This window comes from Epinephelus lanceolatus, chromosome 24 (genome assembly GCF_041903045.1).
Source record: "Epinephelus lanceolatus isolate andai-2023 chromosome 24, ASM4190304v1, whole genome shotgun sequence".
NCBI classification, from domain to species: domain Eukaryota; kingdom Metazoa; phylum Chordata; class Actinopteri; order Perciformes; family Serranidae; genus Epinephelus; species Epinephelus lanceolatus.
The window spans coordinates 22,253,604-22,317,634 of NC_135757.1; the positions used below are offsets into that span (position 1 = coordinate 22,253,604).

The 64,031-nt window shown below is 40.2% G+C and overlaps 1 protein-coding gene and 1 long non-coding RNA gene across 2 annotated transcripts; one reads left to right on the forward strand and one right to left on the reverse strand.

The window, feature by feature from the left end:
• Positions 1-14,813: 14,813 nt before the first annotated feature.
• Positions 14,814-44,028, reverse strand: LOC144461884 (uncharacterized). Its single transcript, XR_013490470.1, has 2 exons — positions 43,780-44,028; positions 14,814-22,155 (listed from the first exon to the last, which is right to left on the reverse strand). It is a non-coding gene; the product is annotated as an uncharacterized LOC144461884 (long non-coding RNA).
• A 2,603-nt stretch (positions 44,029-46,631) lies between these two features.
• LOC117249754 (POU domain, class 3, transcription factor 3-B) lies at positions 46,632-49,429 on the forward strand. Its single transcript, XM_033615457.2, has 2 exons — positions 46,632-48,521; positions 48,851-49,429. The coding sequence occupies exons 1-2, from the start codon at positions 47,310-47,312 to the stop codon at positions 48,947-48,949; spliced, it is 1,311 nt and encodes a 436-aa protein (XP_033471348.1). The 5' UTR covers positions 46,632-47,309; the 3' UTR covers positions 48,950-49,429.
• The last annotated feature ends 14,602 nt before the right edge of the window (positions 49,430-64,031 follow it).

Genomic DNA, 64,031 nt, shown 5'->3' on the forward strand with positions numbered 1-64,031 from the left:
ATGCAAGTTTGTTTTTACAGGTAGGTTCCTCTAGTAGTAAATGCTGTACATACTGTTGCTGTAGCAACAAGTTACATGTATATAAGTGAGCTTTAGAGGGGCTGCTATGCAGATTTTTGATACCAATGGATAAGACAGACTTAAAACTATCCCAATCCATTTAGATTCAATAGACGAATACTTAACTATTTGAACTTTTCTGTCATATAGAGTTTGAAAGCAGCAGGATGTTCAGTGTGACAGCAACGTTCATGTAATGTAGTAAACAAGCTAACTGCGCTAACGAAAGATCAGAAATGTGCAAGATTTATTTACTGACCCAAGATATAAAAAAAGCCTGAGACTGTGTTTGTGATTTAGCTGCTGTGAGCTGTGAATTCACCACTTCCAAGCAGAATGCAGACAATTACATTATTTCAGAGCCCTTCAGGGCAAAGCCTCTCTGCCTGTGGGCAGCTACCTCTGTGTCTGCAGCTTCCTGTACGGAATAGCAGCGTGAAAGTGAGGAGCGCTCACTTCTGAAGCAACAACCAGGTCTCACTCCGAAGTCGTCAAAATCCAGCACTTGGGCAGTGACTTGCAGGGTCAGACACAAGCAAAAAAATCTGTCCTTTAATGTTGGCATGATGCGCAGCTGGTTGCCATTATAATTTAACGGCGCTCAGCTGTGTCAGGGGGAAACGGAGCGGGACAAGAACAAAAGTTAAGGTGGCAAAAGTCCAAGTAGGGTGGGCGGGAGGGGTGGTGGATGGATTCAACAACCACCAACTTCCACCTGGGAGAGCTGTGCGTGTGTCCCGTAAGATTATAAAGCCAAACCCTGTTCTTTTTTCCTAAACCCAACCACATGCATTAGTTGTTGGAAGAAAAAAACAAAAACATCAATATGTCTTGTTGTACTCATGTAGTGCATTTATTTTGAAAGACTGTATGTCAACTGTAAATTTCCCGTGAAAACAAATGTATTTTGAAAACAGACAATGCATGTAACAGGCAGAACTTGACACGTGTCCTAGAACGTCAACAACCACCACACCTAGGGCACTTTTCATGTCATATCTACATGTGGAAGGTCCATGACCAAACATTGATATGTGACGAGGTCGGAGTGAGAATGCGTTGGCAGCAAAAGGTCCCCAGAAGAACACTGAACATTGACTGGCAAAAATAAAAACCCAAAAACTACCGCTCAATCTGAAGGAATTTTAGTCGACTGAGGTGTCTGAGTGATGATTCAAATGTCCGATTTACAGGGGGTAGTCTTACCAGTGGATAGAGCTAGGTGTTTCCCCCTGTTTCTTGTCTTTATACCACTAGTGCTAGCTTCATTGTTATTGTACAGACGAGAAAGAAGTATCAATCTTATCATCTAGCTTGAGGCAAGGAAGCAAGTATTCTCCGAAATGTCAAATTTTTGCCTTAAAAGTTGTGAGTTAGTTGTGGGCCTTGAGGAAGGAGATATTTCTCCCAAACCGTCAGCACAGTAGAATTAATTTGGGAAATCAACCTAAATTATTTGGCAAATGATTTAGCCATGAACATGCTTTCATGTGCTGATGCAATTTGTATTGTCACCACCAAATCCTTACCAGAATCCCAACTTGTTCAAGTCCTTTTCTCTGACCAATGCCAGAGGATGTGTTATATCACCTGAAAGGTCTGTCAGCCCCAAACATTATAGTCAGTACACTCTAGTTTAAAAGTTTGCTCCACTCAGCTGTCCCATGTGTCAGCAGCACCTTCTCCCCTCCAGAGGACAGCAGGACGGACACTAACAGATTGGACCCCCCATATGGCAGGCCAGTTCCATCCTGCGATAAATAAACTGCTGGCTACTCTGACCTCTGCCTGCACCAAGCATGCACCAAACATGTGCTGCTGCTGGATGGAAAGAGCTCAGCAGGGGGGTTCCTCCTTCCCCTCTCCGCTCCCTCCATTCCTCCCGCTCCTACTTCAACGTTTGCTCTCCCCTCCGCCGGAGTCAGCGGTCCATCTCGCGCCGCAGATTGCCTATGACAGCCGCGCTATTTCAAGTCGGGGGTTTGAGCTAAATTGGAGTGAGCAATACCACCTGTGCCTGCTGAAGGGCCGCGCTGGTTCGCGCTGTTGCTCCGCAGAGGGGAACCGGGAGAAGGGGGAGGGATGGATGGGTGGTGGGGATAGCGAGGGCAAGGGGAGGGGGGCAAAAAAGCTGCTACCTGCAACCATCAAAGCCTCTATTTCACATGCAATCTGCCCAACTGGCTCCCCAGTGAGGACGGGTTAGCTCAGAGCAGAGCTGGATGTTTGCTGCTCTCCTTCTTTCCCCACTTACATCCTCTTTATTCCTCTCTACCTCTCTGCTCCTCACCTCTACGGGTGTGTATCTTCCTCTCTCTGCTCTCACTCTTTATCATCCTGGATCTCACCACCTTGTCTTCCCACCTCTCTCTCTCTTCATATCTCTCTCACATTTTTCCTCCTTTCACTTTCCAACCTTTTCCTCTGCTCCTTAAAGGCCCCTTCACACTGTGCAATTTTCAGCTGTCCCAGAGGAACCTTGACAATCATGAAAGATGTGGTAAATCTTTTGTGGCCAATCCACCAACAACTGATTTAGAGTTTTGGAGACCAAAGACAGCTTTCATCTAAAATGTTTTCCGCTGTCAGGAAATTAGGACCAAAGTCGACAGTTTTCATTCTTGACCATGAAAATCTGTTGAAGTCCGACAGATCTCTCAGGTCATAGTGTCCAATGAAAATAATTCACTCTGAGAATATGTAGGACTAGCACTACCATGTCCATTTTGTCAGTTTTGTATGTGCGTGCTTTTTTTTTGAGTCATCACTAACACCATGTCGCAACAACACTTATGTTGTGTCATATAAACAAACCAAGTACCTGTCAGGCGTGCTCTCAAGATTAGACTGGAGAGGTAACCACTTAAAAATGGGCAAGTGCTTGCTTTCCTCCTATGTTTGTACTTTTTTAAACAGAGAACATGTTCTAAACACATCTCACTCCAACCTCGTCACATGGACCTTTCATGTCCAGATACGACATGAAAGGTAATGTGGGTGTGTTGTTGGTATCAAGTTCTGCCTGTTACATGCATTGTCGTCTTGCATAATACACTTGTGTTTTCACAGGAAATTTACAGTTTACATAAGTCCCTTTCAACATAAATGCACTTTGTCAGTACAGAAATGGGAATTTACGTTTTACTCCAGCAACTATCGCATGTGGTTGGGTTTAGGGGAGAAAAAAAAGTATTTGTTGGACCCATCCACCACCCTTTCGGCCACCCTACTCAGACTTTTGTTACCTTAATTTTCGTTCTTGTCCCACTGTGTTTCCCCCTGACACTGCCCAGCACAGATAAACTATAATGGCGACTGGCCATGTTTCATGCCAACGTTAAAAGACAGTTTTTTTTTGTCAGTGTCTGACGCCGCAAGTCACAGCCCAAGTGCCAGATTTCGTCGACTTGAGAGTTGCGTTATTGGCGATGGTCATTTGCCACAAACTTTCACCACCCTGGTGATCTTGCTCCAGCCAGCTGCCACCTTATTCGCCTTGTAACAGTTCAAAAACCTTTTGTATTACCCCAAAAATGCGTGTTAGCCAAGCTGAAAACATCTCTAATTCTATTTATTTTTGTTTATTTACATAAAGGTACATTGGGAAATGAAGGGTTTCCACTGAACAGCATTATATATTGTAAAATTGAGATGTTTTGATTTCATTACTTTCTATTACATAAGAAATAAGCTCATCAAGAAATGCCCAGGCAGGTGCCACTCAAATTTGAAAATCTATCTTTATATTACCTTATTTGACTTCTATTAGAAATACACCAACCCCCTCAGGTGATCTGAAAGCTACAGTGTGTGTTTATTAATAAGTTTTCAGACAGACGGAAGTATTTTCTTTTTATGGAGCTTGTAAATGTTTATTGTAGGAAGATATTAAAAGTTATTTGGCAGTACCCATTGTAATGATGAACAGTTTTTTGCAGAAGTGAAATGTGTTCTTGTGGCTTGTTGAGGTGCTGACCTTAAAATAAGAGACTTACAACAGCAGGAAGTTGGCCCATGCTTGTAGCCATGTGATAGTTTAACTCAGTAAAATAAAAGACCGACAGCTAAAAATGTTTCCAGTTGAATAAGACTGTATATTTTGGTATATTTTTATTGACATTTTGATTTGTCAGTGTTCCAAAGCCCGAAGGCTATTTACTAAGTTGGATCATTAATCATGAAAAACTCATACATGAAGACATTATTCAAACCCACACAACTTTTATTTTCAAATTTAACATCCCAAAGTTTTCAAAGATACAAAATGCAGTATAATAAGCTGAATTTGGGTATGTTTGTGAAATGATGTACAAGACTAAGAGAATATTTTCCATTTAATGTAATGCACAGTGATATAGAAGAACATCTTAGTTTCTAACATCCCATTCAGTTTAAATGTCATATGGCTGCAAAACACAAGCAGACAAAACACACACACATATATGTGTGTGTATATATATATATATATATATATATATAGAGAGAGAGATAGATAGATAGATAGATATATATATGTATATGTGTGAGTGTGTGTAAATTATCCATGCTAAAAGGTCCACTTACTTACTTACTTACTAGCTTTTCTTTTACTTTAAAGTGATCTTCAGCAGTTGAAGTTACCCCAGGTGTGTGACATTGGTCAGATGATAGCGGCTGTTCATAGATAGCTGAAAGACTTTAAATCCTGTCTCGGTCCAAGGATGGTCAGTGGTGTCAAAACTCTGATCTCTGAGTAACACCAGAGATGCTGCTGAAAGCTCTAACAAGTTAGCAAGTTGACCTTTGATCCTAATTATTTTAATGCACACACTGTTCCCAAAAGTCAAGAGTTAACACCAATCAGAAAAAATATATTCCTAACATACTATTCTAAAGCCAGTAAAAACTTGTGTACTTCAAAGGCACCATTAATTCTTGAAGTTTAAAATACATCCATAATATATCAGATGGTGGAAAGTCACGAAGTACATTTTCTCATGTATAATTTTGAGGTAATTGGACTTTAATTGAGTATTTCCATTTTCTTCTAATTTATACTTCTACTCCACTAAATATATATAGTTAAGAGGCAAACATATTTTTACTTAACTCTATTTATTTAATAAGTTACAATGCAGAATCAAATTAATCGTGCTAAATATTTGATATATGATGTATTATTATAGGTTAAGATAAAAATGGACATTGACAAGCTAGCAGTGTATCTTAGTTGAAAAAAGCCCCACCTTTACCAGATGCAACACTAAATGCATTAATAATATATATCCAGTGTTATGATATATATTATCCTGAAATGGACTTGCATATTATTACTGTTACTTTTGGTACTTTAAGTATCTTTTGATGCTAATTAGGGCTAGCATCATATCAGATTTCTATTGTCATTTCATTTCTTTTATTTGACTCATGACCATGTCACATGGTATGGAGTACAAACATTACGTATAATAACAACACAATGGCACATGATGTGGCTAAAGTACAACCAATGTTACTTAAACAAAGGAAGCACATTCTTCAAAAAAGCACCTAGCAAATAGTTGTACATTATTCGACTGAGTTTGGTTTCTTTACCCTCTATCAGCCTCCCCCAGAAGCCAATAATTCTCTTTTTAACTGCAATATTATTGCGATGTCAAAAGAAAATTAGAAAAAAAAATGCTGTCAGTCCAATTTGTCTTTAACTTTGTTTATCCTTTTTTTCCCTCTTTTTTTTGATAAATATATTACACTTACAATTCAAGCCTAGGAACGTGGAGAGACCTTAACTATATCAAAATTGTACAAAAACTGTAATTACACTTAATGGATAGTGAAAAGGCAACCAGACATCACTGGGGGAGGGAGACAAAGCATGAACGAGAAAAAAAAGAAATGATTTAAAAGGCTATTGATTACTGACACGATATTATAAGTGTTTTATCAACATGATAAAGAATACAGTGATGGGTAAGTGACTTTGCATTTATAATAATACGTAGAGAAGCATGGTATCGGGTATCGTGAGACTAGCAATCGGTTGACTGGCTTTAACAGTTTGCATCTCTAAAACAACGCGAGAACCGGCGGCGTGCTCCATAGCAGGCATTACTGACAACGATAATGGATGTAAACATCAGCGCCAGCTTGACCGGTGGAGCTGAGGAACAGAAGCTAATACTGGTTGGATAAACCAGGGAGCAGCCAAGCCGCAGCAGAAACTAAAGGCGAATCCTACCGGTTGTGGGTTGAACGGGGGGTCACAGACACAGACAGAAATACATATTCCTGTCAAATAAGGAGGCCATAGTGCTCCGCGGCGCAAGATAACAGCTTACCGGCAACCGCGAAGCCTGGTTCCAGGTCCAAGAAGTCTTCGTTGGTGTCATGACTGCCCAAAAATACCTGAACAGCCGAGCTGTGGCAGCACCAGCACACAGATATGTGATGTATCAGAGGAGAAACGAGCCGTTCACATTTCCACAAACCTCACCGCACTTTAGGGACTGTTCTTTACTTATGAAGGGACTGTTCTTTACTTGTCAGGGGAGGAGGGTGGCTGGTTGATTTTTATTTTATTTATTTATTTTATTTTGATCCCCCCTATGTTAATCACTTATTGATGCTGTTTTTGAAGTATGAATAGGTCAATAAGTAATTTATTCCATTGACATATCATTGATGTATTATAGAAAAGTGATTTATCTTTTCATAAACAAACACAGTGTAGCAAACACAGAGAAATAGTCTGACATGCTGTCAGTAATAAGCTGCTAGTCATCACAGTCCCTGATATCAACTAATAACAGGAGATGTCAGATTCTGCCCCTACATTGCATGTTATTATTTTATTCTGCTTTATGTTTATATTGTACAGCGTTATGATAAACTTTATTCCAGACTCAAGTCCATATAAGATACATACAAAAACACAGACAATGTGTGATTTTGTTGTTGTTTGTCTTTTTATTTTAACACAAACACGTTTTTGGGTTTAGGCAACACAAGCACGTGGTTGGGTCCAGGAAAAAAGAACAGGGTTTGGCTTTAGAATCTTACAGGACGCGAACACTGCTCTCTCAGGTGAAAGTCGTGGTTTGTTGGATCCATCCACCACCCCTCCTACCTGCCCCACTCGGACTTTTGACACCTTAACTTTCGTCGTTGTCCCCATGACGCCACTGGGCACCATTAAACTATAACGGCAACCGGCTGCATATCATGCCGACATTACAGGACACCTTTTTTTTCGTTGGTTTCTGATGCCACAAGTCATTGCCCAAGTACCGGATTTCGACAACTTCAAAGCGAGATCGGGCTCGAATCAAGGCTACGTAGAATGGCTGAGGTTGTATACAACATGCAATATGTCACCGTAGTTAATTACAGACAGAAAAGTAGCTTCTGCAGGTTTGTTTTTTTTTGTGATCACCTGTTGTGCTTCGCTAAAAAGTTAATGCAAGACAAAGTATTTCTTCATTATTTATTTTGATGAATCGACCTGAACACCGAAGTCACACAATGAAACAAACAAACTAGCAGCTCCTGCTTTCAGCAATGTAAAATTACTGTTTTTGTCAATGGAGTTTGGCTTTGATGAGGGCATTTCCCTGTCAAGGGCTGTTTGTTTGGAAAGTACCGATCATACGACTGGATAAATGAGACTTGGATTATACTGAGCTGCATCAGAGTTTGTAAACAGATGTTTTTATATAGTTTCGCTGTTGTAAAACGTGGACCCCTCTGACTTCAATTCACCAAGAATTTTCTCTGGTTTTGGATTCTTTGTGTACTGCTGAGGCATGCAAGAAAGACAAAGTTTTCTTTATGAATTCAGTGTAATATGTCATGAGAAAATGATGTACAAATGGTCACTTGAGAGATGAAGTGTTCATTAAGTAGAAGGTAGGAGTACTTTTATCACAAATGAGCAGTCAAAATGTCCCTTGTAGATGGAATTAGCACGTCTTTGCTTCAGATTGGCTGATGAGAGCAAACTAGGGGCTGGGGGACTTTGGGCTACATCCTCCCCCTCCTCCTTATCCTCCTCCTCCTCCTCCTGGGCAGGATACAGTAGGCATCATTTAGTGGGGAGAGCGGTGGAAACAGTATGGGGTTAGCCACGAGGTCGCCACACTTACTGCACGGCCGAGCTCATTTCCACTGCTGTCCACAGCTCGGGCTTCCCCTCCGAGAGACAGAGAGGGAGAAGAGAGAACTGCAGCCAGCGAAATGGCTCATTCACTTTCTGATCACAGCCTGCCACTCTCTCCCTCACACACTCAAACTGACACACTTGCTGCACACACACACACACACACACACACACACACATCCGCGGCTGTCTTCATTGCGTGGTTATTTGCTATTTTCGTCCCTCACTTCCCCCGATGTCATGAAATATTTCCTCATCTCTGACAGTTCACTTTGTGATCGCCATTACTTACCAGACTCACCAGATTTAATTAAAAATAGACTTGTTCTTTTCAAGGTATCACTGCATCATGTTTCCCGGGATCAAAAAATATCAAAAAACATTTTTTTTTTTTATTTTTTTTTTTACTTTGAGCTGCTGAATAAACCAGCATACAGGCAGCAAGTATCACAATCATGTTAATCCCTTTCTCAAACTAATCTGATAAGTACAGCTAATGATATTTCAATGAGGAAGTTGTGCCAAAGCGGGCTAGAGCTGTCACACACTGAAAGCGTGTTTTTTCACAGGAACACACACACAAGCTTGCATCTTTTCCCCCCCTTTCCACACACACACCCCAGAAGGCACGGCAGTGCCGAACCAGTCCGCTTTTGTTGACTTGTACCTCTGCCAACTCTCACTATGAAGATGTCTGATCAGCCAAATGGTCAAATACCTGAGATACACAGCACTGACTTACATTTTAAGCGTTTAGCTAATGCTGCATGCCATACAGATCATGAAATCGTTCACTGGGGAAGGAAATTTGTAGGATGGAGGATCCAAAAATATGGGGTTTTTGAAAATTGGTCTGTTCATGTCCTGATTTTGAAATAAAGTGCAGGGAGCAGCTACAGGTTCATAAAGTTTCTAACAAGCCATCACAAAACATCTGTTCAACCTCAGAATGCCTGCTGGGATTGTTAGAAGTCACAGCACTTTGACAAAAAGATGTGAGAAAATATTATAGAAACACTAGGCAGGATTTTCCCCAAAAAAACAATGTATAGACTTCTATAGAAACAAACCCTCTCAGTCATTACTTTTGACCCACTGCAAGTGTGTGATTTCCATTTATTTTCTGTGCTCGGAACGTTTATGGGCATGTACCCCCACAGCGACCAGGTGTCAGACTGTAAGTAGCACGCATCCAAGAGACACTTAATATAAATATAGCAAGGCAAAACACCAACACGTGTGAATTTAGGGTTCACTTTCACTTTCGCTGGTGAGTGTGTTTGGAAACAATAACCCAAATTCCTGCATACTATACCTTTACACTTACATGAGAGGTCGAAAAAAGAATCTTTTTAATTTAGTGAAAAATGGTAGTTGCAATTGACTACTACTACTACCAGGTAAACCATCCTCTGCTACTTGCAGGGAGGCAAGGGTGTAGGTATTAGCTACTTTTACTCTGCCTTATCAAGACAGGATTGTTGTGCCATTATTCTGCGTCACCATTGTTTCTACAAAGATACAGTTGTGGAATGGCGGGATGGAGTTGTCTCGCCTTTAAGCCAGCAGCTGAGGTAGTAACAGTGCCAAATCGACGTCTGTGTAAATGGGACAGCATACAGGATGGGACCCTGGATGGAATGGGTGTGACAATTTGATGGTGTTTTATGTGCAACCCACCATCAGGAGATTTAAAAAGCAGCTAGCAGCAGCTAGAAGCAGTTAGCAGCCAACTCAAAAAGACTAGCAACCAAAAGTGTGTACAAATTGGGGAGACGATAAGGTCCATGAGCTTCTTACGCTCCAAACAGAGGATGAGATCAGCCACCATTTAACAGGGACAGTAAATTATTTTTATTACCATGTTGCGCCATTGTTTTTGTTTCGAAAATGCTGCCCAATACGTATGTTACATGTCGCACTAGAGGCCAATGGTGTTATGTACTAAAATAGATACATCCTTTTCAAACATTATAAACATCACTGCCCCCATACTCCCATGCATCATTAATGATGCATCCAAAAAATTGCACCAGAGGGCAGAGTCAAAAGTTTCGGAGAGGCCCTGTAGCACTATTTCTGTATGAAATTGGCTTTTGTTTCAACATTGGAGGAGGACACATTAAAGGGCAACCCAGTCTCACTCCGAAGTTGTTGAAATGCCAGGGCAGTGACTTGCGGCAGCAGACACCGACGAAAAAAGCCATCCATTAACGTCGGTGTGATGCGCGGCTCCGCGGAATCAGGGACAAGAATGCAAGTTAAGACAGCGAAAGTCTGAATAGGGTGGGCGGCAGGAGTGGTGGATGGGTCCAACTAACACCGACTTTCACCCAGGAGAGTGGTGTTTGCGCCCCATAAGATTATAAAGCCAAACCCTGTTCTTTTATCCAAGACCCAACCACGTGCGCTAAATGTTGGACTGACGTAGTGCTTTTATTTTGAAAGAGACTGTATGTAAATGGTAAATTTCCTGTGAAAACAGAAGTGTATTTTAAAAACAGACAATGTATGTATCAGGCAGAACTTGACACTGCATTCCAGAACATGAACAACCAACGCACCCAGGGTACCTTGCACGTCATATCTGGACGTGGAAAGTCCATGAACATTGAACACTTAATTTCCTGCCTTCTGGTTATTTTTGCTGCACTATGTTGCGCCTTTTCTGCATCAATTTATAGTAAAAATGTCCTTAATTTTGCCACAATAAAAGTCTTCTACTACTTTGATGTTTTTATTGTCGGGGGGAAATGCACGTTCTAAATAATAAGGGGGACATGCCCCTTCAATCCCCCCGAAATCTACCCCTATGCAGGGAGGGATGTTTGCAGGAAGCGTGTTTGTCACATCCTGACTAATGAAATTTTATGTAAAGGTTTTAGTTCAATGTAGCACAAACAGGTCCTCTCAAGCCTCCATTACTACATGTAAAACATCCACCTACTGATGGACATTTGTCAGGCTCATAATTATGTTAATAACAGGAATCAATTTTCATAAATCTCTCCAGTTGTTCCCTGTTTATAATCTGTGCGAGAAGGAATTTCCTTCAGCTCTCTGCAGGAAAAATCTGGCCAAATGTTATCTCTGCTCGTTCCAGTTGGTTGCACATAGCACAACAGTTGCTGCAGCATATTTTGGGGAAGTGTTTTATTTCCTTAAATCTTTGTAGATTCCAAACAAATGGAGTCAGAGTGTCGGAGTGGTGTGAAAATACACTCGAGGACCAAAAAACATCTTGTAATGATATCAAAGGGTTCAGGAAGTGCCTGTTTCAATGTGTTCCTTTTGTATTTTTGTTATTTGGGTTCATTTGACAAAACTTGCACACACACAGCTTGACTCTCAGAGCTAAAAATCACTCTCACTCAGATTGTAAACTTGTCTTCGATACAGTTTGCCTCAGCGGCCCCAGTGTCTCATCCAGAGATCAATACTACCACACACCACAGCCCTTTACTCACACTCCAGCCTGCCAGTAAGGGATTGCGGGGAGCTGGTGGGTCAATGGCCGGGGTCCTGGTCGGTTGATGGCCGTTCGTTAAAGAGCGGTCGACACAGCGGAGCTTGGTGTTAACGGTGTCAGCCCCCAATACTCCCGCCGGGGCCGCTCTCCCCTAATGACCATCCAATCAATAGCTGTCTACCCTCAGTACTGACCAATCAAATTGACATCTCTTGTTGACACATCGAACCGGAGGGGAAGAGGAAGTCTTAGCTGTGCTGCAAGTCCATTTAATTTAGAAATATGTGGATTGTCATGTGCATTTACAGCCACTAATAAAATTTTATTGATTTATTGGTGGGACAGTTACAGTGTTGCAGTGCTGTACATAGCACATTCAACACTGTAGGCCAGACACCCACCCCACTCTCACCCCCCAAAAAATAAAATAAGATAATAATTGTTTCATATTTACTGTATTTACCACTGACAAGAGCAAGAGCTAATGAGAAATGGACACAAACCACTCAGCTAAGAGACAATGAAAAGTAAATAACAAACAATAAGAGAATATGATATTTATAGATTGGCACATTTGTCTTCTTCAGCATTGTGTTTTTGGGTCTATCCATCCAAAGGCACAAATGTCCACTTGGACCCAACGATGAAGTTATTACAATTTGGTGGTCAAAGGTCAAGGTCACTATGACCTGCATCCATCTCATTCTCATGAATGCCATATCTAAAGAATGTGATAAGGAAATTTAACCAAATTTGGCACAAATGTCCACTTGGACTCAACAAGAAACTGATTAGAATTTAGTGGTCAAAGGTCAATGTGACCTGCGTCCATCCCATTCTCTTAAATGCCATATATAAAGATCGCTGAAAGGAAACTGAGCCATTGGCACAAATGTGGTCAGAGGTCAAGGTCACTGTGACCTGTGTCCATCCCATGGTCATCAACACCATATCTAAAGAACATCATAAGGAAATTTCTCTCAATTTGGCACAAACGTCCACTTGGATGCAACAATAAACTGATTAGATTTGGTGGTCAGAGGTCAAGGCCATTATGACCTGTATCCATCCCATTCTCATGAACATCCTATCTTAAGAACGCTGTTAGAAAATGTTGCCAAATTTGGTGTAAGTGTCCACTTGGACTCAATGACGAACTGATTAGATATTGGTGGTCAAGGTCATTGTGACCTGTCTATCCCATTCTTGTGAATGCAATATCTCAACAGTTCCTTGAGGGAATTTCCCTAAATTTGGCAAATACATTCACTTGGACTCAGCGATGAACAGACTAGAATTTGGTGGTCATGGGTCAAGGTCACTGTGACATGTGTCCATCCCATTTTTGTGAACACAATATGAAAAACAATGAACAACACCTTGAGGGGATTTCTCCAAATGTGGCACAAACATCCACTTGGACTCAATGATGAACTGATTAGATTTTAGTGGTTCAAGGTCACTGTGACATCACAAAATATGTTTTTAACCATAACTCAAGAATTCATAAGATAATTATGACAAAATTTCCCACAAATGTCTGATAGGATAAAATTATGAAGTGATGACATTTTATTTCCAAAAGGTCAAAGGTCAACTTCATTGTGACATCACAATGGTCTGCAAAAACATAACTCAGAAACAGAAGGGGAGACATTTAGTCAGATACTGAATAGGCAACACTAATCTTGGGTGTCCACTTTAAAACTGTGCTGATTGTATAGATCTTCTGTGTGTGAAACATCCATGTTTTAGAATCTGTAGTTTCTTGCAGCAAAATCCATATTTGAAACATTGTCTGCTGTCATGGCGACATATGAGTTTGAACAGACAGACTGCAGCTTGACTGGTTTGGGGAGGCATACAATGCCAAGGTAAATGGACCTGCATTTGTATAGCGCCTTTCTAGCCATCTAGTGACCACTCAAAGCGCTTTTTACACTACGAGTCACGTTCACCCATTCACACACACATTCATACACTGGTGGCCGAGGCTACCATGCAAGGTGCCACCTGCTACTCAGTTTTTAACACACTCACACACCAATGGAACAGCCATCGGGAGCAATTTGGGGTTCCGTATCTTGCATAAGGATACTTCGACATGCAGCCTGGAGGAGCCCGGGATCAAACCGCTGATCTTTTGATTGGTGGATAACCCGCTCTACCTCTGAGCCACAGCCGCCCCTAGTCTTAGTTTCAAAATGTCAATTTTGGCGACTTCTTATGTTGCCTATACAAAGATCTGCCACTGCAGTTTGGTATTAAAAATGGAAAAGAAAGAATTATGTCCAATGTGGTGGCAAATATTCTGTTGTTTTTGTGGCACAATAAGAACTCAAAGGTGTTTTTTTAATAATTATTGAAGGTTTCTTCCATTCTCTACACAGAGACAAATTCTACGATGCCACTCCATATCAGTTTTTGGCACTATTTTGTTTCTGTGACAAATTCACCTGTGTCTCTGCTGGTGAACTTGTTTTTTTCTCCCTCTTTTCTCTTTTGGGGTGAGATATTTTTATCAGCTCCATGGGGTTTCTTTTTCTCAGCCACACATTTTGTACTCCTGCCTCTCTGTCTCTGTGCTCTTGTCAGCTTTTGGCATCTGTATTTGCAAAAACCAAAAAATATTTATATACAAATAAGGCCAGGAGTTGTTTGAAAGGAGTTGTCATTGGGAAACGGCCTGATCTTGTTCCCTCAAAAATACCTTTACTTAAACCCATCCGTGTATCCGTTGCCGTGTGCTGCATCATGGTTTGGTGTGTTTGTGCGAGTGTGGGGACAGGAAGTGGACGAGTTGTAGAGATGAAAGGGAATTGAGGCCACGTGGCGCAGCTACACTGGAGCCTCAGTCCTCTGTGTCTGTCGCTGAGTCGCCCCGTTCATCCATCTGTCCATGCACCCTCAAAGAGACGTTTGTCCCCCACCCCACAAGGGTCATTCAGAACACACACACATACAGAAAGAAAGAAAGAAAGAAAGAAGCACACCCTCTTCTGACTGGACAAATGGACACTCGGTGACTCTGAGTGAGCCACTTCAGGACCACTTTTATCACCTCACACAATGAAAGGAAAGGACTTTGTTTTTAATGTAAGGAGGTAAATGTAGAGACACTTAGAGGACAAAACAGACACGGAGCAAAGCTTCTCTTGTTGTGTTTTTATTGTGCTGTTGATTGCATTAAAGCAAAGAAGTAGTCCATGCACAGAAACAGACTGCGTGTGCAGATCTCGATGAAGTAAAAAGCTGTGAACACACAGTATTTGTTTTACAGTCAGATCAGTGACATTTATTTAAAAGTGCATTGCTTTTCTGAGGACAGAGTCAAGAAATTGCATTGTCACTGTCCTAGGAAAACCTTGTATCTCCATGACATCAACTTTTGTTTTGTTTTTGTTTTTTTGTGACCAAGCATTTTTCATAAAGTCAAATGATGTATCATCAACTGATGAAGAAATACTACCCCACACTCCTTCAATTTATCTGAAGAATTCATAATCACCAGATTTGCAGATGCATGGTTTTCACTGGACAGCAACAACATGTAATATGTCAAATTGTTTTGCAACATCTGCCGCACAAGAGACCACTTTTATTTTAATTAAAGTCAGGTGTTCTAGAGTCCTTAAGTGCCGTACAGACAGACAGAACAAAAAAGAAATAAAAATGCTACTTTTCTCAACACGGTTTGGAGTAAAATACCTCAGTACAAGTGTGTTATTTGAGATTATGACACAGTATACCTTGACATTGCTGCATTCTTCCCAACTTGAATTCATTCTTTAAAAAAAAAACACACAAAAACTCATTAGTATCAGCTTATTGTGAGAACTTATTTATTATCGAATTCAAAATCACCAAATTTGCAGATGCTTAGCTTTTTACTGGACAGTGATGACATGTAATATGTCAGATTGTTTTGCAACATCTGCTGCACCAGAGAGCACTTTTCTTTTGATCAAAATTTGGTGTTCTAGAGTCCTAAATGCGGTACAGACTGCACAAGACAGCTGTAAAAATGCTACTTTTCTCAGTGGAGTTTGGAATTATGTACCACTACACATTTCAGGCACAAGACATTCCTTGAATTACAGTACAAGTATGTTATTTAACATGATGACACAGTTGCAAACCTGAACTTGAAGTATTCATGCCAATTTGAATTCATCCGTTAAAACACTTTAACTAATTTGTGTTGGCACTTTATGAGAATTTATTTGAAGAAGTCAAAATCAACACATTTGCGGATGCATATTTTTTTCTAGACAGTGATGACATGTAATATGTGAAACAGTTGCAACTCCGGCCGCACAAGAGACCACTTTTATTTTATTCAGAGTTTGGTGTTCTAGAGTGTTCAAATGCTACACAGACAGACAGATCAACTACTTTTCTCAATGGAGTTTGGAATTAAAAACTTCTACACCTCAGACACAAGAATTACAGTACAAGTGTGTTATTTAAGGTTACAACGGTTGCAAAACTTGACATTTATCTTGACATCATGCTTACTTAAATCCCTTCTTAAAAACACTAAAAATCTGCACATTAATTTAGAATCACCAAATTTCGAGATGCATGGTTTTCACTGGACAGCGATGACATGCAATATGTCAAATTATTATGCAACGTGCTGCATGAAAGACCACTTTTATTTCAGTCAAAGTTTGGTCTTAAAATGCTGTAGAGACAGACAAAGCAAAACAGCTGTAAAAATGCTACTTTTCTCAACAGAGTTTGGAATTAAAAACCTCTACACATTTCAGGCACAAGACATTACTTGAATTACAGTACAAGTATGTTATTTAACATGATGACACAGTTGCAAACTTGACATCGATAAATTTGTGCCAACTTGAATTCATCCATAAAAAACATTGAAATTCATATCAGCATATTGTGAGAATTTATTTGAAGAATTCAATTCATCACATTTGCAGATGCATTGTTTTCATTGGATAGTGATGGCATGTAATACGTCAAACTGTTCTGCAACGTCTGTTGCAAAAGATATTTTCACTTTATTCAGAGTGTTGTATTCTAGAGTCCTGAAATATTGCACAGACAGAGAATAAAGCAAATTAAAAATGTCACTTTTCTCAGTGGAGTTTGGCGTTAAAAACCTTGACACACTTAATGCACAAGAAATTCCTTTAAATAATACAGTACAGTGTGTTAAATAAGTCTGTTATGTCCTTGACAATGATGTATTTATACCATATACAGCTTGAATTCATTCATAAAAACACTAAAAATTATCCATATCAGCACATTAGGAGCATTTTTGTCTTACTAAGAGCACTGAACATCACAGTTTACATGGCATTAGGTTTTTAAAAAATTGTACATGATGTAGAAAATTCCCAGTTACATAAACTGTCCCACCTCAGCTCAGCCAAAATACCTTATGAAATAGTATATCTGAGAGGAGCTGGCGATAGAGTATTTTCAGTAGGAGACGTGACAATGTGACATCATGCTGAGGGGAAATGAGCACAAGCGGAGATATATTCAAAAAAAAAAATCTACCAGCTCTATCCCTGAGCTTCACTGACAAAAATGTCTTTAGGTGGTGAGGATTATGGATTAATCTATAATAACTAGTGAAGGAAAAGAGAAAGGAAGAAAAAAACACAGTCTCCCGAGCCCCGAGTCTCCCACACCACCACGAGAAATACTGCTTCATCATCTAATGTTCCCACTAATATTCCCAAATTATATCGTTTAGACCTGTATCAGCGGTGGAGAATTAATCATCGTTTCTCTGACACTGCCCATCCCCAGAGTTCATTAAATAAACTATATCTCCCCCTCTAATTTCTACAAGTTGTGGAGATTTTTTTTTTCTTTTTTGGTCCCTTCACCCAAACCCCACCCCTCCATTCCTTGATAATCTGTTTATCCGTAAGTGTCACATTACATTTGCAAAGCAGCTGGGGGGACCACTGCCATCTTGTATGGAGGGGCTTGAGTGTGATTACCCGGCCTCATATTTGGCGCGCACTCAGACTTGTCAAATCCTTTGATCTGAACTGTCTTCATAATCACTTCAAAAAGTCTTCCAGAGAGCGTGAGGGCTTTACAAATGGGCTTCCCACTATCACAGAGCTACACTCTTATTCTCTCTGAGAGTGTGTGTGTGTGTGTGTGTGTGTGTGTGTGTTTCTGTCTCTATAGTTTCCACTGTATGTGTGTGTGATTTCCCTGTCTTTTTACTTTTCTGTGTGTGTATTTTCTGCAAATATATCACTTCTCTAATGTGAACACAGATGATATAAATTGATTTAGCTGATTAGACTTCCTCTCAGCCCGTGGGTGTAGGTAACATTTTAATATCGGGAGGGGCACATATGAAAGGTTGGGTTTTGGGGGTCCTCCAGAAACTTTTTGAGTATCAAACACTTAATCTCCTACATTCTGGTGAATTTTTATGCATCAATTTCTGCATTTTCTGCATCACTTTATGGCGGAAATGTCTTCAATTTTGTTAAATTAAATGTTACTTTCATGTATTTATTGGGGGGATATGGAAGTGTATCGCCGCCAGAAAAAAAATGATCAGTAACAGGTAATAACATGAAAAGTTTTAAGTTATGAGATATTTTCACATTATAACAAGAAATGTTCTTGTAAAACTTAAAAAATAAAGTTATCTTGTTTTGACATATTTCAAGTAATAACATTATCAGTTATGACGTAATACCGTGAAATGTTTCATGTAATAACATTATCATTTATGACGTAATAACGTGAAATTTTCACATAATAACATGATCACTTATAACGTAATAACGAGAAATGTTTCACGTAATAACATTATCACTTATCACGGAATAATCTGAAATGTTTCACATAATAACATTATCACTTATCACTGAATAACATGAAATGTTTCATGTAATAACTATCAGTTATCATGGAGTAACGTGAAATGTTTCACGTAATAACATTATCACTTGTCATGTTATAATCTGAAATGTTTCATATAATATGATCAATTTTCACATATTTACTTATTATGTAACAATAAGTGATTGCATTATAAAGTTATGCGAAACGTTTCATGTAACAAGATAAGTAGAATATTGTTTTAACAAGAAAATCGTGGGGGGGGTTTTACAAGAAAGGCTTCATGTGACAATGTGAAAATATTTGTTTTAATGTGAAATATCTTGCGATAACATAATCTTCACGTCTTTACCTGATACTGATTTTTTTTTTTTTTGTATGTTTGTTTTCTTCTGGCATAGTAGCAACACGCTTCTGCACATATTCTATATATTGAGGGGGATGTGTCCACTGCATCCCACCTCTGTCTCAGCCAGTGGTGGACAACAACTAAGTACATTTACTCAGGGACAGTGCTAGAGCAGTGGTTCCCAACTGGAGGATTGTGGTCCAAAAGTGGGTCATGGGTCCATTCTGAATGACTTGCAAACATGTCGACTTTGTAAAAAACACATTTTATTTTTAAGTACAGTGAATTTTTGACAGTGCCATTTCCTGCTGTAGAATGAGCGACTCACAGACAGCTACTTGACAGAGACAGCAAACTAGTTTGATGACATGGCCAAACACAAGTATGATGCCGAATGTATTAAACTGTGTGGACCTTGAACTAATGACTAAGGAGAAATCTGGACCCCGTGGCTGGACCAGTTGGGATATATATTATAAACCTTTGTGTCGGGGTCCTGCATTAGCTTTTCAGGGTTTATTTAATTTATCCAATCATGGTACATTTTTGTGTGGCTAAAGAAATCTATAATTTGTCACAAAGTATTGATTTAAAAATGGTTTTGTTGCTTCTGCCAAGAGTTTATGTTCAGAACTGTGTCGATTGCAACAGTTTGCTATTCTGCCATAAAATGCCATAAGAGGTCATCAGAAATTAAACTACCTTAAAGTATATAAATTTGCTACATATACGTGTTACAACAATAGAATGCTGCTCACTTGTTCGAGCATTAGTAACAATACACTATTAACTTTTGATACTTAAAGGGACAGTTCACCCAAAACCAAAACTTTTCCTCTTACCTGTAGTGCTATTTATTAGTCTAGATTGTTTTGGTGTGAGTTGCCAAGTGTTGGAGATATCAGCCGTAAAGATGTCTGCCTTATCTCCAAAATAATGGAACTAGATGGCAAAAAATACAAACTCAACAGCAATGTCTCTTTGCAGAAATCATGACCTGGTTACTCAAGATAATCCACAGACCTTATTGTTAGCAGTTTTATGGAGGAACTATTTTCTGTCTATTAAGCTACAACACCCAAGTGTATCACAGATCAGAAGGAAGCGTGCATCTACTGCTAGCTCACCTAGAACCACTGAAATAGGTAGCATTACAGCTCAGCCAAGGAGGATGCCGTTAATGTTTACATCTTGCACTGTCATGAGCACGAGCCTCTCATTTATGAGTAGATGCACACTTCCTTCTTTGCCAACCCAGTCTCACTCCCAACCTGTCAAATACAGACACTTGGTCAGTGGCATCAGAAAGTGACCTACCAAGGCAACTGCCATCGTATAAAGAGGGCAAAAGTCCACATAGGGCAGGAGGGAGGGGGCATGGATGGGTCAAACTAACTCTGAACTTCTACTCAGGAGACCTCTGTTTGTGTCCCATGTGAACCCAAAAGTCAATAGTTATTTTAAAAACAACGTAGTGGGCTAGTATGTGTAGCATGTCACATTATATTAGATTAGTGACAAACATTCTTATTTTAAGAAAAACGTTTGTTTTTGTTTTTTTCTAGGCCTACCCTTGTGTTTTTGTTGCCCAATACCTAAGGAAATAAACCAAAAACAACGTTTTTCACCTACATTTTGAGTTTACTTTAAAAGAGTTTGTCATTGTGCGTATGTGTTCTAACATTTCTGCATGATAATGTATATCTTTTGTGTTTTTTATTGTGTGGTTGTTTGGCTGTAACTTTTTTGTGTGCTGCTGTCTTGGCCAGGTCTCCCTTGTAAAAGAGGCTGCTGATCTCAACGAGACTTAACTGGTTAAAAAAAGGGGTTAAATGAAAATAAAAAAAGACAAAGAATTTATTTGTAAAATGGAGGTTTATTCTGAAAAGACACAATGCATGATGAGTATCGGAGTGTCCAAAAGGGATGTGAAACTGGTACCCAGAGCGTCATAGTTAGATGTTGTTGGGAGTGAGAATGTGTGGTCTGCACAGTGATACAGTTGGCAGGTATAGTACGTTAAAAAGAAGTAGTTCATACATCAAACTGCTCACAACAAGCTCTGTGGATTATCTTGAGTAACCAGGTAATAATTTCTGGAAAGAGACATTACTGTTGAGTTTTCAAATGTACGTTTTTGGTGCTTTGAGCACCACAAGTCGAAGATTTGGTACAATATATTGGAGAGGGGGCAGACATCTCCACAGCCAATATCTGCAACACTCAGCAATTCACACCAAAACAATGTAGACTGATACATAGCACTACAGGTAAGATTAAAAAAAATGTATTCTTAGTTTGGAAGTGAACTGTCCCTTGGTGATAATACTCTGATGATCTTACATCTATGTTATTAGGATGTGGAGTGATGATGTCACATAACCTCACCTTAAATCTGAGCCGATGTCTAACCAGCCAGTTTGTCCCTTCTGTTTTTCTCTTATCCATCATTTCAATTCACGTAACATTAATTGCTAAGACTGTTAGCATGCAGTGCTGTCAGAGCAGTGTGTTTAGTCATATGCATACATTATAATGTACAGTATACAGTACTGTACATGATGAAGGCTGCTGCTTCACTCTGTCTCTCCCTCTCTTTGAGACATTTGTAGGTCTGGCCTTGTGGGTTGTGTGATGGATTTCATTATCTCAATAGCTGCACGTGTGTGTGTGTGTGTGTGTGTGTGTCTGAATTCTACAATTGGGTCCAGAGAATAGGCCTCAACTGAAACAGACAATAGTGGCCTTTCAGCATATTTTCAATATCCTGCCCATGTTGTCTCCCCCTCTCAGACCTGAAGCCTCCCTCCTCCTCCTCTCTCCATGTAGTGGATGGATGGATGGATGGATGGATGGATGGATGGAGGCGGAAGTGGCAATGGTGGCAGCAGCGGCAGCAGGGAGGTGAGGGGGTGTAAAAGAAGCCCCCCCCCCTTCGTTCTGCGCTTCAACAATAGCATTTGCATATTTTTATACTCTCTGTCTGTCTCTCTGTGTCTCTCTCTCAAAGAAAACAGCCTGAAGCGTGAATACTCCAGCAGCGGGCGTGCAGAGGAAAACGGAAGCTGGGGAGACGGCGTGTCCGCTTCTGCTGGGGGAGAGACAGAGAGACGGTACAAGCTCACACACTCACACACACACACTCACACAAGCTAAGGCCCTTACCTCCAGAGGTTGTGCATCAGGGGGAGGATGGGGGACAAGGAGGGGAGTCATAGGAGGACAAAAGTTTGGTGTGTGTGTGTGTGTGTGTAAGTGTGTGTGTGTGTGTGTTGCCAGGGGACTCTCCTGAAAGAGGAAGAGACAAAGAGGAAAAAAACATTAGAATCAGATGGGTGCACTCTGAAAAACAAAAACTATATTATATATAAATATTATGCCAAGACAATACTAAACCAGTGGAGGAGAACACATGAAGTACAATTTCAAGGTCCCAAGAAACCCAGAAATAGTAAATAAGAACAGTTTGTATGTGCAGGTGACGTAGAAACCCACAAAGGAAAGAATAAAATATACATAGATTTAAAAATAATTTTTTAGTTTATTTTAGTTTAGCTTAGTTTAGCTTAGCTTAGCTTTGTTTAGTTGAGTTTAGTTAGGTTTAGTTTAGCTTGGCTTAGCTTAGTTTAATTTAGTTTGGTTTAGTTTAATTTAGCTTAGCTTATCATAATTTAGTTTATTTTAGTTTAGTTTTGCTAAACATACTTTAGTTTCGCTAAACATACTTTAGTTTATTTGAGTTTAGCTTAGCTAGGCATAGTTTAGTTTACTTTAGTTTAGCTTAGCTTAGCTAAGCTTTGTTTAGTTTAGTTTAGTTAAGTTTAGCTTAGCTAAGTGTAGTTTAGCTTAGCTTAGCTTAGCTTCTTCCAGCTAAACTTAGCTTAGTTTAGCTTAGTTTATCTTAGTTTGGTTTAGCTTAGCTAAGCATAATTTAGTTTAGCTAAGCATAGTTTAGTTTAGTTTACTTTAGTTTAGCTTAGTTAAGCTGAACTAAACTAAACTAAACTTAGTTTATTTTAGTTTAGCTTAGCATAGTTTAGTTTAGTGTTTTTAGTATATTTTAGTTTAGCTTATCTTAGCTTGGTTTAGTTTAGTTTAGCTCAGCTTTGTTTAATTTAGCTTAGCTTATCATAGTGTAGTTTAGCTAAGCTTAGCTTAGCTTAGCTTAGCTTAACTTTGTTTAGTTTAGTTTATCTTAGTTTAGTTTAGTTTAGTTTATCTTAGCTTGTCATAACTTTGGTTTGGTTTGGTTTAGTTTGGTTTGATTGAGGTTAGCTTGGTTTGGTTTGGTTTTGTTTAATTTAATTTAGTTTAGCATAGCTTATGTTAGCTTACCTTAGCTTAGCTTGGCTTTGTGGTATTTAGTTTAGTTTAACTTAGCTTAGTTTAGCTTGGTTTAGTTTACTTTATCTTAGCTTAGTTTGGTTTATTACCTCATGTTTCTGTTTAATAGGGGTCATGCACAACACAACTGTCGAGACAGAATTAGCTATATAGCTGAGATGCATCTACGGTCCAATACAACACAATACAAACAATTAAAAGCAAATCAGTTTGTTAATTTATAAACAGTACATCACATGTAAAACGTCACACAAAACATACATGATATAGTCAGATAGCTGAAACAATGCAAAGGTTTCATTCAGTGATCACGTGATTGGTTTGTCTTAAGCCATGTTTTAAGTGTTGTTTTAAAAATACTAAAACTTGGACATAATCTGATATAGGTGGGAACTGAAGTCCATTCAATTGACGCTCTGACTGAAAATGCAAACTGTCCGAAATTCCTTATTCGTCTGCATGAAGTACTTTTACTTTTTATGCTTTCAGCGTATTTAACTACTGTTACCTTGAGTATCATTTTGAATGCAGCACTTTCACTCGTAATGGAGTATTTTTACAGTGGGGTATTACTAATTAACATCTTCTCTTAATTAAGATCTGAATACTTCTTCCACCACTTCATACTTATGCCACACTTAATTTCAGAAGGAATTATGATACTTTTTACTCAATTTCTATGGCTATAGTTACTTTGCAGATAAAGGTTTAACAAACAAAACAAAACAAAAAAAAATCTACTTCTGCCACTATTTGTAGGGTTGTCTTTGGGATTATTTAGGTTAGTGGTTCTCAGTCTTTTTCATGTCAGAGACCCCTGCGTTGATACACACAGGGTCAGCTTTATTATGGCTCTCCCTGGAGCATTCTGGGGGTTCAGTGCCTTGCTCAAGAGCACCTCAGCAGTGCCCAAGATGTAAATTAGCACCTCTCCAGCTGGTACAGAGGTACATCCAGCATGCTTTTGTATGTTGTTTTTATTTTTCTTATGTTCTATCTCAGCCATTTTGTGTGAGAACACATTGACCCCTCGTTGAGTATCAGAGTACCAGAGTGTGTAGCTGTGCTCTGATTGTTCATTGACAGAGCAGACTGATTCTTAATCAAGCCAATTGCAAACATGGTGAGTGTGTTTGTGTCTGCTCTGTGCTGCTTACTTGACAGTGTCTGATGAAGACACATTTCTCAGAGAGAAACTTTGCTCTATTAAATATAATTTATCGGGCGCTGTCGCTGTGCACTATGTAGCTTGTTTGTGACCAATGCTAGTTAAACTAGTAGTTTAACGACATTTTGCAACTACATTCCTATTTGTATTGTGATTGAAGTAGCTAAATTACTTTTTTTTGCCATTTTCATGTAGTTAAACTGAAACAATAAACAATTTTGGGCCATAAAAGAAATGATTCTACATTTTATCAGGCAGAATTTGTGAAACTAAACCTAAAATATTGATTATATGCCATTTATGAACAAATGTCCATGGAAGTTGTTGCATGCTATTTTAGAAGTTACCTGGCTATCTGAGTAATCCTGCTCAGTGCAGCCCCCCCATTTGGACTGACAACAGGTAACTGATGGACACAGTGTACAAAACCAAAGCTGACATTTCTTGCACTTTACATAAATAGTTAGGTATTTTGTTTTTTTAGGTTATGACCAATGAATAAGTGAATACTAAACAATAAACTCAATTGTGTGTAGGAACATAAGGGGCTTTTAAGCATGAAACATTTAATTTCCTGCATTCTGGTGAATTTTTCAGCACCAGTTTATGGTGGAAATGTCTTTAATTTCATAAAAAAAAAATCTTATGTTACTGTTGTGTTTTTATTGCAGCAGACAAATAAATATGTTCTAAATGTCCCCTTCAAAATCTTTGCCAATTTGCCAAAACACCACACATGTGCTTTAATCTGCATTCTTTAACACTACACAACCTATTTCAGGCCAAATTACAACATCCCCTATTGATTTCCAATCCCAAATCAATACCAGCTGTGCTAATACGTACCTCAGCCATGACTCGTGGTGAAATGAGCACGACTGGATTCGCTAAGGAGCGTAGGTTGTGTTTCAACATGAATGGCGGGGTCCGCCAGAAAATTCTGAGCATCACACTCTTAATTTTCCTGTTTTATACACCAATTTGAGCCTTTTCTGCATGACTTTAATTGTGAGGAAAAAAAGTCCTCTGCAAATACACATGTTCTAAATATTGAAGGGAATGTGTCCCCCTGTATCCCCCCTGAAATCTACGCCTATGACTGTGTGGCATTTTTTTCTTGGCATGTGATTTTTTTGTGTTTTTTATGCTATATTTTGTTATCATTTTGTATCACATGTACATTGTCAATTTGATCTACTATTTTTTACGAAGTAGTTTGACCAACTTTTTTTCCAAGTAGCTTTAGTAAACCAAACTAGATTTCTCCCTCGGGTAACTTTGCTGTAGTTCAACTTATTCCAGTGTACGATATTGGAAGCTTGCAAAGCTGCAGTATGCTTTTAAAGTAGTTTCCCCAACACTGTGTGCGACTCTAGTTTTCTTGTCACTTCCCAACAGTACATACAGTAATTAAAATCAGCTCTACCTTGACCACCTTGACCTAATCAGTGCAGTAGTTCAATAATATATTTTCAGCACTGTCAACTGTAAACCATGGATCTCCACTTTTGGTGATTTGGTTTTTATATACACAGAGGGGTTGCAATTCTCCAACTTCTCAAGGTCAATAGATTTTAGAAATGTAATTATTTATTTATCTATTTATTTTAAAATCACAAAGAGACACTAAATTACTTCAAGGAGACAAAAAATAACTACAAAAAGGGGCAAAACAACCACAAAGAGGCACAAAACTACCAAAAAAGACACTAAATTACCCCAAAGAGATACAAAAATGGGCGAAACAACTACAAAGAGACACAAAATGACCAAAAAAGACACCAAATTTTCTGAAAGAGACAAAAAAAAATAACAACAAAAAGGGGCAAAACAACCACAGAGAGACACAAAATGACCCAAAAAAGACACAAAATTAACCTAAAGAAACCCACTGGATTATATCACAAAGCTGAAAATAGGGCTGTGTTGTAAAATAATGTACACTAAATAACAATATCAGAGAAAGAGACTGTTCTTCATGAGTACATTGACTTTAATACTTTATAATTTGTTAATAATATTTCTCTAACCCCGTCAAAGTAAAGTTTTGAATGCAGGACTTTTACGCTGTTGTTTTGCTACTTTTATTAAAGTGAAAGTTCTAAGTATAAATGTATCTACTACTTGATAAAAACTACAAAACACTCACTTTTGAGACCTGAGCTCATAATCTTTTGCATTTTCACGAGGTTCACTTTGTCCCAAAATAGATCTGTGCAAATATTTGTTGATGTCCACCGCCTGCCTGCAGTCCGGCCTTACAGCAAGTTCATGAAAGCTTTCCCATTTGCCGCTCCTGAACACTGTTTGTCTGGCAACTCTTTACCGGGAACATGATGTGTTTTCAGTTTGTTTGGAGTAAGCAGAAGAAGAAGAACAGCACACTAAGCATAAGCAGCAATGGCCCCACTAACTGAGAAAACATACAGCGAAAGAGACTCAAACGTCAACAACAGAGGATGTATGTAAAGGGACAAAACAGTGCCGCCTACACAGCCTGATTGACAGGTGATTTCTTGGAAAGTGCAGCGCAGGAATACAATAACACAGCAGTGAGCCAGGAGGGATGTGATAAATGTTTACAATGAATAGATTATTATTTTTTTCTACTTTTCACCAAAGCTGCTTTGTTTCCTGCGCTTATGAAATGCCATTTTCCTGATTCGAGTCTTGTTTCTTGAAGCTTTCGGAAAAAAGTTTTAAGAAAAATGGTAACTAAATATAAGACTCATTTTCTATAAGAGTTTGAATCAGCCTCTGAATAAAGATTAAGTTATTAAAGAGGCTGTTAAAAACAAAAATCTAAGCTTTGTAAAGACACACAAAGCCTCAAAAGCTGCTGCCTAACCTTGAGATCAGCTCCTTCCTCAAACATTTTGGATATAAACCGACATTTAAACATCAGAATATGGATCACAGCTCTGACATAGACTCCTGTGGGTGCAGCTTTTTCAAACACATACAGTCAGATTACTGGGAGAACGGAGCGGTGTTACATAACAGCGTCATTCAGAGTTTTAGCTGTAGGAGAACACACAGGTTTGATAAATGTAGGCTAAACTAAAGAGTCTCTGTGGCGACGTACTGAGACGTGCGTTAGTCATTGTTGGGAGGATTTTGTGCTTGTGGACTGCTAATCCGAGAGGTGTACGACAAACACAGCCGCGCGCACCGGGGAGGGCTGAATTTGAAGCACACAGTCGCCAACCACAGGCGTAACCGCTGAGAATTGGCCATGCTTTGCTAAGCTTTCGTTTCACACCTACAATATGAAGGTTACAGTCATGAGAACAAGACGCGCAGTGCTGTGCAGGGGAGAGAACAGCGTGCTGCATGTAATTTCATTTTACATGACACCCTGCATTATCTCAAGTTCAGTCATACAAAGGAGGCGTCCCTGTGGAAGACCTTGATTTGGAGGTTGTGGGAACATAATACATGCTTTCAGTCTTTTCTCCTATTTTGACAATGAAGACATCCACATGAACAGTGATACTGTTCCAGGGCCTGGAAGGATTACTGAACGGGCATATCAGGCACAGGCCCTGGAGCCCAAAGCGTAAGGGGGTCCCCCTGGCCTTCATCTGCAAAATGTCACTGAAATTAACATGTACTGGCCAGGAAGATATTCAAAATGACCACAAGGAGATGCAAGGGAACTGCACAAAGACACAAAATAACTACAAAAGAGACACAAAAGTACAAACAGACAGAAAATGCCAGAAAAGACACTGAAGAGTCACAAAAGGAGGCAAAACAAAGAGACAAAAATTGACCAAAAAGGACAAAAAATTACACCAAAAAGACATCAAATTACACCAGAGGCACACAAAATTATCTCAAAAAGTCACAGAAATTCTTAAGGAGACACAAAATAACTACAAAAAAGGGGCAAAACAACCACAGAGAGACCCGGAATGACCAAAAAAGACATGAAATTACCTCAAAGACAAACAAAGTGAAGACAGATGGGGGCATAAAGTCAAAAAACTTCCCAATGTGACACAAAGTAATGACAAAAATGAGTGAAACATCCACAGAGAGGCACAGAATGACCAAAAAGATACAAAATTACCCCCAAAAGACACAAAACTACCTCAAAAAGACACAAAATTACTACAACAGGAGGCAAAACAACCATAAAGAAAAACAAAACTACCAAAAAAGACAACAACTTACCCCCAAAAGACACAAAATTACCTCAAAGAGACACAAAATCACCTTAAAGAGACACTAAATTAAGTCAAAGAGACTCAAAATTACCTCACACAGACACAAAATTAACTCAAAGAGAGTCGAAATTAACTCAGAGACACAGAATTACCTCAGAGACACAAAATTAACTCAGAGACACAGAATTAACTCAAAGAGACTCAAAATTACATCAGAGAGACACAAAATGACCAAAGAAGACACTAAATTATCCCAAAGAGACTAAAAATTACCATAAAGAGACACAAAATTAACTCAGAGGGACACAAAATAACTACAAGAGGGGCAAAGCAACCACGAAGTGACACAAGATGACTAAAAAGACACAAAATTACCCCAAAGAGACATAAAGTAACCAAAAGAGACAATAAATCATACCGAAGAGACTCAAAACCACAGAAAGATGCATTATGATCACAAAGAGTTGCAAAACAAACGACACAAAAATAAGCTAAACAACTGTAACGTGGGTGTGTCTTTCTATTAAGGAGAGGTGGGGGGGCCTTTTGCAGATCTTTGCCCAGAGACCCATTGTCTGATAATCCGCTTCTGTTCCAGGCGATATGCGTCCGTACCAGCATGTGCGTTGAAAAGCAACAAAAATGTGATTTGTCCCAAATTGACAATACATGATGCGCTGAATGCGACACCACCTTTCTGGCAGTGTGAAAAATACTCCAAAAACTATTTATATCAACAGAGAGAAACCTGTTTGAATCCTCTGAAGGACAGATTTAATGTGATCCTGCTCGGCGGAAAACAAAATCCTGGTTTTTGAAGCAAACTCTTGCCAAAACAGGCAACAAATGGAGACACAGTCAGCATCACTTCCTGGAATGACGAACTGACAGTGCATGACCAAAAGCCAAAAGCTGAGAGGGATATTTGACTTGACAGTCCATGCTGAGGCAATTTCCCAACATGGTTGAATAACAAAGTTCTATTGTGCTCAATTCTGTGCCGCATTGTTTAATTCTCTTCTCATCATTTATACAAGCTAAAGATTCCCCTTCAAAGTCAAAGGAAAAGGCTCTGAAACGAAAACAGAGGAAAGAGGTTAGTAGTATGACAGAGTCCCCCCTCCAGCCCTGTGTGACATACACTATTTCCTAGCCTGGCTTGCAGTCTGCACCGAGGCCTGCTGGTGAGTAATGTGTGGTGGGTGTGAGCTCAGAGGGGTCGGCGGCCAGCATGCAATCCCCTCAAAGCCGCTTTTGTGATGCTGCTGGCTTGAGCGCTCACACCAGGCCTGGACGGAGAAGGAGGGAGGAGATAGGAGGGGGGGAATGAGGGGGCTAGCAGCAGCTCTGTGAAGCGGGGAAGAGAGAGTGTGCCTGTAAGTGTGGCCAATCATACTGCTGTAGAGGCTTTGCAGTTGTCACACATCCAGAAATCACGTCTGGTGTCTCTACTCGAGACTGTAAAGTTAAAGAGTTGAAAGGTCAGGGAGACTTTTATCAACTTCTGTGAGTACGAAGGAACTGCAACAGCATAAATTATAGTTAAAATATTTAATTAATTCACAAATTAATGAGAAAGTTTGGGGAATTTGCAGAAGTCCTCCAAAAATTATGTACTGAAGTCTGAAATAATATGTCACAAGATAGCTTTGTAGGTAACCAGGCTTAGTTAGCAAAGCATTGTTAGTGACAGCACGTCAATTTCTGCTATAAAATTATGATAATAACCCCAACTCCTAATAGCTTATTACTTTTTAACACTTAAACCAAGGGCACAGGTTTTGTTTCGTGAAATGGCGGGGTTGACTGTCCTCTGCCAGAAACTTTTTAGCATCCAAAATTTAATTTTATGCATTCTGTTTAATTCTGTCCACCAATTTGTGCATTTTCTGCATCAATTTATGGTGTAACTGTCTTTATTTTTTACAAAATAAAAGTCCTCTGCTATTTTAATTGTTTTTAATGGGAGGGGACAAATGAACATGTCCTATGTAATGAGGGGGCCATGTCCCCTGCGTCCCCCCTCGTTGAAATCTATACCTATGACTGAAATAACAGAAATGATTGGGACAAACAAAGACAAAAAAAAATCAAAAGAGCAAAAAGAGACAGGGCAAAAAGGCCCCATAATGCGGAAAGGCAAAACAACAGCAGAGACACTAAATGACCAGAAAAGACACAAAACCCCCAGAGAGACACAGAAGTATCTCAGAGACACAAAATAACTACAAAAAGGGGGAAAACAACCAGAAAACAGACACAAAATGACCAAAAGAGACACTAAATGACCCCAAAGAGACACAAAAGATCTCACAGAGACACAAAATGACCTAAAAGCACACCAAATGACTCCAAAGAGACACAAAATTACCAAAAAAGGACACAAAGGCCCCAGAGAGACACAAAATTATCGCAGAGACACAACTACAAAAAAGGGCAAAACAACCATAAAGAGACACAAAATGACCAAAAGAGACATTAAATTACCCCAAAGTGACACAAAATAACTGTAAAAAGGTGCAAAATGACCACAGAGACACAAAATTACCTCAAAAAATTAGTTTGTTTGAAAATAGTGTATTTTATATAATAGATGTTAAAAAGTCACTGAGGTAGCAAGACACTGTCATGGAGGTGGTGATAGTCATTTCAACAGGGAAGCTTTTCCAGAGCTTGGAGGGCCATGACCACAAATGCAAAACCTCCTCCGGGGCATTAATATAGATAGAGCAGTGTGGTTTAAGGTTGCAGCAGTATACCTTGATATGAAAACTGATGGTTATCATACCTTGTACATTTGCTTATCTACGATATTTAAAATAATACAACTGGATGGAGAATCTCCCCTTCAGTTAAGTTGTTTTCAAAAGAGAGACTGTCTACACATACCTCCATTAAAAATTTAATTCAGTTTAATAGAATTTGTTTTATCTCAAAAGGATATTCTTGTGCCAGAGAATGCTTCAAATTATAGTAACATTAAGTACAGTAACAACAATTTAACATTTACACCCAGAACAACCAGTGGGTTCCCCAGGGTCAGGGGAGTGGTTTCAAGTTTCAATTATGGCAATAAATCATTTGTTCATGTAAAAATAACTCCTCCGTTTTCAGTCCTTTAAGGTTCCCTCTGATAATAATAATAATAATTCTGCAATACCATGAAACTGCGATGTTTTTTAATACATACCGTAAAAATGTAAAAATATGTAGATGTCATCCAACCTCAATTCTCTGTTTGATCATGTGACAAGATGACACAATATAAGGTAGCTAGTTCAGGCGCAAAGTCTAGTAAAGCTAGTGACTAGTGTGCACTTGGGCCAGTTTAACTACCTTACACCACTGAACCTCCTCAAGTCTTAAGTTTAAAAAGGGGAAACTTCTAGCACAGTTTTGTTAACACTATTTTTGGATAGTCTGCTTAAAGTATATGTAACATGTCAACAGCTTATTAGTTGAGATTCAACAATTCAGCAGTTTCGCTTTGTTTTGGTAGAGTATATGTGACAGTTCATAAACGTACTGACATTTTCTCAGAATAATTTTGTTGATAGGTTTAGCCCTCGGTAGGCAGACTATCCAAATAAAGGGTTGCCAAGTTTTGTTGGAGGATCTGAGGTATGTATGGACACAAAGGCTCACAAATGTATGCTAGATTCAGAATGAGTAGCTCTTTGAATGTTAAAATTAAAGGCCTCCAAGGCAAGGTCGCAAAACTTGTAAACTGTGTAACGTTATACTGGACTTGAAGCGATAATTTACAACGTTGCATTTCATATCATATAGAAATAACTGGAAGCCAATGGCTGCCTGGGACAGTTGGAAAAAATGTATTCAAATTTGTAAAACTGTGCAGTGTGCTTTTTAAAATGGTAGGCAAAGATCTAAAGCGTACTGGACTGGACTGGCAAAAATATATAAAGTACTATTTCATATCAGATAGAAAGGACTGGAAGCCAATGGCTGCCTACAGTTGAAAAATGTATATTCAGGTTTGTAAAACTAGGCAGCATGCTTTTTAGTGTAGCCAACAAAGATCTAAAGTATACTGGACTTGCAGCAATAACATACAAAGTAGTATTTAATGTGATATAGAAATGAATAGAAGCCAATGGCTGCCTAGAACAGTTGGAAAAAATATATATTAAAGCTTGTAAAACTGTAAAGCAAGCTTTTTTAAAATGGCAAGTAAAGAGCTAAAGTATAATGAACTTGCAGTAATAATACAGAAAGTAGTATTTCATATCAAATAGAAAGGACTGAAAGCTAATGGCTATGTTAAAATCAAAGCCCCCCAAAGCATGATCTCAAAACTTAAGTGTGTCTCTGTTACGTTAAATACACATAACAATAAAAGCAATAAGTAAGTATTATTTACGAAGAAATTAACACTCAAAAATTGGCAACAACAATTTCAACAACAGTCATCACTGCAAAATCCTTAGTGGACCACTGAAGGCTATGACATCCCCTTATCTCAAATCAAGACCAGCCCACATTAAACCAATGAAAGGAATATGGAAAAAAAACTTGAACATACGTTAAATAACTAAAACTGTTTCAGGTTTACTGAATAATTGTGTTTTTAATTGCTAATTGCTTTTAAATTCTAATTGCTAATAGTAAGACACCGATTGAGAAAATAGGTTCTTGGGTCAGAATTGCTAGCAGAGTTTTGTTGCAGTATTTGAAGTTGAATTTTGGTATGCATGGACACAAAAGCTCACAGATGTATGCTAGAGCCGGAGCATTAAAATCAACTGGAATCCGATGCCAACAAGCTAATATCTGAGGGTGTGATGTGTCATGTGATAGCTGGTGAACAAATCAGATGGATATAAAACCAAACTTTATAGCCATTTATCTTGAAAAGGAAATTTAAACTTTGACCCAACATCACTGAAACTTACTGAAGGAGCTAAAGTCCAACATGTAAGAGCCACCATAGACCTCCAACATGGCCAACAGAGGGTGACTTGCATCACCTAACTGCTCTCTGTAGCAGTTCATATGTTTGTAACCTCTAGTTTACCCAGTCTGTGTGTGCAGGAGCTGTGAGCCCAGGGAGGGGAAGAGGGAGAGTCATTTGGAAGAAGATGTATGTAAACCCATTTCCAAACAAATGGGCCTGACTGCACAGCAACAGGGAGAGGTGCCATAAGCGTCCGGCGTGCATAATGCCCGCATGAATCAAGACTTCCCCGGCTGCCGAACGTGACCACACAAGCTCGCGTATGAATAGCACATGTCACCCGCGGCCGCATATCATCAACAACAGTCGCCGACCCCAACAGCAAGGCCCCATTCTGAAGTTGGGAGTCACTGATCATTATTATGGACGCCTGGAAGCTGCAGCTAGCTCGCCAAGTTCAGCCAGTCATACATGTTTACTTGGTGGGTGTGATGGAGTTATAATACATGCAAAGCCTACACTGCCTATGCAGGGGTCTCAAAGTGTGGCCCGGGGACGTACAGGGGCCATGTGGAGGCTTGTAAAGGACGTGCATTGGCAAGTTTTAGCTTCTGTACAAATGTATATTTTTGCTGAATATTTTCAAATACATGCTGCACAGTTTGAGTTTGGGGTTTATTTTTTACAATTGTTGCAAGCAGCCATTGGTTTCCATTCATTTCTGTTCAGTGTGAAGTGAATTAACAAACATTTGACAAATGATTCTGCAAATCACATTGCTGTGTAATAGCCTTCCAGATGCATGTCCCCAACTGCTCCAGGCAGCCATCGATTTCCATTAATATCTGTGCAGTACGAAAATGTGGCAGATTCTTACAACTTAGCAAACATTAAGTCTGCTTACTTTTTTTGTTATTGTTAGAGACTTAAAAGAAAAGTCTGCACTGTTTTACCTCCTAACATTTTTGTAATTTTGACAAAGAAAAAAAATCAATAGCTGTCTGGGACAGTTAGAAAATCTGTATTCAAATTTGTAAAACTTGCACAGCATGCTTTTTAAAACAGCGAGCAAAGATCTAAAGTACACTGAAATTACAGCAGTAACTTACAAAGTTGTTTCTGTACTAACATATAGAAATGACTGTAGGTCTATGGCTGCCTGGGACAATGGGAAAAACTATATTCACATTAGTAAAATTGTGCAGAATGCTTTTTAAAATGCTTGGCAAAGATCTAAAGCATACTGGACTTGTAGCAATAATATACAAAGTAGTATTACATGTGATATAGAAATGACTGGAAGCCAATGGCTGCCTAGGACTGATGGAAAAGTTATATTCATATTTGTAAAACTGTGGCACATACTTTTTAATATGGTCGGCAAAGATCTAAAGCGTACCAGACTTGTAGCAATAATAGAAAAAGAAGTGTTTCATGTGATATATAAATGACTGGAAGCCAATGGCTGCATAGGACAGTTGGAAAAATATATTAAAATTTCCAAAACTGTGAAGCAGCCTTTATAAAATGGCCAGCAAAGATCTAAAGTATACTTGACTTGCAGCAATAATATACAAATAAGTATTTGATATCATATAAAAACAACTGGAAGCCAATGGCTGCCTGGGACAGTTGGAAAAACTATATTCACATTTGTAAAACTGTGTAGTAATCTTTTTAAAATGGTCAGCAAAGATCTAAAGTATATAAGACATGCAGCAATAATATACAAAGTAGTATTTCATGTAATATAGAAATGACTGGAGGCCAATGACTGCCTAGGACACTTGGAATAATATATTCAAATTTGTAAAACTGGGCAGCATGCTTTTATGAAAGGCCAGCAAAGTTCTAAAGCGTACTGGACTTGCAGTAATAATAAACAAATCAGTATTTCATGTGATATAGAAATGACTAGAAGCCAATGGCTGCCTAGGACAGTTGGAAAAAACTTTATTCACATTTGTAAAACTGTGCAGCATGGTTTTTAAAATGCTCATCAAAGATCTAAAGCATACTGGATTTGTAGTAATAATATACATAGTAGTATTTCGTGTGATATAGAAATGACTGGAAGTCAATGGCTGCCCAGAATAGTTGGAAAAAACATATTAAACACAAGCATGCTTGCTTTTTAAAATGAAAGATTTTAAGTGTACCTGACTTGCAGTAGTATAGCATAGTAGTATCAAAATATCATACAGAAATGACTGGAAGTAAATGGCTTCCTGGGATGGTAGGAGGAATACATTCAGGACTCACCATGAAACACACCATGATAATTACCGTCACCAACATAACAATCTTTTAAGGGTGTATAGCAACGTACATGCAAGCACTTAGCCTACATCTGCACCATAACACGGTGTTATCATAACCTTCTACGTGCTGGTTTTTAGGTTTAAAGCACATCCTTTACTTGCCCCTCCATCCAGCCTGCACTGGTCCCATTAGAGCTGTAGATTTTCTGCTCATTTGCTAAGCATCATGGATCATCAGACGGTATGTGATGGCGAACAGTATGCGCTGTCTGTCTCAGCATCACACCTGCACTTCGACACATGTATACATACTGTACAAACACGTACACACACACAGGCCGGGTAAACTTGGCAGCTCTGTATACAGAAGTACGAATGCCGCGCTCACACATGCACTCGATGCTATAGAACCAAATGTGCCGCTTTCTGTGCTCTACAAGTGGAATATTCCTACAAAACGCTTGTGCACACACTTAGTCCATGTATGCATGCAGGCAGGCTGCCTTCACCCCAAGAGGCCTGGCTCTGAGTCAGGGCCCTGCTGGTGACTCCAGCTACCCTCCGTGCCCCCGAGCATGCATGGCAGCAGCAGTATGTGTGTGCAAGCATGTCTGTAAACATACATTTGAGATCCGGTGTGTGTGTGTGTGTGTGTGTGTGTGTTTCAGGGTGGCAGGGTTGCCTCCAACGCCATTGCAATGAGGCCATCATTTATCCCTGATTGGGACGAAGGCAGCGGCGTTGAATTTGCGCTACAATGCGGCGCCCATAAAGACCGAGAGACGACATTTCCTCCCCATTTCCCTCATGAATATCAAAGCCGTCGCCGCCGCTGCAACACATAAGGAAAAATTACAGCCCTATTATTTTATTTGCATTACCTGTAATAGGAAGCATATTGGGTGCTGTATTTATTGCCTTATCAGCACCGGCTTGGCTGTAAACATTTGCTGATTTATTAGCTGTGCTGGCTTTGCCCAAACATCACACGTAATTACTTAGCAAATAGCGCAAAGACGGTATCAGGATTTTTTTTGTTGTTTTTACTACTTTGTGGGGTTTTGCGATGGATTGACCAGACTTAGTGGAGAGAAAGCAGCCAGCTTTGGTGTTAGAGGTTGACGCATCTATTGCAGATGGGGGGTCTTAGAGGCTAGTTTTTCCTGCTGCTGCTGGCTCGGACCCAGACATGCCTATAGCCCGGACGGGGGAATCAGAGAATGGCTGTTATTTGTACGGCTCTATATCCAGAGTCTCTCCTATCGGGGATGTGGTTAGTGTTGTTTTTTCTCTACCTGAGCGCCCGCTTCCATCCAATTATGTTGTTTGTCTTCTCAAAGGCCTCAATACCTCTAGCTTTGCACCCCCTCCCCTTCGCCACCCTCCCTGCTGTTTCGCACACACTGTTCCACAAAGTTAGATAGAACTAGATCCATTAAGTTGGTGAAATGAGCAAAAAAAAAAAAGAAAAAAGCGCGAGAGAGGGTTACCCTGGATGCGCCCGTTCTTCTGTTATCCAATTTTACTGGGATTTGGAGTGATTTGCGCCTGGCTCCCCGTGGGAAATAAATACTTTGATTAATGTAATCCTGGGCAGGGAGGTGCCACAACCACCCCCCCTTTTCTCTATCCTCAGGGAACGCCACTGTTTAACAAACAAAAACAAAAAGCAGGGACTATGGAGAGACATGCACAGTGGCTACAAACCAGGCTGCTGAGGACTTCTATAGATTTGATTTCCTGCGGATTTAGTTTATTTATTAATTACTCAGCTTAATAACACAATATCATTCTTGATTAGCATGTGTAATACAGTCTAATAGAATAGAAAAATACCAGCGTGTCCGTCTGCTGATTTGCATACACAATAACGCCATGGTTTGTTTTGATGCTGCTGCTGCTGCTGCTGGAGGTGGGGGTGTTTAGGCATGTGTGTCCATGCTGATGTGGTTTACATCTGTATGTGTGTGAGGAGGGATGTGGCCGGGACTGTGAGGCAACCTGCACCCAATGGGGGTGGGGTGAGGCTGGAGACTGACAGACAAAGCACCCCCTACCCTACCACCACCACCCCTTTCTTGCTCAAACACACATGCACACACACACACACACCTCTTTCCCCTCTCTCCTCCGCCCCTCTGACTCAGAAAGCTGCACTTCATCTTATCTTTGCCGATCTGTCCCCCGTCACTCACCTCCTCACCAGCCAGCACTAGTGGCTTTTTTTCTGTCAGTGTGTGTGTGTGTGTGTGTGTGTGTGTGTGTTTGTGCCATACAAGCACCTGCATTTAGATCAGTCACATGGATGAATCTTTTTCTCTCTATGCATCTTTTTTTTTCACAAACCTCGCTGCAACTTTTGACCTTTATTCTCAAATTAAATCACGTCTCAAATTTATTTCTAAAGCCACAATGTGACTCATTTTAATCTGTTGCTCATTCTGTCTGCCCCCAAACAAAAACTTAATTAATTTTGTCTAATTGAAATACTCTCCCTGTGCTGAAATTTTTAATTTTATTGTCAGGAAAAAACTATTTTAATCATTTAATTTCATGCCATGACAGGGGCGTACGTTTTGTGTCCAGACTTGGGGGGAGATATATGAATGGTGAGGGGGATTTTGAGTATCAAACACTTTATTTCCTGCATTCTGGTGAATTTTTCTGCACCAATTCATGTTGCAAATGGTTTCACTTCTGTCAAAATAAAAGTCCTCTGAAACTTTCATGCACATGTTCTAAATATTGTGGTGGACTCTGCTTCCTCAGCCCCCGAAATCTACGCCCATGTGCCAAAACACATAAGAGACATTTGTTAACACCAAACTCGTGCTTTCAACGGCATTTTTTAACACCACAGAACCTATCTTGGGCCAAATCATGACATCCTTATTGATTTCCAATCCCAAATCAGTACCAGCTGTGCTGCTACATGCCCGAGCCGTGACATGCGTGAAATGAGCACTACTGGAATAACTAAATATAAATGTCCGGGACCAAGCTTCAAACACTTACTTTCCTGCATTATGGTGATTGTTTTATGCACCAGTTTATGTATTTTTTGTGTCAATTAATGTTCTTTAATTTTGTCAAAACAATCAACAAACAAATGCTGAAGTCATGTTCTAAATACTGAGGGGACATGTCCTCTGTGTTCCCCCTGAAATCTACGCCTGTGATCATAAAGCAGGAAATTACGTGTTTGATTCTCAAACTTTTGTGGTGGAGGACCCCCAGGTTTGACGTGTGCATCATGTAGATTTGTAGGTGTAGATTTCAGGAGGAGGGACACAGGTGACATGTCCTCCTCAATCTTTAGAATATGTGCATTTGTCCCCCAAAGAAAACCATGAAGTTGCAGAGGACTTTTATGTTGACTAATTTAAAACACATTTGCACCATAAATTGGTGTAGAAAAGGCACAAATCAGTGCACAAAACAATCAGTATAATGGAGGAAATTATGTGTTTAATGCTCAAAATTTTGTGGTGCAGGACCCCCAGGTTTCATATATTGAGACGAAACCTACTCGTGATTATTGTGATTGTTTCATGCACTGATTTGTGCCCTTTCTGCATCAATTTATGGTGTGAATGTCTTTAAATGTGTCAACATAAAAGTCCTCTGCAACTTTAAGGTTCTAAAGATTGAGGGGGACGTGTCAGCTGCATCACCCCCTCTTGAAATCTCCACCTATGAATACAAGGCTCTGGAATTATTCAAAACCTGTGTGCGCATCTGCTGCTTTCATATTTTTATTAGGGGGGCTAAATGCACATATTGAGGGGGACGTGTCCCGTGCGTGATAAAGTTAAAAGACGAGTATAAATGTATAGGTTGATGTCAGCCTCATTCTAAACTGGTGTAAATGTGCATGCACATGGGCATAGGTTTTGTTTCATTACTAGGGGGACAAATATGAAACTTGGGGGTCCTCCACCACAAAATATTGAGCATCAAACACATAATTTCCTGCATTATGAGGGTTGTTTTTTGCACTGATTGGAGCCTTTTCTGCATGTATTTGTAATTTTGTCAAAGTAAAAGTCCTCTGTAACTTTGAGGTTTTCTTGGGGGGACAAACGCACATGTTCTAAAGATTAAGGGGGACATGTCAGCTGTGTCACCCCCTCCTGAAATCTCCACCTATGAACACAAGGCTCTGGAGTTATTCAAAACCTGCGTGCGCATCTGCTGCTGCTGTCATATTTTTATTAGGGGGGCTAAATGTTCTGAATACTGAGGGGGACGTGTCCCCTGCATCCCCCCTGAAATCTACGCCTATGTGCCAAAACACATCAAAGCCACTGTAAACACCAAACACATGCTTTCAACTGCATTTTTACCGCCAAAGAATCTATTTCAGGCCAAATTATGACATCCCTATTGATTTCCAATCTGAAATCAATACCAGCTGTGCCTGACTCTTGGTGAAACGAGCACCACTGGAGAGTCCTGCGATAACACTAAACGTATAATCTTTACCTGCATGTCAGCCCTTTTACAAGCAGTGCGCCCACAGCGCTGGCGCGGCTAATGCAGGGCAATTACTAACCCCATGTAGAGGAATAAGAGGTGTATATAACTCTATATTGGCCTTTATTAATAGAATATTAATAAAGAGCCTCTGTCTCGTTTGAATGGCCTGAGAAAAAAAATCCCATTCAGGTCTGAAATTGAAGGCATGTTTAATGCTTACACTGATATTCAGTGTAGCCCATTTAATTAACGGTATAGTAGCTACATTATCATTTAAGTGCTCCAAGTTGGATTCGGCTTTAAATCAACGTTTGGCCTGACGTGAGACACACTAAACGTATGTCGTCTCGGATTAGTGACTGGACCAAGGGGAAGAAAATAAATTATGTAGCCCATAGGCAACTTAAATAGGCCGTAATTAAAACGGCGGGAATTGCATCAATTTAATCTGAATATTGTAACCAGGGGAAAGTGGGAGCTACAGGCACCCACTGCCGGGGTTTACCCACCTTTCCAGGACTGACATAAATCTGCATGTCAGGTGTCATAAATTAATGGCGGCTGCGGAATCAGAGTGATGAGCCTATATGAGGATGTTTTATGGAGGAGAAGGTAGATTAATGTTGTGGGTGAATTGATTTTGGTGTTTTTGTCTTGTGGTCGTTTTTATCCCTAAAAATCATCTCTGAAACATTTTTAAATCCAAATCTGTGCACCGATTTTGGATGCAGCTTGTGATGAAATGCAAGTTCATGCAACCATCTTGATGAATTAGACAATCTGCTCCTGGAGGAATAAATAAATGGCCTCCTGCTACCAATAAGCGTCATTGTACAGCATGACAGAATGGGTGCATAACGCAGAGTAATAACGCACAGTGCTGCTTTGATGCTTTGTTGCTGCTGCTGCTGCTGGTACTTGTAGTGGTGCTTGCTGATGATGACGATGATGAAGAATAACAGTGGGGATAGTGCACACGCTAAATGGCCGGTCATGCATGCGGAGAAATTGCAATGCACTAATTCCCGGGATGATTCATGAGCCCTGCCCAGCCCCTCGTTTGCTAATAATTCTTAAAGTCGCCGGTTCGTCATACGTTTCCACACAGACCTGCTGGCTCAAGCTTATGGCTTATAGGCGACTGCAGATGGCGACTGGCTTAAAACAGCGTGCGGGGCCTATCTAATCACAGACTATTTGCATATCAACTAGGGCTGTCACTGATAGGCTGCTTGTCACAGGCTTGCACTGATCAATACAAGCAGTTTTCAACTCCTGATGCTGATGGCTGCAGAAATATGTGGAAAAATAATAACATGTGCGGGTCTTGGCTGCAATGAAATTGGGTGGGATATCTCTTAAAAATTGGATAATTAAATTAAGGTGATTTAATTGCCTCTGGGACTGAGGGAAGAACCAGAATATAGTCGGAGCCCTCGTTTTTATGTGGTGCGTTTGGCCTGTTTTTGCAGGAATTAGCAAGATGCAGCATATCATCTCAGTGTGTGTGTGTGTGTGTGTGTGTGTGTGTGTGTGTGTGACATTGTTTCTCTACAGTGACCCGCTCAGTCATTTTCCTCCTCCAAGCCCACTGATATCTTAATTGCCAATCGTGTCATCCAACCATCAATTCATGTCTGCACTGGAAAGGGTGGCCATAAAATTACACCACTACAATAAATAAATAAATAAATAAATAAATAAAATAAAAAATAATTTCTAATAATAATAGATTTTAATTACAAGTTGTTTCATTCAGTAGTTCCGCCTTACAATATCAATATAAATGGTGAACAAAATGCGCACAGTGCAAAAAAATGAATCAAAAGATTTTGGTTTAAATTAGAATTGCTCTAAATAGCCTTATAATATTATCTAATTAAAATAAAGGTTAAAGTCTGCACCGGAATCACGTGCTATCAGCTCACCATATCAGAATTTATCAAATTAAATAAATAAATGTCATAAAAAATATTAAAATATTCAAAAAATGTGACATAAAATTGGTGCTTTTTTGCAGTGTAAGCTATATGATATTTGCATCATGAGTGAGCGCGACACCTGGCGGCTGTTAAATATTTTTTTTATTCTTCTTTGAGTCAACAATGACTCCCAAAATCTGTTTCACTCAAGCAACAGCTGCCTGCATGAGAGTTGTGTAGGAGATCAGTCCAGATGCCTGCTTTCTCCTGCGTCACAATAATTTGCAAGTCTATGGAAAGTAGTGCGTTACGTTACTTTTCCGTTACGCACCACAAATTGATTGATTCTGATCTGATTTATCGCGATAGCATGGTTGCCTCTCAAAACCAAGATCTGTCTCAATAAAGCAAAATTATTTACTGTGTCAAAGTGAGATTTTTCCAGGCTGTATGGTGATGGAAGTGACATCGCTGTAGTCTGTTGATGATGCAAGGTAAAAATGAAACACTGCAGTGAAGCCACAATGACGAATTGGTGTGTCTTGGTGCTGCAGATGGTGTAATTTCGTTACTGTAACGCGTTACCGCCCAGCACCCGAATGCTGCTGGCCCGGGACACCGAGCCTCTTTTCATCTCGACTCCAGTGCACAAACATACAGCTTAATGCGACTAGTGTTTCCCCCTTTTATTGGGCTCACCATGGCTACCAAGTGCTGGGCTCAGAAATGCACTCCCTATCAATGAAGGGGAAAAAAGGAGTTAACCCGTGAGAACAAAATAACCCTCAGCAAAAAGTAGACCGAAAATCCAAATCTTCTTCTTCTTAACAAACTCGGGTTAGTGTGTGATAGATCCTCACTGTGGGACTTTGAAAATGTAACCGAAAGTTGTGACAGACACTGGAGTGATTATTGTCTGCCATTAAATAATTGCCTGCGACCGGATCTCTTTTGGATCTGCGCCTCTTTTTTAAAATCTGTCGTTTTAGTTTCAGTTTTCGTGACATATCCTTTGCTCCAAAACCCAAAACCCAGCAACTAAAGAACAAACCGGTCAGCATCCATTAACATCGCAGGCTATTTATAAGCTTTGTCTGCCTTTATGGGGGTGCAGTTTAGGACCGAGCTGCTCGCATATAAACTTTAAACAAACTTTGCAGCGGCAGGATCGATTTATATTAAACGATTTCATATCGCACTTGCCTACGCGATCCCTCTGGAGGATTCAACCGAGGGGTCTCTCTTTCTCACACACACACTCTCTCTCTCTCTCTCTCTCTCTCTCTGCCTGCTTAAAATGTGATTGATTGCACTTTTCTCCGGTGGACATTCACTACAAAACAGCACAGCTTTATCCATCTGCCCGCGATTTACAGAAAAAGCAGAAAAGGAAGCTGGGGCGCAAAAGCAAACAGCGGGCGCGCACGTATTGATTTTTACGCATTCAGGGTAAAAGGAGAAAAAAAAAGGACACGCATTTGCATTTTATTTTAAAATATAAAAGACATCGGCGCAAGAGTGAAATATCACTAAAAGCAGCGAGCAGCAGTCTACAGGGCTGAGGAAGCAGCCACGGTGGAGCAATGCGCGATAAACTCCCAACATTCCTCATGCGTAAAAAAGAAATCCGCATAGATAATTGTTGACTTACCTTGTGTCCAAGCAAAGGGAAATAGCTTCACATTGTTCATACTGGAGCCTGTAAATGGTTATCTCCCTTTCCTACGACTCGGTGCGCCCTAAGATTTTCTTTCCTCTGCCTCAACTGAGCAGGAGCACTCCTCGGCTCCCGCTATTATTTTCACTAAAATATATGAAAATTTATGCAAATGAAAATCAGCACTAACTGTTCGTCTCTTGTTATACTTGGGGATGATTTTTTTTCCTCTCCCCCCTTTCTTTCTTTTTTTTTTTTTTTTTTTTTTTTTTTGCATACAAAATAAATGAACTCCCCCAGCAGGGAACTTGGGGACCTTTTATAATAAGCAAATAAATAATAAACACATCATATATCAGAGAGGTTTTTTTTTTTATCGCCGCGCGGTGATTTCGGGGAAGCATTTCTGAAATGCCTTTTTGACTCTCCTTTTATATATATAACATATTATTTTCATTTTGAGGGGGTTATCTTGCGTAAGGAGCCCTCTTCTCTGCACTTGGTGTCACGTTTCTGCTGGCCGCCTGAGACGCCCTTTCAAAGCGTGCAGTGTGGATTGAACAGCAGTAATTTAGACAGAAATCCTCACTGTATATTAATGAATAGAGGGCCCCATGGTTCTGGCCCCTAGCCTGCCTATTCAATGTAAACAAATCCACGAGGCTCCCTCGGTTTTGAGCCCAGTCCAAATTAAATCTACTGGGATGAGAAGGAGAAGGGGAGGAGGGGGGGGGGGGGGTTGCACTGGCATGGAGTACACAGCCTGTGCACAAGTACTCCTCTGCCTTATATTTGCCCTTAAATCCCTTTTGCAATAAAATCCATGCGTCATGTTTGATTTGGGGAGCTTATGAGGCGGTGTTTGGGGGTTACGCATGACATGTAGCTCTAACCTTTATACAAAATACAGTTAATCCTGTCAGAGAATCACCTGCCACAGGCCTTGTTTTGGTCAGGTGGGCTCAACAGGCTGCACCCCAACCAATGGGTGCAGTGGGAGGCATATATCTGGCGCTTATTACCACCCATGGGTGCGTCCATAGGCGTGCAAACAAAGGCCCCATTCATCTCCGGGGTTATGTGGTCATCTTGTGGGATGCATATCTCCCATTTTTTTCTCTGTCTTCTTAAGCAGACGTTTCCAGCGCACGCACAAATCCCCCAAGGACTGCTCAATTTGCCCTTGTTTTGGTTGCCACTTTCTCTTTCTCTGTGCTTCACTGAGGTTGCCTGTGCGCGGCGTTTCCGCATGGAAGCATCCCCGCAACCTTTGTGCGTTAACTCCTGAGGAGCCGAGGCTGCACTGAGTGGCTCATGGTTGCAGTGCCTCTCGTGCACTGTGCTGTGTCAGTAGATTTGTCCTGTATTTACGCACCTGAAAGACATTTTCACTTTTTATATGACCATAAACAGTTAACCTAAGCTGGCAGATGTGAGTTTTAAAATCTAAGACACGATTCCCTCCTCTTACATGTGGGTTAATATAACAAGATAAAGCATGTACCATTTATTGAACCCCATTTTTTTATTCTAAGGCTTTCCTGCATTTTTCCAGGGTGGCCCAGAGGGAATTAAACCCCTAACCGTGGCAGTATGGGCGCCTTATTCTATTACACAATCAGGTCAGGCTACCACATAATTGTAATTGTTACCAATAGATCTTATAGTGTCAAATGTGTGCCTTGTATTCTCTCAAACCTTAGGTATTCATAGGTGTAGATTTCAGGGGGTCCACACAGGGGACATTATTTAGAACATGTACATTTGTCCCTTTCAATAAAAAGATAAAAGTTGAAGAGGATTTGCAAAATTAAAGATATTTACAGCATAAATTGATGCTGTAAAGACACATTTGCATTAAAAAAATTACCAGAATGAAGGAAATGATGTGTTTGATGCTTCAAATTTTCTGGCAGACCCCGCCATTTCATATGTGTCCCACCCCCTTGTTCTATTACACAACCAGGTCATGCTACCACATAATAATAATTGTTACTAACAGATCTTATAGTGTCAAATGCCTTCTATTGATAGGTGTAGATTTCAGGGGAGGACACAAGAGACATGTCCCCGGCAATATGCAACATGTGCATTTATCCCACTCAATAAAAGATGAAAGTTTCAGAGGATTTGCAAAAGTAAAAACAATTTTGCTATAATTTGACGCACAAAAAGCAAATCTGTGCAGGAATATATCACCAGAATGCAAAAAATTAAGTGTCTGATGCTTTGAATTTCCTGGCGGACCCCGCCACTTTACATGTACCCCCGTCCCCAATGTTGAAATGTAACATACACCCCTGTTTATGTGTGTTTGTAACAAAAATATGGAAGAAGAAACCATATAAACACATTCATATTTACTTAATACAGTTAATCCATCTATTTTATTGTAATAACTTATTTTTATATTAAAATATATGCCTTTAAGCATACATATAAATATAAAGGGAAGTATATATTAAAGCTTTTCTAAATAAAAGATAATCATATGATGATGCCAAACTAGAGGTCACAGTTTATCGCCCTCTCTATTCCCCCCTTCACCCTCTGTTTGTGTACTAATACCTCAGTACTATTTACTACCAAGTTGTGTTCCCCGTTTTTGTTTGGACTGCAATTAAAAATCAGCCAATCGGAACAGCCGGAAGGAGGGCTCGTGCGCCCCGGAGCAAGGGCTGGCGAGTGCTGCCAATCACACCCCGGGTAACCAATGAGCGGGGACGCACGGGGGTAAACATCCGTGCGTCGTCGGGCTTGGAGGGGGCGGGGGCGGGACTTAGGCTCGCCTGTCAGGGGGGAGAGAGAGAAAGAGAGATATAGAGAGAGAGGTGGGGAGAGAGAACAAGCGAATGAGAGAAGAGGCTCGCGAGCAGCGCCGTGCACTGTTATACTGGATTGTACTTCATCGGGAGTTTGCGGTTTGGCAGGTTTATATACATCAAAACAGAACAAAGAGATAGGCTCTACAGTGCTATAAAAGAAGACAGAGAAAAGAATAAAGCCAGGGAGAAATCTCGGCGACTGAATTACAAAAGAACTGAGGACACCCTGCTCATGTTTTTCACATCCAAAGGGGACATAAACTGGGACTTTGGACATTGTGGAGAATTTGCAAGGCTTTTTGTCTTTTGCGAGCACCAAAACTTTGTATGGGACAACGCTTTTTTTGCTGTATATTTGAATTTTAATGCTCGCAATTTCATCCCAGTGCAAAACTTTCCAACCGGACTGCACATGGTTTCAAAGGGCTTTTGAAAAACCTGGATTTTTTTTTATTTTTATTCACCGATATCCATGCACAAGAACTAGAATGTTGTAAATACGTGCGGATTTTATTCAGTTTTTTGCCAGCGTTTTTCCAAGCTTTTTTGCGTTTTTACGCACGTCGATGGTATTGCCAAAAACCTACTCATACTTTTAAAGTTTGAATAATTCATGAGATACAATTTGCCTGCTCGAAAGAAGTGACTGTAAAAAAAGGGAGGGGGTTATCCACAAACATATTCATAAGGGTTGACGGAATGGCCACCGCGGCTTCCAATCCTTATCTGCCCAGCAATAGCATCTTATCATCCGGCTCCATCGTGCACTCTGACTCCGGAGGTGGTGGCATGCAGCCGGGCAGTGCTGCGGTTACCTCGGGGTCTGGGGTCTACAGGGGAGACCCCTCAGTCAAGATGGTACAGAGTGACTTTATGCAAGGCGCAATGGCAGCGAGCAACGGGGGACACATGCTGAGCCATGCCCACCAGTGGGTGACATCCCTCCCGCACGCCGCAGCGGCCGCAGCTGCAGCCGCGGTTGCTGCAGCTGAAGCCGGATCGCCTTGGTCGTCGAGTCCCGTCGGGATGACGGGCAGCCCGCAGCAGCAGGACGTGAAAAACTCCGGCAGAGACGATCTGCACACGGGCACCGCGCTGCACCACAGGCCCCCTCACTTAGCTCCCCATCAGACTCACGCCGGGGCTTGGGGGAGCACGACTGCGGCGCACATTAACTCCATATCCGGTGGACAGCAGCAGCAGCAGTCGCTGATCTACTCCCAGCCGGGGGGGTTCACTGTGAACGGGATGCTGAGTCCGGGGAGCCAGAGCCTGGTGCACCCGGGCTTGGTGAGGGGGGACACCCCGGATCTGGACCACGGCAGCCACCACCACCACCATCACCACCAGCATCCGCATCACCAGCACCACGGCGGCGTAAACAGCCACGACCCGCACTCGGACGACGACACGCCGACCTCGGACGACCTGGAACAGTTCGCCAAGCAGTTCAAACAGCGGAGGATCAAACTGGGCTTTACGCAGGCGGACGTCGGCTTGGCTTTGGGCACCCTGTACGGGAACGTTTTCTCTCAGACAACCATCTGCAGATTCGAGGCTCTGCAGCTCAGCTTCAAAAACATGTGCAAGCTCAAGCCTTTGTTAAACAAGTGGCTTGAGGAGGCCGACTCGTCCACCGGCAGCCCCACCAGCATCGACAAGATCGCGGCGCAGGGGAGGAAGAGAAAGAAGCGCACATCCATCGAAGTGAGCGTCAAGGGGGCTTTGGAGAGCCACTTCCTAAAATGCCCCAAACCCTCGGCCCAGGAGATCAGCAGCCTGGCGGACAACTTGCAGCTGGAAAAAGAGGTGGTTAGAGTGTGGTTTTGCAATAGGAGACAGAAGGAAAAACGGATGACGCCCCCAGGAGTGGCACAGACGCCGGAGGATGTGTACTCTCAGGTCGGCAATGTGAGTGCAGAAACACCGCCCCCCTCCATGGACTGCAAAAGAATGTTCAGTGAAACATAGAACAGCACACCAGAATATTTTATATGAAATTAAAACTGATTAAAAACATACAGACTATCGCCAAGATAGCCAAATTTTTTGATACTGTGATTGTGAGGGAATATGAATGAGACTGCAAATGTGTTATCTATTTTTCACCAGAAAAAAAAACACAGAAAGAGAAAAAAATCCCCCTTTTTCCCTCCCAACCCCCCTTCAGAAAAAACGCACCTTCTTCCAGGCCCTGAAATGTCTTAACCTAAAAGGTTCCTTCTGCTTTTTTCTTTCAGGGGCATTTTTTAGTAGATTACTTAAAAGATGCAAGTGAAGCGAGCGACCAGAGGGTGACAACTACAAGTTCATTCCACCAGGTAATTTTGGCGCATTAAGACACACCAAGAGGAAACCCAAGTATTGTTTTTTATTCTTTTTATCTCTTCCCCCCTCCAAAAAATTACCCCCACCCTCATTATCCTGTGTTTGATTGAAGAAACAAAGGAGCAGGCATTTTGTATATTTAGAAATGGGACTGAACCGCCTTCCTCTCTGAGCCTAACAATAACAAGAAGGGGGAAAACTGCAACAATATGAACAAGAGTGACATCCACGAAGCTTCCATCATGATTTATTTTCTTTCTGAGATGGACTGCATGGTTTCACACACACGCGGAGGATAAGGGATTTTTTATTGTCATCTGAAAGGCCCACAAGGAGCAGGACTTGTCCCCGCCTGATCTCAAAGATCACCATTTTTTGGGTTTTTTTTATTTAATGGACACCGTGAGTGGATTTTTCCTCTTTTTTCCCTCCCAACAAATAGAGCATAAGACATTTGAAAAAGACTTCAACTGCACTTATTTGAGAAAAAAAAAAATCTGTTGCCAAGTGTGACTGAGTGGGTGCTGTGGATATACTATTATTGCTGCCCTTTCTAAGCAGTATTCTTTGGTAGGTTTTAATAAACAAAACTCTGTAAAGCCGGCAATATAGATCACTAGATCAGATACTGATCTGAGTTATTTACTTTATATTTTTCATCAGAATGACTTGTTTTAATATTTTATTCGGAATACATATGAATTATTCCAAACGGTAATTTATTTCCCCCCCTCTTCCAGGAACTTGTGTAAGATGCTTTCCCCCCTTTTTATTTTTCTTGTTTCATCTTCCTTTCTTATATTTTTTTTGTTTTGTTGTTGCCCTTATTTGTTAATTTTTTTGTATTATCGTTTCTAAAGGAGCACAAATCATCATAAGCTGACATTGACCGTTGTTAGGTAATAAGGGTATATTTTGATGTGATAATTTGATTGTAATTTAATTTCAGTAGTGGTTCCGTACGAGCTGATTGAGACACAATAAATTTGTTAGAATGAAATGCAATCATGTTGTGGTTTCAGATTTATATTCTTACCGTATATTTGGCTTTTATTTTAAAAGGGGTGTGTTATTCTTTGCATGCAGAGTGAAGAAAATGGTGGAAGCTGCGTGCTTATAATAACCTCCACTAAAAAAATGCACAACAAAGACTCTTGGCAGGGGGAAAAATCAAAATAATTAACCCTTATTATATAAAAAATATGCTTTGTATTTTGCAGAGGAAAAAATAAAAATAACCAACCATCATTATATAAAAACATGCTTTGTATTTGCTTAAAAATGCGCATTATTGTGACATTTACGGTATTAAGAGCGCATAAAATATGTCCAAAGCTTAAATAAATGTCCACCAGCGTTGTTATCATCATCCCATAACTGTGTATTACCATTTAAATGAAACATCGCGGTCAGTTGCAGGCCTGCACAATGCCTCGTTTGTTTGTTTACATCTGCTGCCTCTTGAGGCCTTGGGCAAAAAGCAGCAGCCTGGAGAACATGCACCAATTTATATTTGTGCGTAAAAAATATTCTTGATCGGATAATGTGGGGGTTGAGCGTCTTCATGTCCTCACTGCATGTTATGTAATATTTACGTTGCAGCTTATAGCTACAGATCCTGCATCCCATAATACTGATAAACACGTAATTAATAGCCGGATTCACGCGCTCGTCAGTGGAACAAAAAGCAAGCTGTATAATCTGCAAAATAATTGATTTGCAGGCTGCTCATTGAAATGTAATATATATTGCTGTGAGACTGAAATGCAACTCCATCCACATTCACACAAGCTCCCCAAAAAGCACTCCAGGTAGAGTGTGCCAGCTCCATAACTCGGTGAGCTGACATGTTGTGTTAGGATGCGGGGCACTGGGTCAGAGAGCTTATTGATTCTGTCTGTCCAGAGCTGAGCAGCCCCACAGGCTCAGCCTCCACTGCAGTTTACTGAGGATGAAACGCTGAAGTGCTGTTTGACATGTCGGAGTGCTGCAGATTAATATCTGGGTTGTTGTTTCAGGACTTTTGACAGGCTTAGTGCCGGGGTATTTTGCAGGACAGGTGCAAGAGAGGGAGGTGGGATAATATTCCTGCTAACGCGCTCGTGCACTGTGTTTGTGTTATTTTATTGCTTATAATAACTCTAAATGGGAGTTCTTTTCTTCGTCACGGCTGCAAGAGGCAAATGTCTTCCTGGGTTCCAAACTTTTTTTTTCTTGCTCGCCTATTCAGCAAAACTCACAAAACGTGTCCTCTCGCTGCAGGATTTGAATTTCGCGGATGATTTCCCATACTAGTTGCTTAGCAACTGAATTCAATGATATAGAGAAGTGGGCATCATTTTTCTTTGTCTCCATTAGTAAAAGTGGCAGCAGAGACACGCTGTATGTGCACTGCTCCAAAACTTTATATTTTAGAATTTAAATGGCGTGTGCAGGGACGTTTTTGAATTTTAGTCTCCAAAGAAAATGAATTATGAGGCGATTTAAAACGCCATAAGGCTGGAGTGTGTGTTGAATATTTTACGAATATAAGAATAAGAAAAATTAAACCACGTGAGGCTCCACTTTGGCCTCACCTATGCTCATTATGCATGTTCCTGTGCTCCTGTGCATAAAATCCAACGCAAAGTCACATGACGTGCTAAGATAAGCCCCAATGCGCAACAGAGGAACACTTGAGGTTCTTCGCTGCTCTCCTAAGTTGCCTCGTACAAGGAACCTGTGCGTTTTTACGCATGTGAACCCCGCAAAAATACCTCTCAGTTCTTGTGCACCGCTTGCGCAGAAATATCCCAATCTACTGAGAGATTTCTTTCCAACCAAAGGCGACACAAAAAGAGTTTCAAATCTCATAATGGGTTTTGGTCCGCCTATTCTCCAACAGCTTTGCCTTTCTTCATGGGTCTTCAAACCCATGTTGGCAGCAGCAGCAGCATGGGTGTGCGTGCATGCGTGTGCGCGCCGTTGCAGGCCCTAGGAGCTAGGAGCACTTCGCTTCCCCCCCTCTTGCTATTGATTTAGGGACGCCAGTGGCCCAACAGGCTCGTCGCGCCCATTCGCGCTAATTAAAGCTGCTCGTTGTCACACCACTCTGCTCTTTAAAACAAGACTTCAGCAGGGAGGTGAGGAGATTTGTCCCGTGAAAAAATAAACTTTTAAAGCCTAATTAATATTATTAATATTTCATGTTTGGCTGTCACCAGCCTGCGCCCTTCAGTCACTCACAAACATGTTATAAATCTAATAAAAATACTATTTTATCTCTATATATTTATCCATCTAAACAAATATAAGCCTCATGATAAATAAAATATGTATCTGTGACACTGTAGCGTTTGCATTGTGGTGTATGACCACAGCTGTAGGCCCGCACTTATCTAAATATTAAACTTTTATTGTTTTATGCTTATAAATAGCATGTTATATGTTTTATTTGAAGGATTCAGAGTTGCATTTGCGCACAAAACACACACTTTAAATCACTTTTAATTGTATATACATGCAAGGGCGTGGGTTTTGTTTCAACACTGGGGGGGGGGGGGGGGGGGAGCACATGTGAAATGAAGAGTTAAGGGTCCCTCCACTGGAAATTTTCGCGCGGAACACTTTACTTCCTACATTTTGGTGCATTTTACGCACCAATTTTTTGCGTCTTGTGCATTAATTTAGCAAAAGTCTGCTACTTTTAATGTTATTACTGGGGGGCTCAAATACACATGTTCTAAATATGTAGGCCATCCTTTTGAAAACTACGCCTATGTTTAATCACACTTATTATATATTACATGGCTTTTTAGACGCAGTTTAAATACAGTGTGTTTATATTTTTATATAAAGTCTAGCACATGCATGCTTCAGCTACACACACTCAGCTTTTAGGTACACTCTTAGTCGTGATATAGTCCCACCATAAAAAGACTAATATAAATGTATAGGTCCGTGTCAGGCTCATTCTAACCTGGTGCAAATGTGCGTGCACACAATGGTTTCCCCCCCTTTCTCATACTGTATTTACTCCACGTGTCGAGCGCATGAATATGGATTATTCTGAGCTGCTCTCCGCAGGGAGCCTTCCTCTTTCCACGTCCACATGGATTTATCTCTGCTGCAGAAAAGACGCTCAGGAAAAATATCCCTCTGTCTGCTTGTGACTGCTGACTTTTGATCATTATTAGTACTGTTATTTTTTGCAGTAAGTACGGTGGCTTTATTTTGCTTTGATTCGTCCCTCTTGTTTGGGTTGTACTTAGCGTGGTGGGTGCTTGCAAAAGTATTATTATCATCATTATTATTATTGTTATTATTATTATTATCATCATATTTTTATAAATAACTGCAGCAACTTTTTTATTTTAATTTAGATTAAATTAATATTATTTGCAGTTCTTGTTTTTGACAATTCAGTTGGGATATGTTGGAGTTAATGTATATGTGCGTAAATAAATTTTTAAAAAGCACCATTAATTTATAAGGCTATTATTATTAGTAGTAGTAGTATTTTTGTGCAACTTTATATATATAAACAAAGGAGAAGAAGGAGTTGCATTTACGTTGCACTTTTTCTCTTCTTTCCATATATATGTACGCATATATATATACACTAGATAATAATAATAATAATAATAATAATAATAATAATAATAATAATAGGCCCCCATGTAAATATTATCAGGTCGTCTTTGTGGCAGCAGAAGAAGAAGATGAAGAAGAGGTGAGGAGAGAAAGAAGAGGAGGACGTTTTAAAATATGACGTGACTCTCGGGGGTTTCCTCTCTATAAATTGTGAAGGTCATGGTTTTGTGAGCAGGCAGGATGGATAGGTAGAGGAGGAGGAGGGGGTGGAGGGGTGAACGGAGTGTGTAGGCAGCTCAGCCACAGAGGTAATGTGCTTCAGCATCTCATCTGCTTGTCTGCATTTCAAACGCACATAAAGCCTGCTGGAGTTTTCTTCTTCCTTCCTGTCTTCCCCTCCTCTGTTTCCAAATGCGGATTTAACGCCTTTAATTCAACAATATGCGTCATTGAATTCAATCATTTATGACTAACACGCAGTTTTCTTTTATAAATATTATTATTTTGTGTTATTTAAATAGATAAAGTTAAGTAAAAAATAAAGTTTGCTGCAAAAAAAAATCACATTTTACTCTTTCAACTTTAAATGCATCGCTCCAAAAAAGAGGCAAAAACTTTTTTTTAATACACCATAAAGGTGTTTATATTTATTGTCCTCATAATATTATAGTTATTTAACATCCCGTATGTCTAAGATGGGCTATACAAAAAAACTGTAATAATAATAATAATATCTCTATATTATAATTTAACCCATTTATTCAAAAAAATGTGTTTTAGTAAACTTAATATTATCTAAACTAGTACACACTAGTTATTAATATATAGATAATTTCTCTATGAGTTTATGGAACTTTCTGACTGTATTGTGGCTTTATACGGTCTTGTATCCGCCCTCTTTGTATCGATTATTATAGGAACTTTACTCGCAGTGAATTCCCTTCTTCATGCACACACTTGTTTCCTAACTCCTCTCCTTGAAGTTCCTTGGCCGGAGAAATAATCCCGTTTGCGCCTCTGCTGCATGTGTGCACGGATAAAGAGAAATAGACCAATATAAATCATATTTATTTGTGTGTCAGCAGCCTGTGTGTGCCCCAGCTCGGTCACTTATTTGTCTCAGTCGTGATTAAATTCATCTTTTAATGGAGATGTTGGGAGAAAGTTGTAGCCAACAGGCCCACACTGAGACACTGGTGCATCTCTAGTGAACACATGTTCAGGGTGTGTTATTTGCTCCTTGCAGAAAACTTCGCCTTCTCACAACATAAACGATCAGGAGATAGTTGAGTCTGCTATGTGTTTGCTGGAGTCCGTGACAGAAACACAGCAGCTTTAATGGTTTCAATAAAAGCATTTAAAGCAGTTTATTCATGTAGTTTTCATCATAAGCGTCAGAATGATTAGCACAATAATCCCTTCGTGATTTTATAAATATTATTTGCACAATAAAATACTGCTTTCATCCAGATATATTTACTGGCCTTGTTGATGAAACGCACAGCGGCGGAGGGCTCCTCTGCAGCTTCCCTGAACTTACAGCGCCACCCAGTGGCTGTCCACAGTTCTCCTGTCATTATCTGAAACAGAATCGACCCTCTTGGTCAAAGTTAGTTTAGAAAGATGGCATTTTGATGTAGTGAAATTTCAGAACCTGGAAGAGAAGGGCCTGCAGTGTGCACACATGTACAGGAAGTCTGACAAATATGCAATCCTGCATGGAAATAGCAGAGTGTGTTTGAAAAGTGTAATGTGTGCAGACAAAAGTAGAGTTCCAACTTCATTTCTACACCCAGCTACACGGACAAATAGTATTTCTTATGTTTATTTATAAAGTTTTATTCCGTTTTCACCTTTGTGACAATTTCAGATGATACTTTTTTTCACATAAAAATATCTTTATTAATTTTTGCACAGAAATGTATGACAAACACAACTGTCAGTAGTGTTTAATGTGTTCTGTGGTCACCATTATTGGTTCTTTGCCTAAAGAAGTGACAGAAAACTTTCAACCTCATCCATTTGAAAAAATCCAAGTCACCAAATTTGGAAACATGTGATATACAGCAGTGATATGTTGCCATTAAATATGAAAACTATTTCATAGCATTGTGCTTTAGCCCAGGGACACTATACTTGCTTTAGCGGCCACTTTTGCAAAATGAGAGAAGGCCAAATGTAATGAATGATGTATGAATATTAATAGTAGTTATCAGGATTTAAAATAAACATATTGCCTGTTTTCCAGTTTTTGATGTTTGCGATGTTTGCTGTCCTCACTCATCTGCACCAAGCTGCAAATCCAGCTGTGGCAGCCCTGCACAGGTCAGGTGTAAGCAGGGGCGCATCTAGGATTCAAGAACATTCGGGGCTCAGCCCAGACTCTATTGGGAAGTCCGGGGGATCTTCCTCTTGCATTTATTTTTTAAGCAATGTCCTCTAGCCCAGGGAAAGTTAACTTGCTTTGGAAGACACTTTTGCAAAATAATAAAAGGCCAAATGTGATGAATGATGGCAAATCTGTGGCAGTCCTGCAACGGTTTAAGCAGGGGTGTTTCTAAGATCTAGACCTCTGTCAGGGGGCCAGGAGGATCCTCCCCTTGCATTTTTTCTGCTTTTTGTGCATTCCGAAATCTTATTTACACTCAAAGTACAAAAAAAAAAAACAGTATGAATCAGTTTATTTTCATTGTGATTCAGAAAAATGGTCGACAGGCCCCATCACCCTCTCACGGGCCATATGTGGCTGTAAGTTCCCTGCTGTAGACTTTGGCTCAGATGCACTGTAAAAAGAAACTTTTTGTTTTAACTTTAAAAAGTTACATGTTCAGGCTGCCTTAAAATTTTACTACAACTGAATTTGAGAAGATAAGTTGAGCTAATTCAGTAATAATTCAACGTGCCTTCTCAAATTCAGTCAGCTTAAAAATATAAGACAGCCCAGACGCTAACTTTTTAAAGTTAAAACAATGTGGGGTGTTAGAATAAGTCGGGTTCCTACATGTTTAGTGTCTTTCAGTGATGTTGGAGCAATTTCTTCTCTTTTGCTGTTGTATAAGACAGATATACTCTGATTTCTGCACTGAAATCACATAGATAGTCGGAACTTTACTTGAGAAAAAAAAAAAAAACAGTCTCTGTATCTCTTGGGAAACCACACGTGTGAAGAAAAACAGGTTGTAGTTCCACGCCACAGACTGGATTCCCTGTAAAACCAAGAGGTAATTACTTTTTACATACTTTTTTTAAATGTATTTTTATTTTCTATATTGTTTTTCAGTTTGTTTGTGCTTCTTTTTCCTATATTTTGTTTCATATGTGCACTGACTGGAAGATGGTTGCATAAAAACGCTGGTGTCTTATAATTCCATGAGGGATGGGCCAAAGGCATGATACCGAAATAAATAAAAATGAAAATGAAAAATGAACATATACAGGCTTTGGAGAGCCTCCATACATGGGTGTAGATTTCAGGAGGGATGCAGGGGACATGTCCCGCTCAAGAGGAGGACATTTATGCCGTAAATTATACACAGATACACAAATTGGTGCATAAAAATTGCAGGAAATTAATTAATAGATGCTCAAGATTTTCTGGCAGAGGATCCCCAAATTTTCATATGTTCCCTCCTCTCTAATGCTGAAACCTTCGCCCTCGCCTTCATAACATTATTCTGCACATACTTATTGTAGCTGTCCAGCGAAAAACATGTATCTCTAAGTTCACTTCTTAAGCTTAATACATTTTGGAGTTACATGCTTTTCCTCGGACAGCAGGCTTTTGGGCTTGTCTAATTTTCCAAAGTCACACTCCTCATACACGCTATTTCTGAAGTCATGTTTCCACCTTAATTGGTTTCCTGCAGAACTCTGTTGTCGGAGTGTGTTTCTTTCAGCCTTACTCACACTGTATCTTGTTTCAGCCGGTCGATCCACCGGGGTTGAACACGTGCTCCACCCATACTGATGATCCCCCCATAAAAGACGGCCTGGCCCTGCTTTATTGGTTGCCATGGGAACCAGGAAGCTAGTTAGTGATCTTTCACATCTTCCCCTGTTGTTTATTCGTGTGACATGTAGAGACGGCTTTTCAGTCAGAGCACACGTGTTTGGGAAAGCATTGTACCAAAGCCGTGATGCTATCTGAGGATTACTGGTAGTAAAGGCTACTTTGTTGAAGCTGATGATATCCATAATCACCCCCAAGGGTGTTATTGTTGGCAGGGAGCATGTTGTGCATGTCTTACGTGCTGTATTTAAGCAGTAGAAGAAGAAATTGTATCATTTAGTCAGGTAAAATCAAAAGCAACAAATTCTGAAGTTTTTTACGGAGTCATTTGAGTAGTTTGTTAACTTGTGGTTTGTACACCTACTCGTTTTTTCAAGCTAGCATTTTATGATCAGAAGTTTCTGTAAAGCAGCCATTTTTAGGTTCCAGAATTTGATAAAAAGGTGTAACATTTCCTTTATTGAGTTGATATAGACAGTATATCTCCTTTCTCAGGACCTTGTGGCATGTTTCCATAAAGTTATCTTTGTACAAATTGCCTCGTGATAGCAAGAGCAGCCTGTGATGTAACAATTCTTGGTCCTTACCCATAATCCCTCTCCACCGAGAACTGAACCCGGCCCCGCCCTGCATCCAGCTGGGGCCTCATATCTCGCAGCGAGAGTTCGGCTGCCTCCAAAGCCTCGTGTCAAAAAAGCTGGTCAGCATTTCAAAGGACTCCCGAACATTCGTTGGAGACTGACGCCCACAGCCGTCGACCGGCCACTGCCAACAATCGCTGTTTATGTTGGCTCCGAGAGGGATCGTACAGAGAGAGGGATTCAGAAGTTGCCAAGTAATGACTTGGTAACCTCGAAAAGTAGAAAAGGAGAAGCGATTCTCCGTGGACGTGCCAGGACTTTACTGCTTATGAGCACAAGCATCACATGGAGGAGGACTTCTGTCTTAAACAGAGATGCATTTTATAGTTCAGGCTTTTGGGGACATTTTGGACTTTGTTGTTGAGCATTTTAGCGTCATCTAACTGAAAACAATAAGATCAGAATCTGTACTGGCTTTCTAGGAGAGTCCCTACGTCACATTAAAGCAGAAATGTGTGAATATGTTGTGTCTTTCTGTGTGTGTGTCTGTGTGTGTATGCCCTGCTCTGTCTCAGTGAGCATCCCGGGTGGTGACGGGTCTCAACAGCAGACGGATCGATGGTCGGGGACAGATTCAGGGGTCGGTCGGTCCTCAGGGGTCCACCGGTGACATCTCCTGCTGCAGCTCGCCGTCCGGCCAGCAGCTCGGGTCAGCTATCCCAGCAGGCCGTTCGCTCTGGCAGCAGTTACCAAGGTGACAGCATGTCAGCACAGCCCCGCAGCGCCACTGAGGGCGGGAGGGTGAGGCGGAGGGGAGCGAGCAGGGAGCCCGATGCATCACCAGCTCTGATGGGTTTGTCAATACTGCTTAGATCCAGGGGGAGCTGGGCCCGGTGTGACACACACTGCTGGGCCCCTCCAGAGAGCTAGCACACACACACACACACACACACACACACACACACACAAAAGTACCTGCAAACACACACACAGACAACTGTGCAGAAAAGTAAGCATCCCACGTGTGCATATTTTAGTTTGCATGCATAGGCACATTTAGGCACAAACATACAAGAAAATCATAAAATAATGACATACATTTGCTTATCATTATGAAGAGGCACATGCTCACACATGCACAAAGTTATTTTTGCCATTTAGGAGGACATTAAGGAGATGTTTTGTCCCTAAATTGGCAGTGAGTTCCCAGTATGTGACCTTATGAACATATCTTTTATCCCTATGGGTAATCCAAGTATGCCTGCAAGGACATACTGAAAAATGCATGCACATAAACATCAATATGGGCATATGTATTTGGCTTAGAAATACATATGGTATAGGATATACACAAACATTGCATGCAGACACTACAACCCTTAAATAAACAGTCACAAGCACATTGCACTCACTTACATTCATTCCCTCAAGAGTTAGTCCATAATGTCAAACAAAACTACAACATGTCTAGAAAAAGAAAAAGAAAATCTACTGTTGACGTAAACTGTTGTCCTTAAAAGCAATGCAAAAACAAAAAAAGGAAATGGCAGTTTTACTCACAGCTGCAAAAAATAAAAGAAATAAGTTGCATATTCTGGTGAGACAGGTCGTTTCCTGTTAGTATAAAACAGTAACAATACATATACATAAGCATCCATATAGGCATAATGCATGTGCAGTATTTTGGTTTAGAAATACAAACTTGCACATGGATACCCATGGTGCAGGAAACACACAAATATTGCATGCATTCACTAAAATTCATGAGCAAACAATCACAACCACATTGCACTCACTTACATACATTCTGTCATGAGTTAGCCTAACCATAAACAAAACTTCTGCATGTCTAACCCTGAAATTAACCAAAAACCAAACATGCATCACAATTTCATGCTAGAAAATTTGCAAAATTAGTTGTATTTACTCAAAAAAAATTCAGAATGCAGACTTAAAAAGTCTTCTGTTGATGTACACTGCTGTCCCTTGAAGCAATGCACAAAAAGGAAAAAGAAGTTTAACTCACAGCTGCAAAGAATTTGAATAACTTGCAAATTCTCTTGAGACAGGTCTTTTCCTGTCAGTAAAACAGTTAAGTGTGTTTATTTCTTTTATATTAACTGCAACAACAGTTTAACATAAAATTTGTAACCCAGTCTCACCCCAAAGTTGTCAAAATCTGGCACTTGGGCAGTGACTTCCAGCCTCCAACACGAGTAAAAAAGCAGTCCTTTAACGTTGGCATGATACATGACCATTCGCTGTTATAGTTTAAATTTGCCCGGTTGTGCCAGGGGGAACACAGCGGGACAAGAACGAAAGTTAAGGTGGTGAAAGTCCGAGTGGGGCAGGCGGGAAGGGTGGTGGATGGGTCCAACAACCACAGACTTTCCCCCGAGAGGCTGGTGTTTGTGTGCCAGAAGATTATAAAGTCAAACCCTGTTCGAATGTTGCCTAACCCAACCATGTGCGTTAGTTGCTGAAGAAAAAAAAAACTGTTGTACACGGTGTTGTACTGACATTTATTTTGTTTTTTTATTTTATTTTTATTTTGAATGAGACTGTACGTAAATAGAAGTGTATTTTGAAGGAAGACAATGCATGTAACACACAGAACTTGATATGGCGTTCCAGAACGTCAACAACCAACACAACCAGGGTACCTTGCACGTCATATGTCAACATGATAAATCCATCACCAAACGTCTATATGTGACGAGGTCAAAGTGAGAATATGTTGAAATTTGTTTACATTTATCAAGCGACAAATGAAGCCAGTAGAGAAGTGCCAAAACCTGCAGTTCCTCTAATGGCCTCTTGAGGCTGACTCCAGAAGCAAGTTAATCCTTATAGACCCTCATGTTAAATGCCCAACTTTACAACAGCAATTAACATGTTTACAGCCTGGTACAAAAATTGGTTTTGGTCTCTTTAGCTAATTTCAACATTCATGACAACTCTATGGGGTGTGAATTTTATACAACTCACCCATTTACATTTTCTATTAAGGCTTTGAGTGACAGGCTTTCCAATAGTCTCCTTGGCTTTTAAGGCTGCTTTCACACCTGCCCTGTCTGGGTCGGTTCAGTCAAACTCAAGTTCATTTGCCCCCTAAGTGCTGTTCATTTGGGCAGTTGTGAACACAGCAATCGCACTCAGGTACGCACCAAAACAACGGGACCGGGGTCTTTTTGAAGAGGTGGTCTCGGTCCGATTACAAACGAACTCTGGTGTGGTTTGTTTGTGGTGAGAACGTGTTCTGACCTTGCAGTCACACTATGAATTGTTTGGGTTAAACATGAGCATGTTACAGTCCCGGAGGATTATTAATGTGCCCCTCCTCCTGTGCTGCCTTAATATGCACAATATGCATCCAATGCATCAAAACATTGTTTTCTCATTGGAGCTGCACCTCGTTTTCAAACTGTATGGTTTGACTAAAATGAACAATGCATTTTTCCTGCATGGAAATTCTGACCAATCAAGAGCAGCTTTCTCACGCAAGGCATTTTATCTGGTCTGCTTGTAATTGCTGCAGTGAGAACACGAACCAACTCTAGGCAATTATACAACTTTGGAACAAAATTAGTCCCTGATTCAGACCAAAGCAGAGAACTCTGGGTCAAGGTCTAAGTCAAGAGAAATGATCTTTTTCATTCTTAGTATTTGATTGATTAATCACTGTACACTGGGATGGTTGTAACAGAGGGGTGACTGTATTAAATCAATTTTGCAATCTGTACATAGTTCATAAAACCACTTAAATACATCGTTTCAGTGGTTGACACTTTGAAGCTTATAATATAGCAAATTAGCTACTCTAGGGTAAATGGTTTTTGATTTATTTGGAAAATTGCAAAGTGTTACAACTCCCCTATTTAGTATGGAATTGGGACACAGCTGAAGACTTAACCCTATAATGGTTGACCATGTGGGGACCTTTTGTCCACAAATGAGCAGTAAGTCCCACCAGTGTGGTGTGCTGACAGTGGTCCCCACAATGTGATTTATGTAGGTGCATTTATGTAGGTGCATCTGCAAATACACATGTAGGTGCATCTGCAAATACACATTGAAAAGCACATAAACATTTCCAAAGATGTCTTGCATGTACATTTTGTCATAGAAACACACCATACACAGACGCCCACATAGCAGGATACACATATTTAGTCATGGTTTTCTTTACACGTCGATATTTGAGCAAAAGAAAAATAAAGACATGAAAACAAGTCTCTCATTAGCATGAACACACACACACACACACACACACACACACACACACACACATACACAGCCATGCACTCCTGACAGACTGATTGTTTGAGGAGACTGCATGGATGCGTGGATTAAGCTGTTGGTGCAGGAGTCGAGAGTGAGCTGGCAGATAAAAAATGACTGTAGCGTGTGCTGCAGGACCAGAGAGGAAAAGAAAGGGAAGGAGAGCAAGGTGAAGGGATAGAGAGCACGCTCAGGCTGTCTGACTCTGTATCTCATTAACCAAAGCGAGAGGGGGATTGGAAAAGCAACATCAGCCGCGTTTGGCTCAGAGGGGTTCGCAGTGTAACCATTTCTAGGCCGTGGATTTAATAGATTACTAATGATCAGCCACAGGTATTTCCAAGTTAGACATTAGAAGCGGGTGCCCAAAATGAGATCATTTGCTAATCCATACATTTTCACCTCTGTGATTCCTAAAAACCTGCTTTGATATGTACATAAAAGCAATGTATACATGTTTTTAGAGTTGGGATGGTTTCATCTTGTGCTGCTATCTTGGTGAGGTGAGGTGTTGTAAGTACAGAAGGAGAAGGTGTGAGGATATCAGAGCGCTCATGATTCCTCGTAGGCTCTATATCCAATCTGACCAATCCTCTTAGCAAGAGAGAGTTGAGCTCTGCCTCCCCAGAGAAGTCTCTTTTTCATTCAACCTATTATGTCAATGTTTAATGCTTAAGGAGGGAGAGGAGAGAGGTAAAAACAGAGCTTGTTTGCAGCTAATACGAGACTGTCACTTTCCCTCGTGCTTGTTTTGAGACTACAACAATGTCTACATCTGCTGCAATCTCTCCTTATTTCCACAGTGAGCTTTACAGTAAACGCCTGATCTAAACAATTTTATGTGCGGCCATGGATGGATTACTGAAAGGGCCCAGCAAAATGTCCCTCAAATCAACAATTACCGACCAGGAGGAGACCAAGACGTCAAACAGATACAAAGGAACTGCAAAGAGACACAAAATGACCAAAAAGGCACAAAATGACTTCAAACAGACACAATCTGACCACATTGTGACACAAAACAATCAAAAAAAGACACAAAATGACCTCAAAGAGACACAGAACAACTAAAAGACACAAAATGACCTAAAGGAAGATACAAAATTACCTGAAAAAGACACAAGATCACCACAAAAAATGGGCAAAACAACAACAAAGAGACACAAAATTACAAAAAAAAAGCACTGTATGGTTACAAAAAGAAACAAATCAGTCAAACAGACCCCAAATTACCTAAAAGAAACAGAAAGAAACAGAAAAGTACATAAAAGATACACAAAAGCACTACAAGGAGACACAAAATAACTTCAAAAGGGGCAAAACAACCACAAAGAGACACAAAATGGCTACAAAAATGAGCAAAATGATATTAGAGACACAAAATGACAAAGTATTGACACAAAATGAACTCAAAGAAACAGAAAACGAACCAAAAAAGACACAAAATAACCTCAAAGAAAAACAGAAAAGTACATATAAGAGACACAAAATCAACAAAAAAAGGCACAAAATGATACCAAATAGACGCAAAATTGCTACAAAAAGACGTGTCGACGTCCTCAAAGAGACACAAAATAACATCGAAGAGACACAAATTAGCTGCAAAAAGGAGCAAAACAAACAAAAAGAGACACAAAATGAGTGCAACAA

What these genes read in the sequence shown, in the direction of transcription:
- LOC117249754 (XM_033615457.2), top strand. Translation starts at nt 47,310, where the DNA reads ATGGCCACCGCGGCTTCCAATCCTTATCTGCCCAGCAATAGCATCTTA. An exon ending in TGTACTCTCAGGTCGGCAAT is followed by an intron (nt 48,522 to 48,850) that starts GTGAGTGCAGAA and finishes TTTTTCTTTCAG; the next exon opens with GGGCATTTTTTAGTAGATTA.